This window comes from Myotis nattereri (assembly GCF_964212035.1).
Source record: "Myotis nattereri genome assembly, chromosome: X".
Classification (NCBI taxonomy): Eukaryota; Metazoa; Chordata; class Mammalia; order Chiroptera; family Vespertilionidae; genus Myotis; species Myotis nattereri.
The window spans coordinates 149,037,857-149,109,945 of record NC_138078.1 but is presented as its reverse complement, the minus strand read 5'-3'; the positions used below and the strand labels follow the sequence as shown (position 1 = coordinate 149,109,945).

The window sequence follows — 72,089 nt, the reverse complement described above, 5'->3', positions numbered from 1 at the left end:
GGGGAGGTCCCTCAGCCCGGCCTGCCTCCTCTCACAGTCCGGGAGCCCTCAGGGGTGGGAGGCAACCTGGAAATCAGTGGAAGGTGATGCCCCCATCAGCCCTCTGCTGTTGCCACAGCCAGCAGCTCAAGCTTCAGCCAGCCCTAGTTACCTGAGCCTCGGGCAGCCCTGGGAAGCTGGGCAGCCACCATCTGAGGCTTGCCTGCACTTTGGGCCCACTCTGGGTGGCTAGGGGACTGGGAGGACTGGTGGAATCCGCAGGCAGGCACACGGAGCAACGGGGCCCACCTGGGGGCAGGCCCAGCCGTGCCACGTGCCTGCTGCCCCAGTGGGGCTGAGGGGACTGGGCGCCGCCATCTTGTGGCTGTGGGCACTGCCATCTTTGAGGGTGTGGCAGTCAATTAGCATATTCCCTCTTTATTGGCTGTGGGTGCCGCAATTTTGTGAGGACGTGATGGTCAGTTAGCATATCCCCTCTTTATTAGATAGGATGGGACTTCTGGTGTATATGCAGTCAATCGTTGATTGAAATATTATACAGCTCATGACTGTATTAATACATGGGGATAAACTTTGAAAACTTTATGCTAACTGAAAGAAGCCAAACACAAAAATCACTTATTATATGATTCCACTCATATGAATTATGCAGGTTAAACTATAGAAACAACACAGACTGATGGTTACCAGGGTCTGGGGGAAAGGGACAATTGGGAGCAACTGCTTAATGAATTTGGGGATTCCTTTTTGGATGATGAAAATGTTTTGGAACTAGATAGAGGTGGTTGACAACACTGTGAATGTACTAAATACCACTGAATTACTTTAAAATGGTTAATTTTTCCCTGGCTGATGTTGTTCAGTTGGTTGGAGTGTTGTCCTGTGCACCGAAGCGTTGTGGGTTTGGTTCCTGGTCAGGCACATACCCGGGATGTGGGTTCAATCCCCCGTTGGGGCAGGTACGATGTTTCTCTCTTTCTCTTTCCCTGTCCCTTCCTCTCTCTAAAATCAATGAAAAATGTATCTTCAAGTGAATTTTTTTTAAATGTTAATTTTATGTTATGTGACTTTCTCTTGCCTTCTTCTGAAACGATGAAGACCAGCCTTATGCAAATAATCTTTGTACATCATTTACTCTTCAAGTCCTACAAATCCATCTTGGCAGTAGTAATTTTAATAAGAGTCACTTATTTGCAACTAAAGCAGAGATTACTAGTCATCCTTTAATACTGCCTTCTTCTATCCTTTTTTTCTTTAGTAACTGAAACTTAGTCAATGTACCCGGCTAAAAAGCACAAAGAAAAACTGTATTTCCTAGCCTTCCTTGCAGCAAGGTATAGCATGGGACTAAGTTCACCTATCAGTTGTGTGTCCATATTTCTAAATGCTGTTATTTCTCAGTTGCTGTTGTATAGGTCATTCACCTCTGAAATGTAAGTTTGTCCCACTTGAATGTAACATCTTTAAGGCCAGAAATCATGTCTGCTTTTCTCACTGTAGTTTCATTAGCACCTAGCACATAGCAGTCACTTAGCAGTCATGTCCGATTGTTCAGATTGTTTTTAAGAGTGCATGCAGCCTGGTTTATGTGATTCAGTGGTTGACCTATGAGCCAGGAGGTCACGGTTCGATTCTTAGTCAGGGCACATGCCTGGGTTGTGGGCTCAGTCCCCAGTGTGGGACATGCAGGAGGCAGCCATCAATGATTTTTTCTCATCGTTGATGTTTCTATCTCTTTATCCCTCTCCCTTCCTCTCTGAAATAAATAAAAATATACTTTAAAAAATTAAAATTAAGATCTAATGTCTTAGCAACTTTGAAATTTATAATCACTGTTATGTAGGCCACTCATTTTACACACTAGATCAGTGATGGCAAACCTATGACACGCGTGTCAGAGGTGACACTCAAACTCATTTTTTGGTTGATTTTTCTTTGTTAAATGGCATTTAAATATATAAAATAAATATCAAAAATATAAATCTTTGTTTTACTATGGTTGCACATATCAAAAAATTTCTATATGTGACACGGCACCAGAGTTAAGTTAGGGTTTTTCAAAATGCTGACACGCCGAGCTCAAAAGGTTCGCCATCACTGCAATAGATCCTAACCCTGGGCTTCTAGAAAATGTTGTCACCATTTCTTTTTCTCCTGGGAAACACATCATACCCTCTACCAACTTCTGGCAGATGCTGGTCCTTAGGCCCAAGGTCCATCTAAGGCAGTGGTTCTCAACCTTCCTAATGCTACGACCCTGTAATACAGGTCCTCATGTTGTGGTGACCCCCAATTTCATTGTTACAAATTGAACATAATTAAAGCATAGTGATTCATCACAAAAACAATATGTAATTATATATGTGTTTTCTGATGGTCTTAGGCAACCCCTGTGAAAGGGTCATTCGACCCCCAAAGGGGTCGTGACCCACATGTTGAGAACCGCTGATCTAGGGCCTTTCCAAGTCAGTAAATTCTGCTCATGTGGTTCCCTGTCGCCACCTTCTGGCTGTTGTCATCAATGCTTCTATGGGACTGTCTCTTTTTTAAAATAATTTTTTATTTTTTCAGTTAGAATTGATGTACAATAGTACAATTAGTTTCAAGTGTACAACATAGTGATTATACATTTATATAATTTACAAAGTGAGCACCCTGAAAGTCTAGTACCCATCTGACACATACATAGTTATTAAAATACTATTGACTACATTCCCTCTGCTGTACTTTACACCCCCAGGACCATTTTGTAAGTGCCAATCAGTGCTTCTTAATCCCTTCACCTTTTAAATAAAGCTCCACAACCCCCTTCCCTTCTGGCAACTATCAGTTTGTTCTCTGTATCTGTGAGGCTGTTTCTGTTTTGTTTGTTCATTTATTTTGTTCTTTAAATGCCACATATAAGTGAAATGATGCGGTATTTGTCTTTCTGTGACTTATTTCACTCAGTACTATACCCTCTAGGTCTATCCATATTGTTGCAAATGGCAATATTTTATTCTTTTGTATGTCTGAGAAATATGCCATTGTATATACTATGTACCACTTCTTTATCCATTCGTCTATTGATGGGCACTTAGGTCGCTTCTATATCTTGGCTATTGAAAACAATGATGCAATGAACATATGGATGCATATGTCTTTTTGAATTAGTGTTTTGGGTTTCTTCGGATGAATACCCAGGGGTGGAATTGCTGGGTCCTTTCTCTCTTGTTAGGGTTTTTGTTTTAAAGTCTATATTGTCTGATATAAGTATTGCTACACCAGTTTTTTTCCCCATTTTCATGAAATATTTTTCCATCCCTTTACTTTCAGTCTATGTGCGCCTTTCGATCTAAAGTGAATCTCTTGTAGACAACATATGTAAGGGTCTTGTTTTCTTATACATCCAGCTACCCTTTGTCTTTTGACTGGAGCATTTAATCTATACGCATTTAAAGTACTTATTGATAGATATGTATTTATTGCCATTTTATTTTTCTGATTTTCTATTTCTCCTCCTCCTCCTCCTCCTCCTCCTCCCCCTTCTTCTTCTTCTTCTTCTTCTTCTTCTTCTTCTTCTTCTTCTTCTTCTTCTTCTTCTTCAAGAAGACCCTTCATCATTTCATGTAATACTGGTTTGGTGGTGATAGACTCCTTTAGCTTTTTCTTGTCTGGGAAACTCTTTATCTGTCCTTTGATTCTAAATGATAGCTTTGCTGGGTAGAATAATCTTGGTTGGAGGTCCTTGCTATTCACCACTTTGAATATTTTGTGCCAATCTCTGCTGGCCTGCAAAGTTTCTGTTGAAAAATCATCTGATAAACTAATGGGAGCTTCCTTGTAGGTAACTAACTGCTTTTCTCTTGCTGTTTTTAAGATTCTTTCTTTATCTTGAATGAAATCTTACCATTTGCAACAACATGGATGGACCAAGAAAATATTATACAAAGTGAAATAAGTCAGCCAGAGAAAGACAAATACCATATTATTTCACTTATGTGTGTAATCTAAAAAAACAGAGTAAACAAAATTGAAACAGAATCCTAGATAGAACAGACTGATGCTAGCCAGAGGGGAGGGGCCTGGGGGACTTGGTGAAAAAGACAAAGGGATTTTGAAGTACAAAATGGTAGTTACAAAATAGTCACAGGGAGATGGGTTGCAGCTTTGGGAATATAGTCAATAGTATTGTAGTGATCATGTGTGGTGTTAGGTGGATACTTGAGATATAAGGGAAAACACTTTGTAAGGTGTATGATTGTCTAGCCACTGTGCTGTATACCTGAAACTAATGCAAAGTAATATTGAATGTAAACTATAAATAAATTTTTTAAATAAAATAAAGATCCTATCTTTGTCTTTAACCTTTGGCATTTTAATTATGATGTGTCTTGGTTTGGGCCTCTTTGGAATCATCTTGTTTGTGACTCCCTGATGTTCCTGGACTTGTATGTCTATTTCTTTCATCAGGTAAGGGAAGTTTTCTGTCATTGTTTTTTTCAAATAGGTTTTCAATTCCTTGTTCTCTCTCTTCTCCTTCTGGCACTCCGTGATGCAAATGTTGGTACACTTCATATTGTCCCATAGGCTCCTTATACTATCTTCATATTTTTGATTAGGTGTTTTCTGTTATCTTATCTTCTGAATCACTGTATTCTTGTATCCACAGTGTCAATAATTAATTGTTGGATATATGAGTGAATGAATGAATCGATAATAAATAAACAAATTTATTCTTGATATGATACAAATTTACAGAACTTCTAAGTATATGTGGATTGATGTTGATCTCTTTTTCCTCAGGAACAAAACTTCAGATGTTAGCTAATGTTATAGTGGTAATCATTTTGCATTATATAAGTATATCAAATGAATATATTTTCCCCCTTAAATTTATACAATGTTATGTGTAAATTATACCTTGATAAAGCTGGAAAAGAAAAAAAGAAAGAACAGAGCCATAGTCATTTGTTAGCTCCACTTATTATAAAAATGGGGTAAAGTTGTCTTAAGATCCTGATTAGATAGGATCATAATGAGTACTGAACCTGATTCTTTGATTATGTTTTTTTGTTGTTGTTCTGACATTTTTCTTCCAACATGGATGCTATAGTTGGGAATCTCAGTTAATTCTTCCTCTGAAAGGGCTACATAAGTCTCTTAATTCTAGTTGTAAGGGCTTTGTTTTTAATGTGCATCATTTATCTGTTGACAATAAATTCTATTGTTTTAATTGAAGAAAAGGCATTTTAGAGGGGTTTTTTGGTTTGCTTTTTTGCAGAGGAAAGGCAATTTTCTGTTTACCATTTCCACTTTAAGCTTCTTCAAGGTTCTTCATTTTTGTTTTTTTATGACAAGCATGAACAATTGCTGGTAGTCAAGGAGATGGGATCATTACTGCAGTCTGAGAGCTGAAAACATTCAGATGTGTCACATTATTAATTAATCTGCTTGCTGCATTATTTTTCCATCCTCTCTTCATGGGCAGTCCCTTGCTACCCTGGTTATTAACAACTAGTATAATTTATCCCCCAGAGGCACTCAGAGTGACACAATTGTATTTTCAAAAACAGAATTACAAAACAAGGCAAGAAAATGTCATATATTTTATAGCACCAGAGCTTGCTGATAAAGTTAAATAACCAGGTGTTTTATGACAAGTTAATGGTGACTTACAACTTATTATAAATATGCACTCTCCAGTCAGGCTTCTGTGCCTACTTCTATACCAAAACTGCTCTTGTCTAAGTCCCTAGTGACCTCCATATAACCAAATGCTGAAGTCACATTGTTCTACATGAAAGACTTTCTTCCTTTGGCTTCTGGACTCTTCTCCTACCTCGCTGGTTATTCCTTATTAGCTTTTCTAATTTATTTATTTTGAAATAATTAAGGATTCACAAGAAGTTGGAAAAGTACTCCCTGTACCCTCCACCCCACTTTCCCCAAAGATGGCATCTGACATAACCATAATATATCATCAAAACCAGGAAACTGACATTGGTACAATGAAACTACAGTCCTTATTTGGATTTCATCAGTTTTACATGTACTTATTGGGTGGGGGGGGGGAGGGTGTATAGTAGAGATTCATGTAGCCACCACCACATCCAGGACATACAACTGTTTCATCCCCACAAAGAAACTCCCCCCTTATAGTCATACCTTATCCTTAGCCCCTGGCAGCCATTAATCTGTTCTCATCACTAATATTTTGCTGTTTCAAGAATATTATATAAATGAAATCTTTTGAGGTTGGTGGTTTTTTCCCCACTCAGTATAATACTCTTATAACATGAGAGAAAGAAAAACAATTCAAATTATGTATATCAAGAGGATACTCCTGCCTGGCTGGCATGGCTCAGTGGTTGAGCATTGACCCATGAACCAAGAGGTCAGTGTTCAATTTCCAGTCAGTGCACATGCCTGGGTTGGGGGATCGATCCCTAGCTTAGGGTGTGCAGGAGGACGCTGATTCATGATTCTCTCTCATCATTGATGTTTCTATCTCTCTCTCCCTCTTCCTTCCTCTCTGAAATCAATCAAAAGATATATTTTTAAAGAAGAGTATACTCCTGGCTGAGCAGTATTCCATTGTATGGATGCACTCGTTTGTTTATCTATTTGCTCATTAAAAGACATTTGGCCTATTTAGAGTCTTAGGCAATCCTATATAATAAGAGCTAATATGCAAATGGTCATCATGCCCTCATGCTGTAATGGCTCAGACACTCAACACTGGGGAGAGAGGAATGGAGACCAGCCAGGCACAAATGAGCTTGCGAGAGAGGAATGGGGACCAGCCAGGCTGCAGCCCGGGAGAGAGACATGCCGCCCGCCCTGCGGTCCTGGGCACCAGCGACTGCGCCTGCTCCTGCAGCCCGACAGAGGGACAAGCCACATGCCCCGCCGGTCCCAGGCACCAGCTGCTGGGGCTGCAGCCCGGGAGAGGGACAAACCACCCACCCCACATTCCCTATGGCTGCGGCCGGCCCAGGCAAAGCCGGCCCAGGTCCTGGGTGCCTGCAGCCCGCCAGAGGTGGGGGAAGCCCGGGTCCCAGGTGCCTGCGACCTGCAGGAGGAGGGAATCCTAGGTTCCAGGTGTGGGGCGAGGCAGAGGCGGTTAGAGGTGATCAGGCCATGAGGGGAACAGTTAGGGGCGATAAGGCAGGCAGGCAGAGGTGGTTAGGGGCGATCAGGCAGGCAGGCAGGCAGGCAAGTGGTTAGGAGCCAACGGTCCCAGATTGCAAGAGGCAGTCGGACATCCCCTGAGGGGTCCTGGATTAGATAGGGTGCAGGCTGGGCTCTCCCCGCCCCCGCCACCCCTCTGTACAAATTTCATGCACCAGGCTTCTAGTTACAAATAAAGCTGCTATGAACATTACCTATAGGTAATGCATCATTTCTGTCTGGCTACTTTCAATATTTTTTTCTTTGTCTTATGGTTTTTAGAAATTTGATTATGATGTGTCTAATGGTGTATTTTGGGGAGGTTTCTCCTGTTAAGATTTATTCAGCATGTTGAATTTTTAAATTTATGTACTTTACTAAATATTGTTATTATCCTACAGGTCCCCGAGGCTCTGTTCATTATTTTTCTATTTTCTCTCTCTTTTGTTCATATTGGGTAATTTCCTTTGAACTATCTTTAAAGTCACTGGTTCATTTCTCTGGCATTTTTATTCTGCTATTTTGACCATCAAGAGGGTTTTTAATTCAGTTATTGTAGTTTACAGTTCTAAACTTTCCACTAGGTTCATTTTTATAGGTTTTTTTTCTTTGCTGAGACTTTCTATTTTTTTTATTTATTTCAAAATGTTCATGATTGCTTGTTAGAGTACTTTTATGATAACTGCTTAAAACTGTTTTCAAATAATTCTAACATCTGTGTTATCTCAATGTCAGCAACTGTTGATTGCGTTTTCTCATTCAAGTTGAGAATTTTGTAGTTTTGGGTATGATGAGTAATTTTTATTGTATCCTAGACATCTTTAGTACTATTTTATGAGATTCTTGTTCCAATACAAATCTTCAGTTGTAGCAAGCAGTAAACTTGTTTCGGTTAAGAACTCATATCTTGGCCCACTTTGTGGACTGTAATACAAATGTCCGTTTAGTTTTAAAGCCTTTTCAGTACTGTTTTGGTCTATTCGTGTGTGTGCTACCCAGAGGTCAATCTAAAACCTGGGTGGTATTCCAGACCAGCATTTAGTTCTGAAACTTTTTGTTGTGCTGTTTCTGGTCAGTTTCATGCATGGTGTCTTGAGCAAAGCAGCATCCCCAAAAGGAGCCACTTGCACACATTTGTATCTTTCCACAATGCCAGATTTATTAGGGGACAACTCCCCAATAAGCCAACAGAGTTACATGCAGGTTGTACACAGAGAGGGGGAGCTTACAGATAGAAGCGAGCAGAGCAAGTATCTGCTGCGAAGTCTTGGTCACTGGCGGTGGAGAGACATGCAGGGTTCCTTCTTCAAATCTCTATTCTTCTCTAGCTACATTCGTGCTTAGCTAATATCACCAATACTGCTACTTTAATTACCATCACAGGTAACTCTCCATAAATATCTTAAGTCATGCGCACTTTCCTGAATCTCAGATTCACACATTCATAGATGTCTAACAGACACCTCAAACTAGATACTTCCAGAACCAAATTCATGATTTTTCTGTCTGAACTAGCTCCTTCTTCATTCTTCCCCATCTCAGTAAACGGCAACTTTATTCTGCCAGGTGCTTAGATCATCTTTGATTCCTCTCTTTTTCTCTTCCCCAATCCAATCCAGTACTACATCTTGTTGGCTCTCCCTTCAAAATAAAATCAAAAGCCAACTCATCATTTCCACAGCTACTTTCCTGGTTTAACCCCATATCATCTCTTACTGGATTATTGGAACAGGCTTCTAAATGGTTGCCCTGCTTCCATTCTTGCCTTCCCTACATTCTGTTCTCCACTTCAATGTGCCCCTTTTTCCATGTAAATAAGATCATGTCATCTCAGAGTCTTTATCCTATATCTACCTGACCCTCTGCTCCCTCCCTTCTTCCTAGATTTCCTGTCAATCCCCTTCTTGCTCACCATGCTCTACTCACACTGGCCTTTACACTGTTCTTAGAACATGCCTAACATTTCCTGCCCTTTGGTACCAGCATTTTCCTGGAATGCACTTGTTTCAGATAGCCAAATGGTCTGGTCCCTCACTGCCATCAGCTTTCTGCTCAAATGTCTCCTTATCAAAAGCCTTCCTTGACCACCCTCTCTAACACAATCCCCCTGCATCCCCTTGTCTTTTTGTCCTAATTTATTTTTCTCCTGAGCATTTGATCCAGTTATCTACTATGTCACAAACCATCCCCAAAATGTCATGCCTTAAAACGACAACCATTTTATTTACTCACCTGGCACCTTACATAGTTATTACAGTATTACTGACCATGTTTCCTATGCTATACTTTATGTCCCCTGGACTATTTAGTGACTACCAACTTGTACTTTTTAATCCCTTCACCTTTTCACCCAGTCCCTTAACCCCTTCTCCCCTCTGGCAACCATCAGTCGGTTCTCTGTATCTATGAGTTTTAGATACCACATATAAGTAAAATTATATGGTATTTGTCTTTAACTGACTTATTTCACTTAGCATAATACCCTCTAGGTCAGTGATGGTGAACCTTTTGAGCTCGGCGTGTCAACATTTTGAAAAACCCTAACTTAACTCTGGTGCTGTGTCACATATAGAAATTTTTTGATATTTGCCACCATAGTAAAACAAAGACTTATATTTTTGATATTTATTGTATATATTTAAATGCCATTTAACAAAGAAAACTCAACCAAAAAAATGAGTTCACGTGTCACCTCTGACACGCGTGTCATAGGTTCGCCATCACTGCTCTAGGTCCATTCATGCTGTTACAAATGGTAAGATTTTATTCTTTTTATGGTTTAGTAATATTCCATTGTATATGTGTACTATAGCTTTTTTATCCATTCATCTATATATTGGCTATTGAAAACACTGCAATGAACATAGGGATGCATATATTCTTTCAAATTAGTGTTTTGAGTTTTTTGGATATATACTCAAAATTGGAATTTCTGTATCATAAGGCACTTCCATTTTTAATTTTTTAGGAACCTTTAAACTGTTTTCCATGGCGGCTGCACCAGTCTGCATTCCCACCAACCGTGCATGAGGGTTTCCTTTTCTCCACATCTTTGCCAACACTTGTTGTTTGCTGATTGATGATAGCCATTCTAAAAGATATAAGGTCATATCTCATTGTGGCTTTAATTTGCATTTCTCTGATGACTAGTGACATTGAGCATCCTTTCATATGTCTAGGTTATAGACATTTTTAAAGCTGTTGTTACACATTGCCAATTTGCTTTCCAGAAAGTTGATACCTACTTCTGAGTTTGGAGGGGACACAATGTCCCCATAACACAGACTAAGACATTTCTGCTTTTCTATCACCAGTTGCTCAGTTTGGCTAATTTGGCAGTACACTCTTAGAACAAGAGGTTAGAGGAACAAATCAGGAAGGAACACATTTTTTTGACAACTCTGAAACTCCAAGAAGAGAACCACCAAGTTTGGTCTTCAAACTCCAAACCAAGATTCTTGAGGGGCACATTAATGCCAACGTTAAAATTTATTATTTTAGCTGTACATTACTGGGAAATAATAGCAATAGCACTGCCCAGGAATAACATTAAGAAAAATGAGACAAAACGCGGAAATAAGATGATTACATGGTCTTTTAATTCTGGAGCACTGTCCAGCAAACCCGACTAAGGTTCAGCTGACTCCCTAAGGGACTGTGACTTTTTTGCCATACAATTTACTATTGATTAGGACACAGATCTTTTATAAATCTGTAAAGACAGAGGTCAACTTATAGAAAAATGGGAAACTGTGATGATTTTCTTTTCAGCCCAGTAGAAAAGATCCCAAAGCTTATGGTTTTGTTGTGCTTTGGACATTAACCAATTTTGTATCCATGGTAGCAATCTTATTTCAAAATGCCTTTTCCTTCACTGACTATAAAGTCCCACTTCTCATATCCTTTTTGAAACAGCTTTTAGATCTTTGACTTCCTCATTAATGAATTAAATCAATTTTTGAAACTGGTTCACTGTCAATGTGTATACGAATTTTTCTTTTAATATTTTGAAAATTATACTTTGGTGACCTAGCCAGTTTGGTCAGTGGATAGAGCATTGGCCTGCAGACCAAAGGGTCCTGGGTTCAATTCTGGTCAAGGGCACATACCTTGGTTGCAGGCTCTTCCTCAGCCTGGGCCCTGGTCAGGGCTTGTGCAGGAGGCAACCAATTAATGTGTTTCTCTCACATCAATGTTTCTTTCTGTCTTTCCCTATCTCTTCCACTCTCTCTCTAATATATCTATAATAATAAAAGCATAATATGCTAATTAGACTGGACGTCCTTCCGGATGTCCTTCTGGACTACCTTCCGGAAGAAGCTGGGGCTGCAAGGGAATCCCGGGTCCCAGGTGCCAGAGAGAAGCCAATGCCAGCAACCGGGGGAAGGAAGGCCTACTCTTGCACGAATTTCGTGCATCAGGACTCTAGCTATATATATACTAGAGGCCTGCTGCATGAAGAGATTTGTGCAATGGGCCTTCTTTCCCCTGGCTTCCAGCACCAGTTTTCCTCCGGCACCCGGGACCCAGGCCTTCGCTCTGGCTGCAGCGGAGAAGCCAAGCCTAGCTCCAACCACAGTGAGGCTGGCTTCTCCACTCCGTCCACAGCAGAGAAGCCAAGCCACTTCAGTCTTCAGTCGTCTTCAGTCTTCAGTCATCTTCAGTCTTCGCTTGGGCCGGAGCCTTCGGTCTTTGCTCCGCACCTGCATATGCAAATTAACCACCATCTTTGTTGGGTTAATTTTCATACTCATCCTGATTGGCTGGTGGGCACAGTGGAGTGACACCAATTTGCATGTTTCTCTTTTATTAATGTAGATATATCTGTATGTATACACACACACACACACACACACACACACTTTGGTAGTACTCTTTCCAAGCCAAGATTATCAACTAGGATCCAATAGGGTGACACAAAATAGAATGTTGCCCTAGCCCAGTGGTCGGCAAACTGCAGCTTGGCAAACCACGGTTCGTGAGCCACACGCGGCTCTTTGGCCCCTTGAGTGTGGCTCTTCCACAAAATATCGGCTCTTTCACAAAATACCAATTTCTGCGCATGGGCCACGAAGTTTCAATTGCACTCCACGTGGTATTTTGTGGAAGAGCCACACTCAAGGGGCCAAAGAGCCACATGTGGCTCGCGAGCACGGTTTGCTGACCACAGCCCTAGCCTGTTTGACTCAGTAGATAGAGCATCAGCCTGCAGACCAAAGGGTCCCTGGGTTTGATTCTGATCAAGGGCATGTACCTCAGTTTCAGGCTCCTCCTCAGCCTGGGCCCTGGTTGGGGGTTCTGCTGGAGGCAACCAATCCATGTGTTTCACTCACATCAATATTTCTACCTTTTCCTCTCTCTTCCACTCACCCTAAAAACCAATGGAAAAATATCCTTGGGTGAGGATTAGCAACAACAACAAAAATAGAATGTTAACATTGTTAAAATAAAAAGCTGGACAGAAAATGTAGGAACTGAATTTGTTTCTGCTAGCAAGGAAGAGCAAGATGACAGGTTTGATAAGAACACTATCTCAACAGGAAGTATAACCATGAGTCATATAAATAACTTGAAAAAAAGAAAAATTTGCAGTTATATGGGCCTGCATATAAATTTCAAAATTCTAACTTATCTTTCTTATTGGAAAGTTTTTAAGAGTTTGATAAAATTTGTACCTCTGGTCCTCTGAATGTCTCATTCCATAGTTGTCTCTGTGGATTGTTAACAGGTCAGTAAATTTGCATTGGAAATTTTGTTCTTTCCATATATGACTCTAGCAGTTTATTTTGTTATTGGTTTTATAGCCTGAACCTATAGGTTTCTCTGTTCTCATGGAGGTTTTTCCATAAATTGTGGCATATTGGCAACATGGTCAGAAAAATAAGGTGTTCTTAGACCTTTGTCTATATAGTATGGTGTCATGTTTACATTCTGAAGCCAACCTATACTAATAATAGTCTAGGTGGCATCACGCCCTCATGTCATCACAAGATGGCCATGCGCACAGTGAAGGCGGGGCATGGCAGCTGCTATGCATGGTGAGGCCTGGGGTCCTGCAGCCTTGCGCAGCACGGAGGAGGCGGGTCGAGGCAGGGGAGGGCAGTTGTGGGTGATCGGGCCGGCAGGGGAGGGTAGTTGGAGGAAATCAGGCCCCGGCAGGGGAGGGCAGTTGGGGGTGATCAGGCTGGCAGGGGAGCAGTTAGGCATCAATCAGGCTGGCAGGGGAGCGGTTGGGGGCGATCAGGCTGGCAGGCAGAAGTTGTTAGGGGCAATCAGGCAGGCAGGCAGGAGAGAGGTTAGGAGCCAGTGGTTCTGGATTGTGAGAGGGATGTCCAACTGCGGGATTGGGCCTAAACCGGCAGTTGGACATCCCTCAAAGGGTCCGAGATTGGAGAGGGTGCAGGCTGGGCTGAGGGACACCCCCCACTTGTGCACAAATTTCATGCACCAGGCCTCTAGTTAGTATATAAAAAAATGTAATATGTCTAAATTTAGATCCTTACTCCCTAAGAAATAATCCCTAATACCTTTTAACAAGCTATAGTATAGTTAATGAAACATAAACTGTAGGGCCCCTCATTTGCACAGGTCCTGTACACACTCCAGAAGGGGCCCTAACAATTTTGTATTCATAATTTGGATTATTTTTCTTTAAAAGGAGCCAACACAAATTGTATACACTACAAAACCTACAGATCCCAAATTTCTCCCTTAGAGTAAATTTTCGATTATTAGATGCCATTCTTAGCACCACAAGAATTAGTGAATGCAGGAAAGAAGTGCTAAAGAGATGTTTTCCTCTCAGAGTCACTTTCTTGTGCACTGTGCAGTTGGGTGTTTGTGGTGGGAGGTAAGGAGGCAGGTATCATACAAAACCTAGCAGAGCAGCTCTTAGAGAAGATTTTGTCTAGAACACTGATTCCCAATGTGGGGCACATGCCCCACAGGGGGGCAATTTGATTTTTAAGAGGGACAATTCTAGAATGAGTTATTAACAGTGAATTTTTTGCGTTTCTTATGGTTCTAGGGGTCTCGTATACAGTATATAAATATTTATTTTGACATAATTATGCATTTTAGTGCTTTATTATTGTTTTGAAACTTTTCTATTTTTTCATATCACTTCATATCATTATTTTTTAAACAATTTCTTAGTGATTTCTTCCTCAGTACTTCAACTGTCCTTTTGTTCTTTTATTTTTCTCTTTCATAAATGCCATGTTCTTTGAAAGCTTGTTTAAACCAAGTTAATGGCCTTTTAGGCTTCCTCTGCATGAATAGGAGTTCATTTTTTGAATAATAAGAATTATATGTCACGGGGGGGAGGGGCATCAGGATTTTAGAGATGCTTGGGGGGAGGGGCATCAGGATTTTAGAGATGCTTAGGTGTGGCCTGGCCAAAAAAAAGGTTGGGAACCATTGGTCATGAGCCCTGATTTTTGTTTACTTTTGTCAAAAATGTGGGGATGAAGAGAGGGGAGAGTAGGGAAGAAATCCTACTCTTAAAAGTCCCAGGGATTGTCAGGCCTACTTAGGTGTTTGCCATCTCTATGATATTAACCATTTTCTTGTGTAGATTTAGGAAATGTCATTAAATTTCCTTTGACTAAAACTTTTTGTCTTGTGGATCAGTTATCTTAGTCAAATCTTCTTTTTCACTATTTTAGAATTGTATACCATGCAAATGTTGACAAGTAACAATTATGTGGGTTAGGATCTTCTAGATGTCAGATTGAGAGCTTATTTTTTGGTCTGCATGCGTAGAGGAAACTAGGAAATACAATCTCTCACTTAACTTGGGTGAAAGGGAAGTAGCTCTCTTTTATTAATAAACTCCCAAGGATAAAAGGTAATTTTATAAACAAACACATTCTGATTAGCTCTGTGGTTTTAGTTTTATTGTAGTCTGTCCCTTTCCTGAAAAGTATTGAATATTTGGAAGATGGAAATTCCACTAGGAAAAGGCTTTTTTAGTCCAGAAAGTATTTTTAAAAAATAGTTTCCATTGGAACTGCTTTGCTGTAAAAAAGTTACTGGAATTATTTTTTTTTTAATTTATGCTGCTAAAACCATTCACTTCTGAGAAGTCTTTCTTGACTCCATTTGAGTTAGAAGTTTGTTTCCCCTGGTATTCCTCTTCTGAAGTGACTTGCAAATAGTTTTACTTGGCTTACATTAAGAATTTTACCAACAGCCCTGACCGGTTTGGCTCAGTGGATAGAGCGTCGGCCTGTGGACTCAGGGGCCCCAGGTTCAATTCCAGTCAAGGGCATGTACCTTGGTTGCCTGCGCATCCCTGGTGGGGAGTGTCAGGAGGCAGCTGTCCGATGTTTCTAACTCTCTGTCCCTCTCCCTTCCTCTCTGTAAGAAATCAATAAAATATATTAAAAAAAAAGAATTTTACCAACAACAATGAATAAGATACCCTATACTAAAAGCAGTGGAAAATATAGTGTTATAACCTGACTAGAGGCCCAGTGCATGACATTCATGCACTGGGGCTGGGGTTCCTCAGCTGGGCCTGCGTCCTCTCACAGTCCAGGACTCTCTGTCCTTAGCACTGCCATGGAGGTGGGAGAGGCTCCCACCACCACTGCTGTGCTCACCAGCCGTGAGCTGGCTGAGCCATGCTCCCACTGTGGGAGCGCACTGACCACTGGGGTGGGGGAGCAGGGAAGCTCCTGCATTGAGCATCTGCCCCCTGGTGGTCAGCATACATCATAGTGACTGGCCATTCCGCTGTTCAGTCGATTAGCCTTTTATTATCTAAGATTATACACAATTTTTTGTTTTCCAAAATAATTGGAACTGATCAATAAGATAGTGAAAGAATGTTGGTAAGAACTACTTAAGCTAAAGTATGAGAAGAGATGTTGGCTCAAAATTCTATTAAAAGAAAAAAGTTATCAGCCTGCACAGTGTTTTTAACTTTCCAATCCTTTTCTTCAGTACATATGCAGTACTTTTGACAGAATTGATTCCCAGCCTCTGAGATGACACCCCAAAGTTCTGTGCCTTCCAGTATTCATTCCCTTGTTTAGTCCCCTCCTTTAGTGAATCAGAGACAGCCTTGTGTGACCAGTAGAACCCAGTGGAAGTGATGTTGAGTGATTTCTGAGGCTACATTATAAGAGGCCTTGCAGCTTCTGTCTCGGTCTCTTAGCACACTCATTCTTGAAGACCTCAGAAAAATTTGTGAAGCCCTACTACCCTAAGACCACCTTGGTAGAGAGATCACATGGGAAGGCCCTGAGATTTCATATAGAATGATTTCTGGCAAGTTTCCCAACCATTTCAGTCATCCCAGCTGAGGCTCTGTACATAGCATGGAACAGAGTTGTCCCCACTGAGCCCTGCCCACATTGCAGATTCATGAGCAAAATGAATAATCATCATTTTACACCATTAAGTTCCAAGGAGTTTGTTAAGCAGCAATAGATAATGGAAACACTCCTCCCCTCCCTTTCCTTTGCTTGTAAAGTGTTTTCTTAGGTGAGCACAAAGTGAGCAAGCACGTGTCAGGTCAACTCAAGAATAGGGACTTTCCAGTGGTTGTTGCTGGGCAATTGACTTATTTATGCTGTGGCGACATACCTCTTCAGGACTGCATTCTGAGAGGTAGCTATGCTACTCTTGTGGTTAAGACACACAGGGGGTCCAGTCCATCTCCCCGGCCTATAGCCAGCTGCAAACCCACAACGTAGCTGTTTAATATACATGAATATATATATTAAGCTGAGCATGGATGGTAGCTTTCTATAGAAAAGAAGTCACAAAAGTCTAAGTAGCAAGAGGGGTATAGGCAGAAGGAGCAACGAACTTCTGTCTGGACTCTGCAGAGTTAGAGCTGCCAGCACACGATCCCTTTTCTGGACCTTCTCTCTACCCATGTTTGTAACATGGAACTCATCCCCGCAGGTACAGGGGTATACACTTGAGAAATGGATAGCATTCTATTATTGATTAGCCTGGAATTTATCCTGTTATCTCGGTTGAGAATCTGAATGAAGATATAGATTGTAGCATGCACTTGGACAGAAAGGCCATAAAGAATTAGGGTGGCATGGCTACCAGCCATGTATATGCCAATGAATAAATAAAAAGAGCTAGTTTGCAGAAAAATAGTGGTGGTGAGAATCCATTAGGGAGAGAGGAGGAGAAAAGAAGGAAAGAATAAGAAAGAGAGAAAGAAAGAGCATGAGAGAGCTCTAGCACTAGCTCTGTTCATTGGCTTTCTAGTTCCCAATTTTAATACAAGGAGGCCCCCCAAAATGTATACACACAATGTCTGTAGATTCTGTGACATTTTAAAAATGAAATGTATTTTAATAAACACTGCCTTTTACAATTATTCTTAGTGTGCATACATTTTTGAGACACCCTGTATTTATTGTAACTTAATTTTCTTTTTTCTTTCTTTTTTTTTTGTTAGGTAGGGGTGATGGTGAGATGACATTTAACAGAAAGGGGATTTTTTTTTTTAAAAAAAAGGTTTTTTTTAAAAAAATGTATATTTTATTGATTTTTTACAGAGAGGAAGAGAGAGAGATAGTTAGAAACATCGATGAGAGAGAAACATTGATCAGCTGCCTCCTGCACATCCCCCACTGGGGAAGTGCCCGCAACCCAGGTACATGCCCTTGCCCGGGATCGAACCTGGGACCTTTCAGTCCGCAAGCCAACGCTCTATCCACCGAGCCAAACCGGTTTCGGCAACAGAAAGGGGATTTTATGTTCACTGCTGGAACCTCTCTTTCTTCCACTGTACTAGATGGTGATCACAATTTTAACATCCTATGGCTATAATATGTCTAGGGATCTTAACCAAAACTGCTGGGGGCCAGCCCCAGCGGGTCCAGGGGTTCCCAAAGGTGTGGACGGAGTCGGCGAAGAATGTTTCACACGGAGACAGCGTTCAAGACAGCGTTCAAAACTCTCTAGCTTTCCTTAGTCTCCGTGGATCTTCCCTGTGCCTGGCTGAGGCCACAGAGAGAGAGATCCCAAGGCAAGCTGAGCCTTTATTTTATAGTGAGAGGTAAACAAGGTAGTGGTTTCCATTAGTTACACAGTTCTTGTGAGTTTCACTTGTTTACACTGTTCTTGTGAGTTTCACTTGTTTTTGTTCTTGTGAGTTTCACTTATTTACACCATGGTTATACTTCCTGCACTTCCTCAGCCCATTAGCTTCCCAGATAAGATCTAGGGAGTGTCATAAAGTCAAGCCTAATTATGCTAAGAGGACTGTGCCCTCTAAGCTGGGAATTGTTTGTGACTTTGCCTACAGGTCAGTCCGAGGCTTAACTCTATATCAGCTCTCCACACAAAACATCCTCACATAGACTGTCATCTCATTCTGAAGGAGAAAAAAGTATGCATTGGGTAAAGATCTTATTGCCTATAAGATCCCTTGTGGCCCGGGAGGGCGGAGGGGAGCGACCGAACAGCTGGCGGTCTCTCTCCCTCCTCCTCCTCCTGGAACTTAAATTTACAGTAATTTCTAATACTTGAGCACGTGCACTTTTCTTCCTGATTCTGCAATAAGGGACAGGAAGTGAAAAAGGGAACATTCTTCATGATCAAGTTAAGTCAGAGACTCATTTAAGATATGCATTAGAGGTGAATAAATGTGAGAAAGTAAAATGATCACCAAATTTGAACCTGAACTGATCTGCATTTGATGTCCTACCAAGATGTGAAAATACTGTCTTCAGAGAATTAAATCAACAACTCACCTTTTCTATTATGTAAGCAATATATGTGTATTGTCATAAATTTGGCCCAAATACAAATAATGTTAATATTTAGTGCATATATATTTAATATCTTCAAACAAACCCTCTACCATTTGTTCAGAAGGGGTCTGATTGTTTATATGACAATGCTTATGTCCTCAAGTAGGCTATAAATTCCATGAGGAGAACCCCTTTAGCATAACTCTACTGCCCCCCCCCCCCAATTCAGTTACTTTCTTTGGGAAGAAATATGGGAAAGGTTATAAATGCTTCCTTCAGTAGCATGCAAGCATTCATTCATTTAACAAACATTTTATTGAGCACCTAGTATGGAATTGAGCAAGGTCTGGGGAATTAAAAGGTACATGCCCTTAAGTTTATTTCTCAAGAAATTCACAAGTCTAATACACAAATAATTATTTCTTTAAGTACTTGTGCAATTTTAGAGTGATGCATAGAAGTATTAAGAAAGCACAGAAGAGAAAGCAAAGAGAGTGGGGCGGTTGTTGGGGAAAGTTTCCTGAGGGAGGTCACACTGGCGAGACCACGCGTGGGCAGAGGATGGGGGGATAAGGGGAGGAAGAGGAGTGAGGAATACGCATTTCAGGGCCCTTTCCAGTGTCAGCACCAATTCCTGTTCCCTCAAAAAACTGAAGTTCAGCCCTGACCGGTTTGGTTCAGTGGATAGAGCATCCGCCTGCGAACTGAAGGGTCCCGGGTTGGATTCCGGTCAAGGGCATGTGCCTTGGCTGCGGGCACATCCCCAGTGGAGGGTGTGCAGGAGGCAGCTGATCGATGTTTCTCTCTCATCGATGTTTCTAACTCTCTATCCCTCTCCCTTCCTCTCTGTGAAAAATCAATAAAATATATTTTTTTAAAAAAACTGAAGTTCAACGATAGACTAAGGATGCCCCCGTACTTCGAACTTGGAAACTGAGGACTAAGGGCCAAAACACTGGGCTCCGGAGCAAGGACTCCTTCCCAACAGCTAGAGACCCCCACGGACTCCGAGGCGGGGCGGGGCCGGCAGTGCGTGCGCCCCGGCAGCTGGGCCGGGCCCGCCCCCAGGGGCTGGCGCCGGCGTAAGACGCTGATTGGTTGTGTGCCGGCATCGGCCTCCCGCGATAGGCGGCGCCGGGGCTGCTCGCCGGGCTTTGATTGGCTCGCGGGGCGCAGAGCGGACATAGCCCGTGGCGGGTCGTCGGGGAGACTGAGAGGGAAGGGGAGTCGGGCTGTTAGGCCTCGCGGGCTGACTGGGCTGAGGGCGACCGGGCCGTTCCGTGAGGCGGGGACCGGAGAGCCGCGGGGACCGGGCGCGCGGGCTGCACGCCAAGCTCCGGGGGGGCACCTGAGCGAGCGGGCCGGCCGGGAGGAGCGGCCGGGAGTCCCCCAGCAGGGACCATGGGCTGCTGCTTCTCCAAGAGGCGGAATTCGGAGAAAGAGGCGCAGCCCCAGGGCGAGGAGGAGCCGCCGAAGCAGTACAGCTGGGACCAGCGCGAGAAGGTAACCCGGGTCCCGCGGCCGCTGCTCGCTGGACCCCCCCGCCCCCGCCCCCGCCCCCAGCCGCCCCGCCAGGGTCCCTTGTGGCCCGGGAGGGCGGAGGGGAGCGACCGAACAGCTGGCGGTCTCTCTCCCTCCTCCTCCTCCTCCCCGTCCCTCCCTCCGGTATCTGAAGTCGGGATGGATGACTTTTTGAGGGATCGAAGAAGCGGGCGGGACCCCGGGGGACCGGGCGGCGCTGAGGGGGCTGAGCCGTTGACCCGGTAGATGCCCAAGTTCACTCCCCGGGGGCTCTCCTGCCGCTCCACACCCGCATGGTCCCGGGATGGAGTCCTGGGGAGGAAGGAGAGCCGGCCGTGCCCCGAGGCTCCAATCTGCTCGTTTCTCCGGGCAGCGCCGAGCGAGTGGGGTTGGGTCGGGTCCTCGAGTTACACACGGGACTGATTCTCATCTCGCTCGCGGCTCGTGTGCTTCCTGGGGCCGTTGTGTCTTTTGTCCGCCGCGGGCCGGTAAGTCGCTCCGGTACCTATTGGCCTGTTTCACTGCTGACTTGGCTCACACCCGCGGGCTGTTCCACGGCGGCTTCCCGCCCCGTTCAGTGACCCGAAAGGAGTCATGAAAATCGGATCAGTCGTGGAATGTGTGTCCAGACTGTGTAACTAGCATGAAGCAGGCAGAATTTACGAATTGCTTGAAATGCTTGAAAACGCTCTAATGTTTATTTTCACATAGAGCCAGAACATTTTTACAAACTTGGAAAATGTCCACTCTTGCACAAAACACACTTAGTCATCAATTTCATAAGGCTTCCTCTTTCTACATAGTTCTCCATTTGTGTTTAGTAAAAGACTATAGATGTATCCAATTTTTTTTTCTTCCAAACAAAATGAGAGATTTTTTAAAAATGGGTGTCATGAAGTTAACTTCTCCCTGGTTAACGTAACATATCTTTATCCGCAAATGCTTTATAGGAAATTTCTTGTTAATGTTTTGATTTTGCAGACCTGCCTGTGTGATTTCCAATCCCCAGAAGAATGTATTCATGTGAACTCGGTTCTCCAAGTGCCAGATTTAAGAAAGTGGATGCTCAGCCCCATATTTCTGCTCCTGTCTTTCAGATTGTTCCTGGGTTTCATGGTGTATTTATACTCTCTTATCCTTAATTATAGCAGCATTTTATAATATAGGAATGGAAAGTAATGTGCTTCCTGTCGTACAAGAAGATTATACCTATGGTTTAAAATTATTGGTGGGCATTTTTAAAGACTCATTTGCTCAGCCTTAGTATTTCTAACAATGCTGTTTAAGCTTCAACTGTCTACCATAGAGAAGGCTGTGTATTTGTTTTTATTTTAGCTTTTTGTTTTGACTTCATAGACCAAAACTAAACTAAAGTGCTTTTGTTTTTTTATTTAGAGTCATCTTGGTTGCCCTTTGAGTCATTACGTCATAATAAATTGTTTTACAATTAAACTTCATTAACATGATGTTCAGGTTACTTGGAATCTCACTTTTTAGTTAATCTTGCTCCTTTCAGATAAATGGGTGTGTCCTGTGGTGTTTTTTTTCTTTTGCTCTTTGACTAAGTAAACTCATTGAAAATAGAATAGGGGATGCCAGCATCTAAGCTTTCCCCCCCAAAATTAGCATACAATAAACTTTCAGTTTACAGGGAACATTCTTTGGGACCACTACTAGGTTCTTTAGTTGTAGAGATCTAAGAGATGTTACTCGGTATGTAAAATAAGCTCATGGTTTTGGGTATGTTTATAGTAAAAGTTAAAATTTTGATCAACTCAACTAATCAAACTTTTTCTAAATGTGCATTAGATTCTGAAACACAGCCCCATTTTAAAATCTTTTGGACTATTAGAGAAAGAGAATTACTATCTTACATTTCAAGATAATGGAGACACCACCATTTTTTCATCATTTATGATAGCCTGCTACATTTTATATGATTTAAAGATTTTTTTTTCTAGTTTCTTACCTCTCATTTGGGCTAGTGTGCAAATGTTCTGTATTAGTCTAATGATGCTATTACTGAGGTTAACATGGTTTTTCTTGCTCTCAGAAGATTTTAACTGTACCTTAAAAGCAATAGAATGCAAATACAGCCCATAGAACATAAATGAGATGTTGCATGAATATTAACAGAATCGTTTGTATAATGTGATCATGGAGTATAGCATATGCAGTTTTAAAATTATATCAGACAATTACTATTCAGCTGGCAAGACTTTAGGTGTAAAAACAAAATGTGGGGCCTGAAAAGTTTCCTCACAACTTGGAAAAAGCAAGTTTAAATTTTTCCTTACGTTGTGTAATCAGAGTATCTTTATTGAGAGGCACCCTCTGGGTTTTGGGTTTTGAGTTGTGTAATTGGGCCAGTCTTAGGGGACTGGAGCTAGGAGAAATGGTCTCAATTAGAAAGAATGTTTGTGGACTAAGTGTTGTCATGGTGACTGATACTGTAATCAAGAGTGTAAGAAGTTCATTTTCTATTGCTGCTGACTTCGGGGGGAAAAATTGTACAGTTACTACATTGACATAGTGAGAAATATTTTTGGAGTGTAAGATCTGTGTTTAAATCATTTGGAAAGAAATGCTTTTATCCTTGTTATCCATATGCTGCCTCCCATAGCAATGCAAAGTATTCAATATGTATATGTACTCAAATACCAGGGAAAAATCAAAATTAGAAGAATTACCCCTGCCCTTGAAGAGCTGACTAGCTGACTAGCTTTTTTGAGTTGAATATTTTAGTACAACCAGAGGGAAGAGGAGTGGACTGGTACAGAAAATAGTCTTCATGGCATAAGTATGAAATTTGTGATTTTGAGTATGGACAGCACATCTTGTATCCATTACATCTGCCTCATATTCTATATTCTATAGGAACTAGAGGCCTGGTGCATGAAATTAGTGCACTGGGGTGGGGGGGGGGGTGTCCATCATCACGGCCTGTGTCTTCTCGCAGTCCAGGAGTCCTCGGGGGATGTCCGACTGACAGATTAGGCCCGCTCCTGTGGGAGTGCACTGACCACCAGGACGCAGTTCCTTCATTGAGCGTCTGCCCCCTGGTGGTCAGTGTGCATCATAGCGACTGGTCATTCCGCTGTTTGGTCAATTTGTATATTGGCCTTTTATTATATAGGATAGGATAATGCTAAACAAAAGCCTTATACCAGAGATTCAAGTAACTGCATTTTTTAATTCAGTCTGTTATGGAATTTTGGATAAAGCAGCCAATTCGTGCATTTCCCGTTCCTTGGCTATAACATGGGACAGTGCTAAAGATTTCTCAACTATTTAATAAAGGCCTGTTCTTAGGAAGAGGAATTAGACAGTAATGGTTACCTCTGAGGATAGAAATAGACCAGATGTAGGGAAGGACAGAATTGGTCTAAACATAAAGTAGTTCATAATTCCGAGTTGTTCATCAGTGGAAGTGTGGCTTTTTGAGTAACTGATCTCAATGTTAGTGAAACATTCAGATCAGAAAGAAGTGTCTGCATTGAGTAGGGGGCTAGATGCTGTTTTTAGCCTTGTAAGTACATAAGGTGTTCTGGTTATCCATTGCTGTGTACCAAACCACTCGAAACGTAATGGCTTAGAATAATGGCAAGTATTTATTTTTTCACAACTCTGCAATTTGTGTAGGGCTTATTAGGGTTGGCTCTGCTCTCTGTGGCATCAGCTGGGGCAGCTTGACTAGGGGGCTGGAGGATCTGCTTTCAATATGGCTTAATCACAGAGCTGGCTAGCAAGTTGATGCTGGCTTTTAGCTAGGAGCTTAGCCTGGGGCCAGGGGCCTCATCAGGTACCCCAGGCTTCTGCACAGCATGATGGCAGGGCTTCAGGGGCAAGTGTCCTCAAGGGAAACTGGTAGAAGCTGCATGGCTTTTTCTACCTAGCCCAGTGGTTCTCAACCTGTGGGTCGCGACCCCCTTTGGCGGTTGAACAATCATTTCACAGGGGTCGCCTAAGACCATCCTGCATATCAGATATTTACATTACGAGTCATAACAGTAGCAACATGACAGTTATGAAGTAGCAACAAAAATAATTTTATGGTTGGGTCACAGCATGAGGAACTGTATTTAAAGGGCCAGAAGGTTGAGAATCACTGACCTAGCCTCTTAAGTGAAGCTATACCTACCACAAATGTCCACCCACATCCAAGGGAAGAAGACCTCTTGATGGGAGGAGTGTCAGAAAATTTGTTAACATACTTTTTAAATCCTTTACATAAAGTTGTGTTTTTTTAAAGGAAATAAATAGTTCTTTGTTTATTTATTTTAAATAGCTTTACTGAGAGATATATAAGTCATATACCACACATTTCACTCATTTAAAGTGTACAGTTCATTATTTTAATAAGTTCACAGGGTTATGTTAGCATCACTATGATCTAATTTTAGAATATTTTTATCCCTCACAAAAGAAACCCATACCCACTCCCCTTCTCTTCAGCCTCTGTAAACCACACTTTTACTTTCTATCTCTGTAGCTTTGCCTGCTTTGAACATTTATAAATGGAATAATACAATATGTGGTATTTTGATACTGGCTTCTTTCAATTAGCATGTTTTTGAGATCATACTGTAGCATGTATCAGTACTTTATTCCTTTTTATTTCTCAGTAACATTCTATAGAATAGATATTTTATGCATTTATCCATTGATCAGTTGATAGGCATGCAGGTTGTTTCTACCTTTTTATTTTATTTTGTTGTTGTTAATCCTCACCCAAGGATGTTTTTTCCATTGATTTTCAGAAAGAGTAGAAGGGAAGGAGGGAAGAGAGGAAGAGAGAAACATCAATGTGAGAGAGACACATCAATAGGTTGCTTCCCCAGCATGCCTCATCCGGGGTTGGGTATGGAATCTGAAGTTCAGGTACGTGCCCTTGATTGAAAATCAAGCCAATGGCCCTTCGCTGCACAGGACAACGCTCAATCAACTGAGCCACTCTGGTTGGCCAAACTGTTTTTCAAAGTGTCTGTATGATTTTACATTTCCACCAGCAGCATTACAATTTCTTCACTCATAAAATTTTGATAAAGGGGAAAAGCACAGGGAATAGAAAGTGTGTGGAACTGGGTTTTAATTTGTATTCTGCACTCCACTTCACCTCACTGATAAAATAATTTAGCTTTTCTAGTCCCCATTTTCCTAAGATTCCTTTCAGTTCTCTAATTCTTTGAGCATCTCATGAGGGGAGGTAAGCATTGCTAGAAGCATTCAGGCAAATCTGGGTGAACACAGGGAATGTGATAAGATATAAAATTAAATTAAGGTTAGATTAGTTGATAGTGGAGAATCCTTTCCAATTCTAAAATTTTATAATTCGATTTTGTGTTTATGTATTTAGTAACATGTGAGCTAATCCTATATAATAAAGAACTAATATGCTAATTAGACCAAACAGCAGAATGATCGTCCGGACAAAGGCGCAGCTGCAAGGGCCAAGCCCCTTGCACGAATTTCGTGCATTGAACCTCTAGTATAAATATAATACTTCATCTTCTCTCATCATCAGTGTATAAAGGTCAAGGTACTGGTATTTATTATTTCTGTAATTACGTGGCACTGATATTTGCATTTGTGTGAAATAACCTTTCAGTTACATAGCTATGTTACCCTGAAACTGACTTACTGTTTAAATTTTAAGTAATTTGTTTATTTTAATTAAAGCATAATTTACATACCTTAAAGTTATCCTTTTAAGTGTACAGTTCTTTGAGTTTTGACAAATGAGTAGTCAGTAATTAGCACCACAATCAAGATACAGAACAGTTCCATCATCCTCCTAAATATCCTCATGCTCCTTTGTAGTCAACCCTGCCTCCAGGCTCTGATCAGTTTGCTTTTGTCTTTTTGAGAATATCATATAAATGGAATCATAGAATATACTAGATGCCAGATGCACAAAATTCATGCAAGGGGCTTGGCCCCCGCTGTTGCGGAAGCTGCCTCTGCCTCGGCCCCCGCCACTACGGCTTCGTCCAGAAGGTTGTCTGGAAGGACCTCCGGTCTAATTAGCGTATTATGCTTTTATTATTATAGATAACCTTTAAGTCTGGCTTCTATCACTTAGCATGATACGTTCATTTTTATAGATGAGTAGTATTTCACTGTATGGATGGTACCATGTTTGTTTATCCATTCACCAGTTTAAGGACATTTGGGTTGTTTCCAATTTTAGTACCTATAATTAAAGCTACCATAAATCTTTGCATACAGGTTTTTGAGTGAACATAAGTTTTCATTTCACTTGGGTGAATACCTAGAAGTGGGATTGCTGAGTCATATGGAAACTGTATATTAAACTTTTATAAGAAACTGCCAAACTAGTTTCCGAAGTGGCTGTGCCATTTTGCATTCCCATCAGCAATGTATGAGAGATCCAGTTGCTCTTCCTCATTTGAACTTTTATGTTCAGTTTTTAAAAAAAACTTTTAGCCATTCTAATAGGAATCTAGTTTAATTTGCCTTTGTGGTTTAATTTGCATTTCCCAATAACTAGTGATTTTGAGCATTTTTCCATGTACTCATTTGCCATCCATATATTTCCTTTGGTGAAGTGTTTATAAAAATCTTTACCATTTTTACTGGGTTATACATCCTAGATACAAGTCCCTTGTCATATAAAAATTTGCAAAAATTTTCCCAATTAGTGATTTGTCTTCTCTTAACAGTGTCTTGTGAAGAACGTAAGTTTTCAATTTGATAGAAGTCCAATTATAAATTTTTTCCTTTTTGGATTGTGTTTTTGGTTTCACATCTAGGAAATCTTTACCTAAGGTTACAAAAATTTTTTCACCTCTGTTTTCTGCTAGAAGTTTTACAGTTTTTGGTTTTATATGTAGGACTTATGATCCATCCTGAGTTAATTGTTATATATGGTGCAAAGTATGGGAAATACTTTTTATTTTTTACATATAGATGTCCAGTTGTTCTAGCACCAATTGTTTAAAAGACTATCCTTTCTTTATTGAATTGCCTTTGTCAATAAATATCTAAGTCTGTTTTTGAACTCTTTATTCTGTGCCGTTAATTTACATACCTAGTTAATATTGGTTTCTGTTTGAATATGGTTGTGTACTTAAGAGCCAGGCTGCCTAGGTCTGAGACTGAGCTCAAGCATTTACCCCATGACCTTGGGCAAGTTATTTAGCCTCTGGAGGCCTCAATTTTCTCATCTATAAAACAGAGATAATTATAGTACACAACCCTCATAGGGATTTTTATGTGGATTGAGTGAATAATTATAAAGCACTTAGAATGGTGGCTGGAACCTATATAGCGTTTCTTATACTCCTGGGTCTTATTTTGAACTTCTATCATGACTGGATTTCCATTGAAATTAACATATTCCATTATTTCATCTCAGATCATCATTATGGAAGTTTAACAGTGTGAGATGAATTTCAATGAAAATTTTATATCACTACGCAGTAAAAGATTAAGATGTTCACTTTTGTCTTCTGTTAGGGAAATAATGTTTAACTTAGTTTAGTAGCTGTATCAGGTGAATTCCAACTCCTGAAACATTTCTCTGATTTTGAAAGTATATCCATTACCTTTTACAGATCATAGTAAGAAATACAGCCTAAACTAACCTACTTCATAAGTGGTTCTTGTGAAAAAGGTAGTTTAAAACATGGCCTTTCCATGTTTGTGATTTTAGGCACTTTACTTGCAACATTATTATGGTACTAAGCTTAAGGTTGTTTATAACTTTTATTTTAAAGAACTTTGAGTAATTGTTCAAAAAGTACAGCAACATAAGTCCTAGATTTCTTCTTTATAGACCATATCGAGAGTCCAGATAATTTTGTACTATAGAATTCTTTAACTATAGGATTAATTTCTCTCCATGAACAAGAACTGAAGTGTCCAGAGAAAATTCTTAGAAAAATAGTAAATTACATTGAACTCCTCAGCATTGGCAGCTGTTATGGACTGAATGTTTCTGCCCCCCACCCTCCAAATTCATATGTAGAAACCCTAACTCCCAGTGTGACTGCATTTGGAGATGAGGAAGTAATTAAGGTTAAATGAGGTCCTAAGCGTGGGGTTCTGATCTGATAGGATTAGTGTCCTTCTAAGAAGAGACATTAGAGAACTTGCCCTGTACCCACCAAGGAAAAGCCATGTGAGGATATAGGAGGAAGGCAGTCATCTTCAAGCCAGGAAGAAATTTCTTACCAGAAACCAACCCTGATGGTACCTTGATCTCTTGGACTTTCCAGCCCCCAAAAATGTGAGAAATAAATTTCTGTTATCTGAGTTGCCCAGTCTGTTATTTTGCCATGGCAGCCACACTTAGTTGGCTTGGGGTGCTAAAACAAAATACCATAGATTGGGTGGCTTAAACAACAGAAAATTTTCTCACAGTTCTAGAGGTTGGGAAGTCCAAGATCAAGATGCCAGTAGATCAAGTGTCTGGTGTCAAAGATTAAATACATCCTCATACTACAGACCAGTGTTCCTTCTAATGCATTATGTAAAACAAGTACCACATTTATTGTGCAATATTGAGTAAATAACTTTAAGATAGTTTGCTAATGATTACCGTGATTAAATGATTGGATTTTTAGTACTGTATCTATGAGAGCCTGTTTCTGGTGCATGAATAGTTCTGCATAAAATTTATAGACCCACAAAGAGGTAAAACAGTGCAAGTAGATTCAAAAGTAATTTGGAAAAATGCCCTTTTAGTGACTATATGTTGATAGGCCAGTTAAACTTTAAAAAGGGAATCTGACTGATTCCAGGCATACTATTTATAAAATTATGTGAGCTTTCGATTAGAGTATCTAACGATAGAAATGGTGGCATTTGAAAAATTACATTGTCGGAATAGCTCAATGAATGTTTGACTCAGACTTGTACCTTTGGGTTCTTCCATTTTCTGGAGTATATTGCAGAAATCAATCAGGGTTTAGAAACTAAGACCCATTCATTAATTTATGGAAGGATAGAGAAATATATTTCTATGTGGGTGTACTTCCAATTTCAGAATGTTTTAAGAAGCAGAAGTTTTAAAAGTAAAGCATCAGAAAAAGAAAACGGGTCAGGCTGGGCTGGTGTGGCTCAGTGTTTGAAGTCAACCCATGGTAAGGGCACATGCCCAGGTTTTGGGCTCAGTCCCCAGTAGGGGGCGTGCAGGAGGCAGCCGATCAGTTATTCTCTCTCATCATTGATGTTTCTATCCCTCTATCCTTCTCCCTTCCTCTCTCTGAAATCAATAAAAAAAATTAAAGAAAAAGGTCAGAGCTGAAATATTCCTTAATATCATCCAGTATTCTGTGTGTGTATGTGTGAGAATTTCTTCAGTAGTTTCAAAAAAGTGTTTTTACAGTTGGTATGTTGAAACAGGATCCAAATACTGTCCACACATTGGTTGATATGTCCTTGAGTCTTCCTTTATCTATAACAGTTTTCTCCTGTTTTTCCCCTCATGCCTTTTGAAAAAAAAATATTCTATTCATTTTCTAACTATGCTACAGTCAGTGAGAGTAGGAAGTATTATTTCAGCACTAAGAATTATGCCTGGCACCCATAGACAATATTTATTAAATAATGTTAATAATACTCAAGGTCTGTGTTTTGTCCCCACAGGTTGATCCAAAAGACTACATGTTCAGTGGACTGAAGAATGAAACAGTGGGTCGCTTACCTGGGAAAGTGGCAGGACAACAGTTTCTCATTCAAGACTGTGAGAGCTGTAACATCTATATTTTTGATCACTCTGCTACAATTACTATTGATGACTGTACCAACTGCATCATTTTTCTGGGACCTGTGAAAGGCAGTGTGTTTTTCCGCAATTGCAGAGATTGCAAGTGCGCACTGGCCTGCCAACAGTTTCGTGTGCGGGACTGTAGAAAGCTGGAAGTCTTTTTGTGCTGTGCCACTCAACCCATTATTGAGTCTTCCACAAATATCAAGTTTGGCTGTTTTCAATGGTACTACCCTGAATTAGCTTTCCAGTTCAAAGATGCAGGGCTAAGTATCTTCAATAATAACTGGAGTAATATCCATGACTTTACACCTGTGTCTGGAGAAGTCAACTGGAGCCTTCTTCCAGAAAATGCTGTTATTCACAACTATGTTCCTCTGCCTACTACCAATGAGCTCCAAGCTGTCCGCATTTCCACAGAAGCCAATAGAAGTATCGTTCCTGTAACCCACGGTCAGAGACAGAAGAACAGTGATGAGTCATGCCTAGTGGTATTATTTGCTGGTGATTATACTATCGCAAATGCCATGAAACTAATTGATGAGGTAAGGAGAGAGAGAGGAGAGAGATGAACATACACCTGGTTAGAAACACACCACTTTGCAGAGAACTTTCATTCTTTTCAACTTGGCTATGAGAAATACAGATAATCCTTAAATTATAGTCTTTTCCCCCCTACAGATTTATCTGTAAGCTGAATGTTTAGGTTTCAAAATATTTTCCCAAAGAAAATTTTTAAAAATATAATCCCATTCAGTAAGCATTTATTAAGCACGTATTACATGCGAGTTACTCTGTTACTATATTTCATTGATTATAGGATGCCCATTTGTTTTTGTACATTTTTGTTATCTCAAATGCATCTTACAATTGATGGCAACTTAGAGCTGTTGAAATCTAGTATATGCTGGGGTTGGAGATACATTGACAAAATTCTCTGCCCTCAAAGAACTTCCATTCTTTATAATAAATGAATTCCACGGAAGTTCACAAAGTGTAGTACTGCATAGTAAAGCTTGACCTTTTATAATTATTTAGTGGGGAAATTTACTTCTGGTTTTAATTGGTCAGGAAGTGGGAAAGACATTTAGGAATACAACTTTCAGAGCCTGTTGTGACCATGAGAGCAACCTTTACATTACTTTCCTTTTTGTCCTTTGCCCTATTGCCATTAAGGAGAAATTGGTGCAGAAGAATGAGGTGGGAGCTAGGATAGCAGAGGTCATGGGCTCATGAACAGGGGCTTTTGGTGAGTTTGTGAATAGAGAAAGGTTCTTTGGGTAGCAGCTTCCACTTGAAATATAACTAGGGCTGTAGGGGCTCCAGAAGCAGCAGTTCCTGTGTTGATAGGTGCTCCTTTAGGGAGGCAGTGGCAGTATTTCTGATTATCCATTCATCAGACATTCTTCAGGAGGAGTCTGTTTGAATTTAAAAAGTCAAACTTACATGGAATGGAGAAGTGAATGGAAATATCAGCAAGTCTCTTTTGATTAGACTTTTAAAGAGTTGTAACAGTTATGTCAAAAGGAACAATTTTAGGGAAAAAACGCTAAAAATGACTACCTTTTGTAGATATACAGTCTACAATGTAGAAAACTCATGTCTGGAATTTTGTTTCCGTTATTTCTACAAATTAAACATGTCATAATGTTTTTTTTTCTTTTATAGATAGGAAGTATAAAACTTGAGAGGGTCCAGAAAAGCTGGGTAAAGCAAAAAGCACCTTTCATAGGGAGTCAAGAGAAGTACTGGGCCTTGGTTATTTCACCTAAAAATCAGTTTCGCTGGCTGTTACTTAGATGACAGATATGCACAGGATAAATTAGAATAAATCTAATTTGAATTGTTTAGAAGTGTTACATAATTCAAGTTGGGTAGTTACCACTATTTTCAAGTCTCTAAAAGTAGAATAATTTTCATGAAAAAGAGTCTCTTCAAATATTTACAGTGAAATCATGTTTCAGAGTTCATTATTTGTTTTTAGGTAATGGTATTTTGAATTAGTCATCTTACTTTTGTCAGTTTATGTGTCTGACTATAAAATGAGAGGTAACGAGCAGTCTAGAAAATTAGAAACAGATGTAGGATTGTTTTAGGTAATATTGCAGTCATCATCTGGCAGTGATGTCTATGTAATTTTCTGCTACTTTTTAATTTTTTCCTGAGTTAGCATTGAGGGCTGTGAAAAGATAATTTGAGTTTGAATCCAATTTGATGGAATGGGAATAATGTAGTCATAGGATGAAATACTATTAATCATTAAAACTGATATTATAGAATAACTGGAAAATGTTCACAGTTATGTGGAAAAGTTGTAGATTATATAAGTATCTGATCTATTTTAAGTAGGTAAGTCTCAAAAGTTATAGATACTAAAACATTAACAGTTATGGTTATTCTTAGGAAGTGAATTAAGCAAAGGGTATTTTCATTTTTGTAGTTCTATGGACCTTGCAATGAACATGTATTATTTCTGTAATGGGGGAAAGTAAACTTGGGAGGGTAAAAGGTAGTATGGAAAGGAAGTATGCCCATATGGCAGTGACGTCTTTGAGTATGCATCTTGGTTGATGTTTGGGTTTTTTTTCAAATGTTCTTTATTGAGCATATATGTTACTTTCCTATTAAAAACCCAGTACACTTTGCTAAAAAGTGAAGTGGTTAAATGACTGCATTTTAAAAAGTAATAATTATTTTAAAAATTAATATGCACTCATTGAAGAAAACTATAGAAATAAAGAAGAGTAGAAATATGTTTAAAAATCATAATATACTTACTGTACTTTGAATAGTCTTTTAAAGAATATTCTTTTTAAGAACAGTCTTTTTTATTTAGTCTGTAATGAGATTAATTGGTTTTTAAATATATATGTGTTTTTATTTTTGACAATATTACAGATAATCCCACATTTTCCCCTGCTTTACCTCCCTCCGCCCAGCCCCTATAACCCCCCTCCAGGCCTTCACCACACTATTATCTGTGTCCATGGACTTTGCATACAAGTATATAAGTTCTTTGGTTAACCTCTTCCCGCTCCCCCAGATATGTCAGTCTGTTCCATGCCTCCGTGCCTCAGGACTAATTATTTTATTAGATTACACAAATAAGTGATATCATGTGATATTTGTCTTCTCTGACTGGCTTATTTCACTTGGCATAATAAATTTCAGGTCCATCCATACTGTTGCAAAGAGTAAGAGATCCTTCTTTTATACAGCTGCATAGTATTTGAGTAATTAGATTTAAAAAAATATATGTTTTTTATTGATTTCAGAGAGGAAAAGAGAGGGAGAGATAGAAACATCAATGATGAGAGAGATTCATTGATCGGCTGCCTCCTGCATGCCCGCTACTAGGGATTGAGCCTGCAACCTGGGCATGTGCCTTGACCAGGAATTGAACCATGACCTCCTGGTTTATGGGCTAGTGCTCAACCACTGAGCAACACCAGCTGGGCTCAATCAATTGGGTTTTAATCATAACTCAGTTACTTAATAGTTGTGTGATCTTGGGCAGGTTTCTTAACCACTCTGTGCCTTAGTTTTCTTATCTGTAAAATGAGGATAATAATAGTGCCTAAAGTGCATAAAATGCCTGGTACAGAGTAAGTACTCCATAAATATAATCTATCATTATTGTGCTATGCTCTATAAATTTGTATCATGTTTTTAAAAATTAACATTGTTATACAAGCTTTTCCCCATTTTATTATTTGTTATGTTTAATGAACTATGGTATTTTATCATGTCAATGCACCATAATTTACTTAACCGTTCTCCTTTCGTTATCACAAAACTAAGGTTTCCATCTATTCAAAAAAATCTTAATTATATTTAAAACCCTTTGCGGTCCAATTTCATTTTTGGAATTCAAACAGTCTGGTCCAAATTAATTGACGGGATTGAATGTTGAACCGGTTTGCAGTGTCGACCTCAGCCTCGACGTTGGACCTGCTCCTAGCGCCTGGTGTGTCGAGTCAGCCTCGACGTTGGACCGAAAAGGGTTAAAATTTTGAGGGATCATTCACATTTGTTTGATCCTTAATCTTAGCAGTAGGCATTGTGTATCAGTTCTTAAGCAGAACCACCCATCTGGAAGAAGGAATCTTGTATATGTGAAAACCTGTTTAGCAAACAACCCAAATTAGAGTTATAACTAAAACAAAACTCAGCATACTGTGTCATATTTTATACAGAAATGTACTAGGAAATATTGTTTTAATCTCAGAAGGTCATTTTAAAATCTAAGTGAAATTCTGTTTTCCACAGATGGTTCATTTAGGTTTTTTCCTGATTCGGACAAAGGAAGTATCCATGAAAGCTGAGGATGCTGAGAGGGTTTTTCGGGAAAGAGCACCTGAATTCCTTCAACTTCTGGACAAAGGTACCTTCTGGCTGATTGGTACACTTTTGTACTTATCCTCTTGAGATGCTGATTTGGTTTACTCTGGCCTTTAGCTTTTCTCTTACATTGCCTTCTCTTTCTCACTTGTTTTGTGTGTTTTCCTACTACTATTCAGAAATGTCAAAATTTCACATCATTCAAAAAGACCTATATGATAATTAGAAATCAGACATTACATTTTTTCTATTCTATTGCTTTAGTTCTGAAAAAATCACATTTATTATGTGTTTTATTATTTTTTATTATTTTATTATTGTATTATTATACTGTCCAGAATTACAAAGCACTTGATAAGGATTCTTTCTGTCTTCAGTGTGCTTTGACCATACATGAAAAGTAAGAAATATAATTAAAATGGTATAGTATTTTATATAGTTGATATGATTGATTAATTTCCCATGCAAAAATAGGATTGTTTACCCCAGTGGGCAAATGCTACCAGTACATTTCAGATATTGAAAATATGTCTGCAAAAAGAGGATCTAGAGTTAGTGTGACTTTCTGAAGGGTTGCTGTCTGCCTATATGTATTGAAGATGTGCTGATTCTGGAGGACAGAGTACTGTTTTTCTTTGAGATGGGAACATTGTTTGCTTAAGGCCCTTAAGTATGATAATGGTATTGTGGTTATGTAGGCGATGCATGCTGATGTGTTATGATATCTGTTGTTTTCAAATGGCTCAGCAAAACAAAATCGAAGTGTGTGTGCTCATGCATGTGTAGCATATGATAAAGCAAATCAATATATAACCTTATTGTATGTGTGTCTGTTTAAAGACACCTTTAGTATGTATTATTGATTCATTAGCATTGAACTTAGAGCCAGCAGCACTATAACTCAGGCCTAAATGAAGCTTCCCTAACAGCTATTTTCTCTGTAAGATATATCACAGTCTTTCTAAACTTAGGAACATTATACAGCACTTCAGCACTACATTTGTGGGCCATTTAAAATAGCAAAATCACAACAAAAAGAACAAAATGTGGAAAATGTGGCACTAACTAGACTATGAAAAGGACACTTGTTTACAGAATGAATGCTGAAACAAGAAGCAAAGCATCACTTTGTTCATTTTCACCTGGGACCATGCATGTCAGGCAACTTTTTTATGCCACTCTGTGAGTGTCCACAAATGACCATGAAGAAACTTTTATTGATTTTGGGGTCACAAATAAATTTTTCCAGGTAAGCAGATTCACAAATAAAGAATTCACAAATAATGAGGATCAACTGTATATGTATTTCATGTTAAAAATTTTCCTTTAAGCACTGCTTTAAGCATCCAGCAAATTTTGATCTGATCTATTTTCATTTAATTCAGGGTTTGGCAAAATATGGCCTCCTGTATGTTTCATAAATGAAGTTTTATTTGGGGCACAGCCACACTCATTATTGTATCTACTAGAGGCCCAGTGTTTGAAATTCGTGCACCCGGGGGGTGTCCCTCAGCCCAGCCTGCGCCCTCTCACAGTCCAGGAGCCCTCAGGGGATGTCCGACTGCCACGGAGGCAAGAGGCACTCCCGCCACCACTGCTGCGCTTGCCAGCTGTGACCCCAGCTTCTGGCTAAGTAGCGCTCCCCCTGTGGGAGCACACTGACCACCAGGGGGAAGCTCCTGCGTTTAGTGTCTGCCCCCTGGTGGTCAGTGCACATCATAGCAACCAGTTGTTCTGCCATTTGGTCAATTTGCATATTAGGGTTTTATTATATAGGATTGTTTTGTTGATTTCCTACCTGGTCCTTTATAGAAAAAGTATATTGGCCTCCCCAACCCCCCCCCCATGTAGTTCAGAATATTTTTTAGTTTCCCTTGAGACTTTTCACTTAATCCATGGATTATTTAGAATTATATTGTTTAATTTCTAAACATTTGGAGATTGTCCAGATGTGTTTCTGTAATAGATTTGTAGATTGTTATTATGGTCTGAAAATACACATTGTATAATTTCTATTTTCTTTACTTAAGGTTTGTTTTGTGGTACAGATTATAGTGTATCTTGGCGAATATTCCATATACATGTGAGGAGAATGTATAATCTGCTTTTGTTGGGCCTCTATAGAGGCCCACTAGGTCAATTTGGTTGATAGTGTTATTCAGGTCATCTATATCCTTACTGATTTTCTGCTTACTTGTTCTATGAATTAAAGAGAGAGGAGTGTCAAACTCTCCAACTATCATTGTGGATTTGTCCATTTCTCTTTTCAGATCCTATCAGGTTTTGCTGTGAAACTTTGTTGTTAGATTCATACACATTTAGGATTGTTATGTCTTCTTGGAGAGTCCTTTATGATTATGTAATGTCCCTTTTTGTCTCTGATAATCCTCCTTGTTCTGAAATCTACTTTGCCTGACATATATAGCTACTCCAGCTTTTGTTTGGTTGTTAGTGTTTCATCATATACTAGAGGCCCGGTGCACGAATTTGTGCACCAGTGGGGTCCCTCGGCCTAGCCTGCAGGATCAGGCCGAAACCAGCTCTCCAACATCCCCCAAGGGGTCCTGGATTGCAAGAGGGCGCAGGCCAGGCCAAGGGACCCCACTGGTGCACGACCAGGGCCAGGGAGAGACATGGGAGGTTGGCCAGCTGGGGAGGGACCACAGAGGGCTCCAGGGCGTGTCCAGCCTGTCTCGTTCAATCCTGATCAGCCAGACCCCAGCAGCAAGCTAACCTACCGGTTGGAGCATCTGCCCCCCCAGTGGTCAGGGCACGTCATAGCCAGTGGTTGAGCAGCCTTAGTATATCATAGCATATTACGCTTTGATTGGTTGAACAGATGACCGGACACTTAGCATATTAGGCTTTTATTATATAGGATCTTTATCCCTTTTAACCTTTCAAAGTCTATATATCTAAAGTGAATTTTTTGTAGACAGCATATAGTTGGTTCTTGCTTTTTAATCCTGTCTGACAGTCACTCTTTTAACTGGTATATTTAGACCATTCACATTGAAAAGGATTGATATAGTTGGATCGACATCTACCATCTTGCTAGCTGCTTTCTGTTCCATTTGTTCTTTCTTTTTACCACTTTTTGTTTAATTGGCCATTTTTTTATAACTCCATTTTACCTCTATTGACTTATTGTTTCTACCTTTTATATAATGGTTGCCTTAGGTTTTACAGCATATATATTTGAGTCCACCTTATAGTAATATTATACCACTTCACCTATAGTATACACTGAGTGGCCAGATTATTATGACCACCCTATCAGTACTTCATTGGGCCACCTTTTGCCTTCAGTACTGTGGTGATTCTTCTTGGCATTGACTCCACGAGATGTTGACAGGTGATGCAATGACTCTGACACCATGCCTGATGAATAGCACTGTCCAGTTCTGTGAGATTTGATGGTTGTGGAACCAGCTGCCTAATGGCTCTTTTAACTTCGTCCCACAAATGCTCAATTGGATTGAGATCTGGTGATTGTGGGGGCCACCTAAGCAAGGTAAAGTCTCCCTCATGTTCTTGAAACCACTCCTGCACAATACGAGCACCGTGGCATGGCGCCTTGTCTGGTTGGAAGAAGCCATCTCCATTGGGATACGCCATCAACATGATAGGATGAACTTGATCAGCAATGATACTTAGGTATGTTGTGCTATTCAGATGTTTATAATGGTCTGGCCCTCTAGCAACTTCAGCGCGAAATTATAGCTAATTTGCCCACAAACGTCAGGTGGTCATAATAATCTGGCCACTCAGTGTATAAGGTCCTAATAACATTATATACTCAAATCTTTCCTCCCATCTCTGTATCATTATTACATATCTTACTGTTGCATATGCTACAAATATCTAATACACTATTGTTATTTAAACTGTTAGTTATTTTTAAAAGAATTAAAAATAATAAAAATATAGATAATATTTTACTGGAGGCTTTAGAGCAGAAGAATGTCATGGTCCCTTTAAAATGTAACTTTTATCATTCTGCTTGCTCTAAGGGGGAAGCAGAGAGCCATCTGGAGGCTGTTGCTGTAATCTAATTGAGACATGGTAGTGGCTTGTTCCAAGGTCATGTTAGATTACACAGAAGACTTTATTAGATAGGGCATTCAGGAATCTTTTTTGTTTACTTCAAAGTCTCACAATCTTTTTGACAGTTCAAATATTTAGATTTCAAGCTTCTGCGAACTATTTGATAAGACGTACACATTAAAACACTAAAAGCATGACTAATGATCCTTGTTGACCTCATAGTTCAGTTTGAAATAAACACTGAAATTGTAGTTATCATTATTAGATAGAAAGACAAATAGGACTTCTTAAAGAGTACATTGTCAGCATTGTAGTTTTTTAGTTTAGGATTGTCCATACATATTAATCAAAATTGATGCACTTGTCTTCCTTTTTTGTTAGTGATTGTTGACAAATTATTAGGTCACTTACCAGAAGCTCATAATATTCTATTCAAAAAAATATCAACCAAGTTTCACATTTGGGTAATTCTACCAAAATTGGATTTCTGAATTATGGATTATGTTGTCTTTGTAGAATGCAGGTACTTTCAGTAATAAATGTCTGACTTTTAAAAGTATATCTACTGTATATCCTTGTACTGATCCTGACTAAACGCATACTGTATTCTACCTTAATTCAAACTTTCCACTTTCTGCAAAACTGGAAACGCTGCATTTATTATCAACTTTTTCTTTTCTCAGTATTTATTTTGTTTAAAATGCTTTTTAAGTCCTTTTGCAGATTTACAAATGTACTATCTCTATTCAGAAGTACAGAGTACAATGCCTCATGTGTGCCCATCCCATTTTATCAACTTTTTGCCATTCTTGAAAAAAATAATTTATATTCTTTTTGCTGAAATATTTTAATCAAATTTTAATGTCTTGTCATTTCACCTCTACATATTAGTGTGTGTCTTCTTAAACAAAATTAAAAACAGGTGTTTTCTTAAGTAATCACAATATATTATGACATCTATTTCTTGCCTCAGGAGTTGCAAAATGATCGTTTTCTAATCATGTCACTACCTCTATATTTAATAATGGATGTTAACAGAACTTCTTGTACAAAAGAACTGTTTGGTTAATTTGAAATACGCTTCATGATTAACAATTCCTTAACCTCATCGAATAACCAGTCCATACCCAAATTTCCCTAATTGTCTAAAAACATTCTTTATGTATTCTTTAAAATACTTTTATTGATTTCAGAGAGAAAGGTAGAGAAAGAGAGAGAGAGAAACATCAATGATGAGAGAGAATCATTAATCAGCTGTCTCCTGCACACCCCCTACTGGGGATCAAGCCCCCAACCCAGGCCTGTGCCCTGACCGGGAATCAAACTGTGACCTCCTGGTTCATAGGTCAACGCTCAACCACTGAGCCATGTCGGCTGGGTTCTTTATGTATTTTTATAGTTAATGTGATCCAGATCTAAAATTGTCCCACTCACTGTATGTCATTTTTTGTATCACTCTTCATGAGAAACGGGTGTCTCCCTCTCCCCCTTTTGTCTTGTAAAAGAAACCTGGTCATTTGTCCTGTGTGCCTGGGTGTGTTTAATTTGTTCCTCTACAGATCTTGTAGACTATAAGTTAGATCAAAGCCTTGTTTACATTCACGTTTAGGGGTTCTTTTGGGCAAGAATATTTCACAGGTGGTACTGTTTCCTATATCATTACATGAGAGGGCACATAACTTGATTATTGCACTTTTAGTGATACTAGAATTGATTAAGTTCAGCTGCTGACAATCTTCTTTTTGAAGTTTCTTATCACTCTTCCCTGTGGGATGCTAAAAACATTGATGATTGTTGCCTGATTCAATTATTTTATTAGGAGTTGCAAAATGATCATTTTCTAATCATGTCACTACCTCTATATTTAATAATGGATGTTAACAGAACTTCTTGTACAGAAGAACTGTTTGGTTAATTTGAAATATGCTTCATATCAGAAAAGCAGAATAAATAAAGGGAAAATAAGCATTAATTTTCAAAGTAATAATTTGGTGCCCTAGCAACCTATAGTAGTATCCAATGAATTTTCTTTGTTTCTCTCTTTTCTAAATATCATTAGTAGCTCATGAATTTTTATATATTCAGTATGTTTTAATAAATTGCAGTCATTATTCCTTCTGATCTCACCGAGGCTCATCTTTGGCCATTTGGAGCTCCTTCAAGTTGGCTCCTGTGTCCTCTTGATACAACCCCATTGGCCTTTGATAGCCTCATTGCTTTTTGGCTCAACAAGATATTCCTGGTTGATCTTACCCATTTCTTGCCTCAGACACAGAATCGTCCATTTTTCTGAGTTACCTTCTTTTCTTTACTCAGCACCTGTCTTGATCTACACTCTGTGATGCTGAAAAACCCACACTTTAATTTGTTCTCTGTATCTAATTGTATAGTTGACTGTCGATGTAGCCTACCTTTTCTGTATTTGTTGTCTATGTTAAATCACAGGCCCTCAGTGATTTTTAGTTATTTAGTGGGATATTTTCCCTCATTCATATACCTTGCCCTGTGGCACATGCCTACATTCATCTTAGCATTTCATTACTTAGTACTTCATCATTCTCTGTTGTTCTGTATTTGTTTAATGGGTTTTTTTCAAGAAATGTGTAATTTCATGGAGGTCAGGACTTCTCCATTACTGTAGGAGATAAAAAGCAAATCTATTAAGAATACAGTGATAGCTGAATAAATATTAATTGAATATTTTGCTTGGCTGACTTGTGGCCATGTTTGCCAACAGTTTGATACTGGGTAGTGCCAATGCTACATTTAAATCCAGAAATTAAAGTACAGGTGGTTTAAAAGTATATAAATTAATGTATGAGAGAGGAAGCATAAATATTTTCAGAGAATTAAAAAAAAGAACACTTGGTGATTGGATTTAGAATGTAGTTTTAAGGCTCACTCAAGAAATATATTTCACATAGTCATTACTTTTGGTGCCTGGCTTCAATTCCTACTTGGCTTAGCTTCATTATTGGTGGCCCAGAACTTGGCTGGTAAGTTGGAGAGTTGGAAGCAAGGCTGGCTGCCTGGCAAAACTTACTTATGTTGACTTGAATTGCTTTTGATCTTTTCTGTCATTTGTCAACTGCTTTTTGTACTGCTAAATGGGTGGGCTTTTAATGGTTTTTATAGATGAATGAAAACTAGAAAAGCCAGACTATTCACAACACTGCGATAGTCCACCCTGGCTGGTATGGCTCAGTTGGTTGGATTATTGTCGTCCCACCCACCAAAAGGTTGCAGGATTGATTCCAGATCAGGGCACATACCCAAGTTGCAAGTCTGGCTCGTATAGGGAGGCAACCAATTAATATTTCTCTCTCTCTCTCTCTCTCTCTCTCTCTCTCTCTCGCTCATATGGGGATGCAACCGATTGATGGATCAATGTTTCTTTCTCTCTCTTTCCCCTCTTCCTCCCTCCCTTCTTCTCTCCAAAATCAATTTAAAATGTGATAGTCCTATAGTAGCACTGAAGCTACCCATCATGTGATGAGACTCTATGTTAATTTGTACTATAATTATTGTAGGAAGAAGTAGCTTAAGTGACATTCCATCTACCTACTTCCTTCTTCCTTTTCTTTTACTTCCAAAGAAGCTAGAGATTCTTTAGGGAAGTACAAAAAGAATAATTTTAGAATAGATTTGTATTCTTGATAAGACAACACTTCTTCGGTTTGCTTATAGGTCCTGTTATTGCCTTGGAGTTTAATGGAGATCGTGTTGTAGAAGATTGTCAAAATGTTGTCAACGAGATATTCAAGAGCACCAAGGTACAAGATTTCATTGACTGTATTTCTTCTTTTTTAACCCCATCCTGAGCTGAGTTCAGCATGACTCAGTACTGCTGTTCTTCTGGCCACTGGCCCTGACATCCCTTGAAGACCCCAGATACTCACCTAGGCCCGCATTCCCCTGGTGAGAGGGCACCCTGCCTGGGCTGCTTAGAGTGGCTCTACTGCCAAGCAGACCTTGACCCAGTCGTGGGCAAACTACGGCCCGCGGGCCAGATCCGGCCCGTTTGAAATGAATAAAACTAAAAAAAAAAAAGACCGTACCCTTTTATGTAATGATGTTTACTTTGAATTTATATTAGTTCACACAAACACTCCATCTATGCTTTTGTTCCGGCCCTCCGGTCCAGTTTAAGAACCCATTGTGTGCCCTGACTGGTTTGGCTCAGTGGATAGAGCATCAGCCTGCAGACTGAAGAACCCATTGTGGCCCTCAAGTCAAAAAGTTTGCCCACCCCTGCCCTGACCTCTTCCCTGATACTTCAACCTGCTGTTAGCCTCCATTAGGGCACTTACATAGGGTCAAGTTCCTGTCCTTTACCCCCATAATAACAGAGTTCTCCTTGAAGGCTGTCCTTGTTTGAGCCAGCTCCTCCTCACAAACCCCAGCCTGGACCTGGCACACTTTTTAAAAAATGTACTTTGATCAAAAACAGACATCCCATCCACAGGATCCCAGAATCCAGGGCTTTTCTTTGTGATCTCAAAGGAGCACATGTAAGGCAAGGCAGGGACAATTTCAGAGAGACTGTTTCAGAATCAGAGAGAATTTCCAGCATCTCTGGCCGCTTTCAAATCAGTCTCCAGGAAATTCAGCTTCAGAGAGACCCCAAAGCCTCACGTGTGTCATCTCACCTCTCCCAATATCATCTCCAAGAAAAACAGTGGTCCCCTGAAATAGCCCCAAGGTATTCCAAGGGTCCCAGACTCCTTCTCAAGGGCTCTCCAAGACCCCCTACCTCTAACAAAAGCCCCTAGTAGGCTTCTAGAAACTTCCTTCTCCCCCACTCCTAGGGGTGAACCCCAAGACTCTAGAACAACTGCCCTTTTAATCTTGAAAATCACCTCAAGGGCCTAAAGACCTCCCCCAGGAAGTTTCCAGAAAAATAGAGACTTCCATTGTGAACGGCAAGGCTACAGAAATGCTCCCACTTTTGAGGGAACGCCAGAGCTCCCGTCCAACCCATCTTCTAGAGAGATCTCCAAGGTTCCAGAAATATCTCACTGTCTTCCAAACTTCCCAATGATCTGGGACCTCCTCATCTACCAAAGCAAAACCTAGTAATCCAGAGGCCTCTGCACCTATAAGGAACCGCCAGCGCTCCAAAAAAGTCCATACTCAGACAACCTCAGAATCCAACCTGCTCCTGTGATACCTCCAGGACCCTAAGATCATTATTTTACAGGGCTCCCAGTGTCCCCATTAATCTTCCACATGCCAGGGAGACCCCCAGAATCCCTTGACTACCCAGAATCAGCCCTAGACCCTTGTATCTCCCGAACACCCCCCCCCCCACTTCCTAATTCCCCATTTCACAATAGCCTTAGAGCTACAGACAACTACAGGCACACATGACTTCCCCATCTCCTAGGCAGGGTTCTGAGACCGACTAGTATTTATATTTCAATCAAACCTTTTCATTTCCTTTTCCTTACAATCAAATTGTACTTTTTAGGCCTAGAGTTGTATGGAATTTTTAAAAAGCAGATCATGATTTTTAGAACCTGCAATAAATAATTGGAAGCTAAGCTTTGGTTTTTCCTTGCCAAACTAAAACATTAATTGCTTACACACTTTAAATAAGAATGTACTTATTAAAAACCAATAATACTTGTTTCTAAAGTGAAAAATCTCATCAAAAGCATCTTCAAGTCCTTTTTTAAAAAATAGTGAATGATACACAGATGGTTTAACTTAATAACTTTTAGACTTTAAGTGATAGGCATTCAGTAGGTACCATACTTCGAGAGATATACTTTACCTTACTTTCTCGTAAGCTTGACAGCTGTAGGGAGTCACAGCTCCCAGTCAGCCCTGCCATCACAAGGGTAAACAACCAATACTCTACAGTGTGTATTCATTGTGTTAGGTTACTTTGTCCAACTGTAGGCTAATGTACGTGTTCTGAACACGTTTAAGATAGATAGGCTAAGTTATGATGTTCGGTAGGTTAAGTGGATTAAATGCATTTTCAACTTATGCTATTTTTTAAAAATACAATAACCATTTTTTTTTTTTGCTCACAATTTTTTCAAATGTTTTTATTAATTTCAGAGAGAGGGAGGGAAAGGGATAGAAACATCAATGATGAGAATCATTGATCATCTGCCTCCTGCACGCCCCCTACTGGGGATCCAGCCTGAAACCCAGGCATGGAACCGGGCCCTTCTGATTCATGGATCAATGCTCAACTACTGAACCACACTGGCTGGGCAACTTATGCTATTTTTAACTTATGATGAGCTTATCTGTATTTCTAACATTATATATTTTATACCAGGAGTGGGGAACGTCCGGCCTTTGGGTCATATAAGGCCCGTGAAATCATTTGGCCTGGCCCTGCCAAGACATTAGGGGTGAATTAAATGTTTGACCAAATACAACAGGTTAATTTTTAAGTTGATAATTTTGTCTGGCCCAAGAATGATGTTATAAATATCTAAATCGTCCTTGGCAGGAAAAAGGTTCCCCACCCCTGCTTTAGACAGATGATCCCATTGCCCAGTGTTCATTTTTATTTGTTTCAGTAATGCTTCCTCAAAAATTGAACTGGAGCTTTATCTAGAAATCATTACAAATAGGTATTTTCTAGATATGTTGATGAAGTTGTGTATTTAAGAATTTCAGACTTAATGTAACTTAAAAAAAACAAACATGTAAAAGGATTAAATGAGTATATGTGTAACTGATTATTTTTTATAAATATACTAGAGGTCCAGTGCACGAATTCATGCACCAGTGGAGTCCCTCAGCCTGACCTATGGGATCTGGCCGAAACCGGCTCTTCAACATCCCCCAGGGGGTCCCCAGTTGTGAAAGGGTGCAGGCCAAGCCAAGGGACCCCATCGGTGCATGATCGGGGCTGGGAAGAGATGCGGGAGGTGGACCAGCCAGGAAGGGACCACGAGAGGGCTCCAGGGCATGTCTGGCCCATCTCGCTCAGTCCCGATTGGCCAAACCCCAGCAGCAAGCTAACCTACAGGTCAGAGTGTCTGCCCCCTGGTGGTCAGTGCATGTAATAGCGAGTGGTTGAACGGCTAACTGGTCAACTGGATACTTAGCATATTAGGCTTTTATTATATAGGATGAGAGGAAATTTGGGGGTTTTGTAGTCTGATTCGGCTTATGGTTCCTTGAATTTGCATAATTTAAAGTATTTTGTCTTTTACCTCATTTTATCATCACATACTATTTAAGGTTGGGGCAAATATAATGAGATTGAATAAAAAAGGAAACAGAGAAAATGGTTATAGGACTTGTTTTTAGGTCTGAATGAGTTAAAGATGATCTAATCCAACTTTCTCATTTTACAGATGTGGAAACAGCCCAGAGAGGTTTAGTAAATTTTCAGCATTGTACAGCTAGTTTATGATAAAGCTAGAATGGAACTCAGGTCTCTTCTGTTTCCCGGCTGACATTTGTAAAAGCTTTTTTTTAAAGGATTCTATTGCTTTATTGTTGTTCAGAAAGTAGTTCATTTTAAATTGGTAATGTATCTTTAGCAGCTTTAAAAAAAGATAATCTCAAGTTTTGCTTCTCAGCCTATTGAAATTATTTATAGAAAATAAAAAACTAAAAGTTCTTTAAATACAACTCTATTCAGTAGCTTTCATAATGAGTGTTGTATATTCTAAAACAGTAAAATCCCAAATGTAATAAAATACAAGTGAAGTATTATGAAAGCAAAGACCTTAATTACATCATAAGTGCTTTTAAAGGAGCTTAATTTACATTATAGTTACTGAAACTATTTTGCATGGATTCTACAGAAAATCTACACATGAAATATTATAAATGATGTGCTTGAATTTATTTTAAATAGCAAGCTTATGACTTTGTTCTGTGGAGAACATGGGCTTTGGAATTTGGGGATTACTAGTATTTATTTTTGTTTCTTTTATATTTAAAATAGACGTTTGTGTCACAAAGCAAGGAGACAGCATCTAGAGATATAGACGGCTTCTACAACTTTGCTGATATACAGATGGGAATATGAAGTGCACCGTGGAACCAGGGACTTGGTATTAAAGCCCTTCTCACCTTGTATATTACCAACGGCTTCTACCAAGGCTAACATTGTTAAAGTTGATTCTTCAATAAATTATTAAATACTGCATCATTTACTTGAGGTTCAAAAATAGTTCATTTTAAATTAAGTTGTTGTTTTGTTTTTTTAAGAATTTGGTCCTTCACTGGGCCTGATTTTATTTTTCTATTTTTTTAAGTATGTTTTTATTGATGTTTAGAGAGAGGAGGAAGTAGAGGGATAAATAGAAACATCGATCGGCTGCCTCCTACATGCCCCCTACTGAGGATGGAGCCCACAACCTGGGCATGTGCCCTGACCGGAATCGAACAGTGTCCTCCTGGTTTATAGATCAGTGCTCAACCACTGAGCCACACAGGCCAGGCTTAAATGAAGTAGCTTTAATCAGCTTAAAAACTAACCCACTTCAATAAACTTGCAGTTTTGATTCTCTGCATTTGATATTGTTATTAGAAAATAGAAGTGGCTAACAGTTCGTTTTAATCCTAAATGTTCTTTCAAATCTCTAATAATTTAAACTTTCCTCAGTGTTCCATGATATTTGTTTGAGAATACATTCCATTGCTTATTTTCTTTTTTAATTTAGAGGGATTTGTTACTAGTTGATCAATTAGAATGAACCTATGTGCATTTTTTCATGTACACATATCCAGTTAAAGAATTGATTCCCAGTTGCTTAATATGGCAAATGAGAGTCTGTACACAAACTTGACATACTTATAAATTGAATTTTTAAATGAATAGGTATTTGATAACTGGTTTTGCAAGTAACCCTACTAATTGATGTTGGTAAAGCTGTTTAAAGACTACTTTGTGAGTAGTATGACTATTTGAATAATTTCCACCCTGTTCAGTTTTTTACTATAACTGCTAGATGACTCTTCTGCTTTCTGGTAAGAAAAGATATATGCAACACTAAGACTGTAGAAGCCCAATCACCAGCAGTTTTCAAAAAGATGATTACTGTCTTATCAGCTCTTGTGAGATATTAGTAGAATTGGAATAAAACCTTGTGATATTCAGGTAAGACATACTTAGGTATGATGATAAGCTATATAGATTAAAAAGCTAGATAAATTTGATTTTCATTAAATATGCCACTCATAGCAAGTAATGTTCAAGCATGATAAAAATTATTTGGTTGCTTTAAAGCATCATTCTCCAAGTCAACCTACCTAATAATTTGCCAGGAGGCAGGGGATATTTGTTTAAAAGTCCAGTTGTTGGAACCAATCCCCAGATGCACCGTTTCAGTCTCCAGGGGAAACGCTGTTTTAAGGGGTTTATTGTAATTTGAAGTAATCAGTTCAGAAGATACTGAGAGGTTGATCTTGTGTAAAGTGACTGAACCTACCACCCACATCTCGTATAGCAGCTAATAGGAAATAAACTTTTATAGGTCTATTTTTTAAAAGAACCTTAAATTTAATTCTATTTTGATAAAACAAAAACTGAAAATAGCCACTTGTAAAATTTCCTCTTATTGTTACTAAAAATGTATTTTCATGTTTAAACTGTTTTTTGGATATTTTCATATTAATTTATAACTGCTACATTTAATTGTGTATTGATGTCCAGAAATAATACATTAAAAGACTTTTCACTTTAAATTAGTAATATTGAGTTCTTACCCTGTGCCTGGCCTTGTGCTAACCATTAGCATTGCAATATTTCAATCTTTTCCTTAAGTTTATCTTCATTTTTGAAAGTATTACAAATGTCCCCTTTTACCCCCATGCCGAATTCCCCCAGGCCTACAATATTGTCTGTATCCATAGGTTATACATATATGCATATAAGTTCTTTGGTTAATCTCTTACCACCCACCCCACCCCACTTCCCTCTGAGATTCATCAGTCTGTTCCATGCCTCCAGGTCTCTGGATCTATTTTGTTTGTCAGTTTATTTTGTTCATTAGATTCCACATATAAGTGAGGTCATGTGATACTTGTCTGGCTAGCTTATTTCGCTTAGCATAATACCCTTCAGGTTCTTCCATGCTGTCTCAAAGAGTAAGAGACCCTTCTTTTCACAGCTGCATAGTGTTCCATGGTATAAATGTACCACAGCTTTTTTTATCCACTAATCTACTGATGGTCACTTGGGCTGTTTCCAGATCTTAGCTATTCTAAATTGTGCTGCTATGAACATAGGAATGCATACATTCTTTCTGATTAGTGTTTTGGGATTCTTAGGATATATTCCTAGAAGTGGAATGCAGTTCTATTTTTAATTTTTTGGGAAACTCCATACTGTTTTCCATAGAGGCTGCACCAGTCTGCATTCCCACCAGCAGTGAACTAGGGTTCCCTTTTCTCCCCATCTTGGCCAGCACTTGTTGTTTGTTGATTTATTGATGATAGCCATTCTGGCAGGTGCGAGGCAATACCTCGTTGTTGTTTTAATTTGCATCTCTCTGATGGTTAGTGACTTTGAGCATTTTTTCATGTCTCTTGGCCTTCTGTAGGTCTTTGGAGAAGTGTCTATTTAGGTCCTTTGCCCATTTTTGAATTGGATTGTCTTCCTTTGTTAAGTTGTCTGAGTTTCTTATATATTTTGGAAATTAAGCCTTATTGGATGTATCATTGGCAAATAAGTTCTCCCATGCAGTGGGCTCCTATTTCATTTTGTTGATGGTTTCTTTTGCTGTGCAGAAGCTTTTTATTTTGATGTAGTCCCATTTCTTTATTTTCTCCCTTGTTCTCCTTGCCTTAGGAGATGTATTGGCAAATATATTGCTACCAGAGATGTCTGAGATTTTGCTGCCTATAGTTTCTTCTAGGATTTTTATGTTTTCACGACTTACATTTAAGTCTTTTATCCATTTTGAGTTTATTCTTGTGTATGGTGTAAGTTGGTGGTCTAGTTTCATTTTTTTTTTTTTGCATGTACCTGTCCAATTATCCCAACACCATTTATTGAAGAGACTGTCTTGACTCCATTGTATGCTCTTGCCTCCTTTGTCAAATATTAATTGAGCATAATGGCTTGGGTCAATTTCTGGGGTCTCTGTTCTGTTCCGTTGGTTTATATGCCAGTTCTTAGGGCAGTACCAGGCTGTTTTGATTACAATGGCTTTATAGTATAATTTGATATCCAATATTGTGATCCTTCCTACTTTGTTTTTTCTTTCTCAAGATTGCTACAGCTATTCGGGGTCTTTTTTGTTCCATATAAATTTTTGGAGTATTTGTTCTAGATCTGTGAAATATGCCATTGGTATTTTAATAGGGATTGCGTTGAATCTGTAGATTGCTTTGAGTAGTATGGATATTTTACTGATGTTAATTCTTCCAATTCATGAACATGCTATGTTATTCCATTTGTTTATTTCTTCCTCTATTTCTTTTTCCAATGTCCTGTAGTTTTCCGAGTACAGGTCTTTTACCTCCTTGGTTAAGTTTATTCCTAAGTATCTCAAATTTTTTGTTACAGTGGTAAATGGGATTGTGTTTTTAGTTTCTCTTTTTGAGTATTCATTATTGGTGTATAAAAATGCCATCGATTTCTGGATGTTAATTTTGTGCCCTGCTACTTTGCAGAACTAAATCTAGTAGGTTTTTTTGGTTGAGTATTTAGGATTTTCTATGTACAATGACATGTCATCTGTGAATAATGACAGTTTCAACTCCTCCTTTTAATCTTTTCTAAAAGCATTCTACATATACTACATAATCATCCTCTCCTTTAAATCAAAACAGTTTCATAAGATGCAAATAAAAATTTGTGACAGGTTTAATATAGTTTTGATCATAATTTACAGATGAGCTTTGCAAGTAGGGGTCAGAGGGCATTAATTTTTCCCATAGTTAAGCTAAAATAAACATGTTCCTTCTAGTCATGATTACATTATTAAACCCCATTACTCACACTTAATCACAGTACTTTTTGTTTTCAAAAATATAATACAATGGTATGCAAAGCAGTAAATTAAGCTCTTTATTTTATCTATGATATTTTGGCAAAAACTCAGGAATATAACAAAAAAAGGAAGATATTGATTATAAATTATCACTAAATTTAGTATCTGTTAACCAAAGCCTAAATTTCTATATTCTTCAGTTAAATAAGAGCTTCTACCCAAGTCTGATTTGTCTTTAAGGACAGTCATTTGTCTTCCGAATATTTGAAAAGATTTTTTAAAATAGTGCTACGGTTGTTGTTTCTATAATTCTAAACTTTGATAGCAATTATAGTATACTACATTTCCTTTCTGAATAGCTTTTGAATTAATGTAAAATAGTATTTTTTAAGTTATACATGTGTAAACATTGAATTACCTTATTTCTCTTGTGTTGATAGTAGTGCTTATGTTTTAGTACTGTTTTTTGCTTCTGAATATTTGTGTAGCTTTTGTATGTAGTTTATCTACTGTTTATAAAACTTGATTTATAATAAATATTGTTCAAGTGAAAATGGCTAAACACTTATTTTTAAAGAACATTTCTATAACAAACATTTACTCATATATGTGCCAAAATTTGATCATGACACAAATTTTTAATGATAAAAATAGAATAAAATTTTCTAATCTTTGTCTCATGTTAATGAGAAGTGAGCTGTATTCCATGTATGTGTACACACAAAGCACTCTGGAAAAATACAAGGAAGTAGAAAACCTGTTTTAATCTAAGGAATTTCCAATATAAGGCTTCCTTTGTTAAAAGATACATTTTATTATGATTGAATATTTACTAAGATTAGACATCTTTGTTTTCTATATTTAAGAAAATAATAAATTGTCTCTAATATACTTTCTTTTTTTAAGTATTGTGTGTTCACCACCTCAAGTCAAGTCTCCTTCCATCACCATTTATCCCCCCTTTACCCTCTTCTACCTCCTCTGTGATATACTTTTCTTAGGTTTATACAAATGGATCTTATTTTTAAACTAGGGGCCCAGTGCACTAATTCGTGCACCTTGAAAGGAACTGTGGGCTGCAAGGCTGTGGAAGGCACAGGGGCGGGTCTCAGCCCATCCTCCGCCCCTCCGCCCCCGGCCCCTCCTGCATGGCCCCCAGTCCCCTGTCTACCTGCAGCCCTGCTTCCACCACCGCCACTCCCATTCGTTGACAGCGCCGGCCCCACTCACACCCACTGAAATGCTGAGTAATTGGGGCTGGCACCAGCAGTGGGTGCAAGTGGAGCTGGCACCGTCAGCAGGTGTGAGCGGCAGCTGCTGCCCTGATCGCCCCTCAGGAGCAGGAGGAGGTGGAGAAGCCCTCAGGGGTGATCAGGGCTGGAAGCTGCAGCTCGCACCCGCTGATGGCACTGAGTGATCGGGACCAGCACCAGGCACCGGCAGCAGGTGCAAGCGGCAGCTCCGGTGCTGGCTGCAGGTGCGAGAGGCGGCTGCTGGCCCTGATCTCCCCTCAGGAGCAGGGGGAGGTAGAGAAGTCCTGAGGAGTGATTGGGGCCGGCAGCTGCCACTCACACCTGCTGATGGTGCCGAGCAGTTGGGGCCAGGCAACAACAGTGGGTGTGAGTGGCAGCTCTAGCACCAGCAGCGGGTGCAAGTGGGGTCGGCGCTGGCAGCAGGTGCAAGTGCCAGGCGGGACCAAGGCACATGGGAGCAAAGAATTTTCAGTAACCACCAGAGGCCCGCCCCAATGACAGCTACTGGCACCTCGCCTTGGTCTGGTGCCCCTGCTCACCTGCTCCACCATCCCACCGCAGCTGATTCCAGCCATGTTCCATGCACACCCCCTCGTGGTCAGTGCACATCAAAGCAACAGGTTGTTCAGTTGTTCCAGTCTATTTGCATATTAGCCTTTTATTAAATAGGATTATTACCCAAATTACCAGACCCGGCTAGCCCCACCCCCGTCAAGCCCTGCAGGGCCCCCATCAAGCCCCGCCAGGTAGGGGTGCAGCCTCAGGTCCCCCAGCCCGGTGCTGTGGCAGAGAGCATGGCCTCAGGTCTCCTGGCCCAGCACTGGGGTGAGGGGCATGGCCTGAGGTCCCCCGTCAAGCCCTGCTGAGTAGGGGGGCGCGACCTGAGCCAAACTTCATTTGAATTTTAGTAATGGAAACCTTCTTTGTGAAAATGGAATCATTCACTGTTGACTTGGTTTTCTTTTTTTGGTAAATACAGGCATACGTGGGGGATGTTGCGGGTTTGGTTCCAGACCACTATAATAAAGTGAGTATCACAATAAAGTGAGTTATAATCTTTTTGCTGGTGGAGTGTTTTGCTTTCATTTTGTAAAGACCACAACACCTGTGAAGCACAAGAAGCGAGGTCTGCCTGTAGAGTGTTGGGGGAGGTCAGTCTCAGGTGGGAAGATATCTAGAAGCCTTTAACTTCATCTCTCTCCTTTGACATTTTGCCTTTCAGTGGCAAACTCCAGCAAGCTGTTCAGAAATAGCATTTCTTACTTTTCTAGGGTTTTGGTGTTTTCCTGGAGAGGTTGGATTCGCACCTATCAATAGATGGTGAGGGAACAGGAGCACAGGTAGCAGAGACATTTTCACCTCTGCTCTCCCCCTCGCTCTGGGGCCTGCCTGCCCCATTTCAGTTAAATCTGGCCCATCTGTAATGGGACTAATGAAAAGTGATGTGACAAGTACTTCACTGATGTTTGTAAATTACCTTGAAGATGAAAGGTACTTTATAAGTGTTAAGTATTATTGAGCCAGTCAAGTGAGTGTGGTATTCTTTTGAAGTAATTCAGTTGTGAAGCAATACACTGCCTACAAATAGGCAACTGAATAGGAGAAAAGAAGTAAATAAGCTTACCTTGCTGTTTTCTTATTGTTTGATGTACTTTCATCAACTGTAGGTCAGTTTGTTAGGCTCACTGATAAAATCAATTTCACCCTAACTTCTAACAGGTCATATGTTAAGTGATTTTAAATTTGATCTCATTAGAGATCATCTAGTTTTAGGACTTTGAAGGGTCTGGACCTTTTCAATCCTTCATTTTACAAATGGGAAAACTGAAGGTCAGAAAGTTTAGATGGGCTTGTCCACCTCACACCATAATCACTGCACTTCAGTGAGACCTTGACTTTCCCCCTGCCATCACCTGGAAAACAAGACTCAGCTCATTCAGCCCCTCCTATATAAAGCCTTTCTAACACTCTCAGGTAGAAGGGTGCATTTCTTTATTGGTGCTCACACAGTACTCTAGATTTCCAAGTACCTGTGACCCTTTATTCCATTTCTTTTTTTAAATTTTTTTTATTGATTTCCGAGAGAAAGGGAGAGCGAGAGAGGGAGAGGGAGAGAGAGAGAGAGAAACATCAATGAGGAGAGAGAATCCTTGATCAGCTGCCTCCTGCACGCCCCACACTGGGGATCAAGCATGCAACTTGGGAATGTGCCCTGACTGGGAATGAACCATGGCCTCCTGGTTTATGCCATGTTGGCTTGGCCTTTATTCCATTTCTTTATCCATGCTGCCCTTGTGACTTAAAGTGTTGTCTGTGGACCAGCAGCAGCATTACCTAGATCTCTTTAGAATCTCAGGCCCCACTCCTGATCTGTTAAATAATCTATATTTTAACAAGGTAGGGGATTCATATGCATATTAAACTTGTTAAACCTAGACCAGTGGTCGGCAAACTGCGGCTCACAAGCCACATGTGGCTCTTTGGCCCCTTGAGTGTGGCTCTTCCACAAAATACCGACTTCTGCGCATGGGCCACGGAAGTTTCAATCGCACTGTACATGCGCGCCCGCACGTGGTATTTTGTGGAAGAGCCACACTCAAGGGGCCAAAGAGCCGCATGTGGCTCGCGAGCTGCAGTTTGCCGACCACTGACCTAGACCAGTGATCGGCAAACTCATTAGTCAACAGAGCCAAATATCAACAGTACAACGATTGAAATTTCTTTTGAGAGCTAAATATTTTAAACTTAAACTATATATGTAGGTACATTGTTATTAACTTAATTAGGGTACTCCTAAGGCTTAGGAAGAGCCACACTCAAGGGGCCAAAGAGCCGCATGTGGCTCGCGAGCCACAGTTTGCCGACCATGGACCTAGATCATTAGTTTCTCAAGAGCTAGAATCAAGGCTTAGAAATCTTTCTATTCCTAGAGAGTAGCTTAGGGTCCAGTAATGTGATCTGTATTTAATAAATATTTTTGTTGAATGACAAGGATCTACAAGATTACTCTCCCCAGGAAAGCTATCATTTAGAATTGGTGGTCAGATAAAGAGCTTCCCAGACAAGAAAAAGCTTAAAGGAGTTCATCACCACCAAACCAATATTACATGAAATGTTAAAGGGTCTTTAAGAAGAAGAATTGAGATCAAGAATAGGAACAATAAAATGGCAATAAATACATGTCTATCAACAATTAAATCTAAAAATCAAAAGAACAAGCAGAACAGAAACAGACTCATAGATACAGAGAACATTTTTTAAATATATATTTTATTGATTTTTTACAGAGAGGGAGAGGGATAGAGAGAAACATCGATCAGAGAGAAACATCGATTAGCTGCCTCCTGCACACCCCCTACTGGGGATGTGCCTGCAACCTAGGTACATGCCCTTGACCGGAATCGAACCCAGGACCCTTCAGTCCGCAGGCCAACGCTCTATCCACTGAGCCAAACTGGTCAGGGCTACAGAGAACATTTTGATGGTTGCCAGATGGGAGGGCATTTTGGGGTGGGGGGTGTAAAAGGTGAAGGAATGTAGAAGTACAAGTCAAGCCAAGGCTTGGGATGGTGTAGGAGACTGGTGGAGGGGGGCAAAGGGGGAAAAATGGGGGACATCTGTAATATGCTCAACAATAAAATAAAATTTTTAAAAAGACATCCTAATATATAAAAACCCAGGGTCTATAACGACCGACTGAAGGCTCGACTGAATACTGGAAGTCGACTAGTCCTACAGTCAGTGCTGGGTTGCCGTGGCGACCCAGCACTGATTGCCGAGGGGGCTGCGGATCAGGCTGAGAGAGAGAGAGAGGCAGGGTCTAATCTGTAGCCTCTTTGGCAGCTGTTGATCAGCCATTGACTCTCTCTCTCCGGGCTTCACCAGCAGCCGCACCTCTCCAGGCCTCCACGGGGGCTGCTGATCAGCCCTGCCTCTCTGATCAGGCCCAGAGATAGGCCCAGAGACGCTGAATGGCATAGAAACCTACCAATCAGAACCAAATCTGGGTGAATTGTGAGGAGCCAATGGCTGCCTAGGAGGCGGAGCTTTTGACGCTGACTGGCATAGAAACTGGCCAGTCAGAACCTAGTCTGGGTGAACTGCAAAGGCAGAACCTAAGGTGGGGACTGAGGAGGGGTTTTAAGGGCAACAGCTGTTTGGTGTAAGGTGTAAGAAAGCAGTTCAATTTTTTAATGGCTGGTTTGGCAGTATAATAGTGCATATGGCTGGCTATCAGGCCAGATATAGGGATTATATATTTTTGTCTGCTAAGAGCATCTCCTCCTGCTGAAAAAGGCTTTTCCCCTCATTTAAGCAATCCTATCCTATATAATCTACCTATACTAATAAAAGGATAATATGCTAATTAGACTGGTCGACCGGCCATCTTCTGGACATCCAACTTCCAGACAAAGCCATGGTGGTGGGGGCCGAGGCAGAGGCAGTTAGGGGCAATCAGGCCAGCAGGGGAGGGCAGTTAGGGGTGAGATCAGGCTGTCAGGGGAGGGCAGTTGGGGGTGAGATCAGGCCAGCAGGGAAGGGCAGTTAGGGGTGATCATGCAGGCAGAGGCAGTTGGGGGCGAGACCAGGCCGGCAGGGGAGAGCAGTTGGGGGTGAGATCAGGCTGGCAGAGGAGGTCAGTTAGGGGTGATCAGGCAGGCAGGCAGAGGCAGTTAGAGGCAATAAGGCAGGCAGGCAGGTGAGTGGTTAGGAGCCAACGGTCCCAGATTGCGAGAGGGATGTCCGACAGGGATTGGGCCTAAACCAGCAGTCAACATCCCCCAAGGGGTCCCTGATTGGAGAGGGTGCAGGCTGGGCTGAGGGAACCCCCTCTCCATGCACGAATTTCGTGCCCTGGGCCACTAACTATACAATATTTACTGCCCTCCTCCCCATTTTGTGTTGAAATAGTAACAGCAGTCTCTGCCCACTGAGGCTCTCCCCGGGACCTTTAAGAACATCAGCAGTATTCATTGGAAACAGAGATAAGAACATGGCAGTTGCTGACTTAAATTTTCTTCTGATGTGTTTTCGTATTCGAGTTTATTTTATTCAATTAGGAAATGTTGCAAAAAGCCCGAGTGGTGAGTTGATGCTAGGGCTGAATTAAAATTAAAGAGCAGTCAACTACTTGTTTTGGGCTAGTGGGAGAAATTAGTCACTTAGTCACTCTCAGATCTGTTATCTTCCCTCTTTAAAAAAAAACAACAACATTTTCATTTGAGCCCTAGCCAGTTTGGCTCAATGGATAGACCATTGGCCTGTAGGCTGAAGGGTCCCGGTTCGATTCTGGTCAAGAGCACATACCTCAGTTGCAGGCTCCTCCCCGGCCCAGGTCCTGATCAGGGCAAGTGCAGAAGACAACCAATCGATGTTTCTCTCACATTGATATTTTTCTCTGTCTTTCCCTTTCTCTTCCACTCTCTCTAAAAATCAATGGAAAAATATCCTCAGGTGAGGATTAAAAAATAATAAATTTTTATTGAATTTATTGGGATGACATTGGTTAATAAAATGATATAGGTTTCAGGTGTAGAATTCTATAATACATCATCTGTATATTGTACTGTGTGTTCATCACCCCAAGTCAAGTCTCTTTCATCACCATTTATCCCTCCTTCACCCTCTTCTCCTTCCTCCCACCTCCCATCCCTGTCTCTGATAATCACCAGAGGCTATATCTATGAGGTGTTTTTTTCCTTACTTACCCTCCCTCTTTATCTCTTGACATCTTCCCCCTTCTAGTGTTCAGCAGTGAGCTTGGCCGTCACCAATAAAACATGTGCAGGATTGTCCAGGGAAGTATTCAGTGTTGCTCCAAATTTTGGGGGGAATGCAGTGACAATGGCTTTTATTTCCTGGAACAAAGACTTAATTGTAAATCTAAAATTTGAAAGAAAAGTAAAATCCTACCCTGGCAGGTGGTTGATCTTTGGCCTATAAACCCAGGTCGCAGTTTGATTCCAGGTCAGGGCACATGCCTGGGTTGCAGTTGTGGGCTCAATCGCCAGTAGGGGGCGTGCAGGAGGCATCTAATTGATGGTTCTCATCATTGATGTTTCTGTCTCTCCCTCTCCCTTCCTCTCTGAAATTAATTACAAAAAATATTGTTTTTAAAAAGTAAAATCCTAAACGCGCACCATATCCTTTACTTATTTTAAATGGATTTTCTTTGTTTCCTCTGTATAAATATATTGATGTCTTCATATGAGACTTAATTGGAATTTCTTATTTAGAAGGTACTTTTTTGCCTTCTAAATAGTAATAACAGTAGCACTCAACCAGGATTCAGGTGTCATATGATCACTCCCTATCCATTACTGTTTTAAAGGTAACATAATAGAAAAAAAAGAAAAACGTGCATAAATGTGGTGCTTAGGTTTTAAGAGTCTGACATTTCTGACTTGAACCTAGGCTCAGCTTCTTAAAATTAAAAAAAAAAAATGCTGACCTCCTTTATACATCTTTATTCAAGCTATAACATTACAAATCCTTTGGTGCTAACATGTACTTGTGAATGACCAAAGCCTATGGCAATAGGGCAGCATTTGAGACCTATATTGTATCCATCTATCCTGTTAAATTTTAAAAGAGTGTATTTTTATGGGAAAATGTCCCATTCCTCTATCCACCCTCAGAAGAAGTACCTCCCAACTCATCTGAAGTGGCAGAAATCATTTAAGTGTATTTGGGTTTGGGCTTTTAAATGCTGTTAGATAGAGCACATACTTATTATATGTCAGGCTCTGTGTTAAGCACCTTACATATACAATCTCAGTTGATCCTCCCAGCAACCCTGAGAGAGAGGTACTACTACTGTCCCTATTTTTATGATTGAGGAAATTGAAGCTTACAGAGTTTAGCCAATTTGCCTATGGTCAAACAGATGCTAAGTGCAGAGTCTGGACCCAAAGCCAGAAAGAGCAGTTTAATTCCAAAATCCATACTCTTAACCACTACATTATACTGCTCAGCAATAATAACAATAGTAAAAATAATAGCAACAGTTTGTTGAGCACCTGCTATAATAGCCAGGTACTGTATTAAATACTTCGCATACTTCAAGCCATTTCACCTTCATATCAAATGTATGAAGACTGTATCATTGCTCCCATTTTTCCAGACAAAGAAATTGAAACTTACATCTAGCATCTCATTTATTTAGGGTCATATGTTTGAGATTGGTAAGCGGGAGTTTATCAAAGCATGAGATCAATATGGCTGAGGATATATTTCACCAAGGTAGAGCAGAACCTGAATCTTGCCCCAATTACTTGGTTCCAGAGGTCTCCGAGGGAAATCTACGCCTGGAGTATAAAACAAAGCAAAGTGACTCATATTAGCAGGAGCTTTGGCCCCGAGTTCCACAATGAGATATCACCTCACACCTGTCACAGTGGCTATCATCAATAAATCCACAAAAGGACAAATGGCAAAGATATTGAGCTTGTACCACTGCAAGGATTGAGATTTTGCTATGCTAGAAAGGCTTGAGGCCCCCAAAGCCCACATGCTAGGTATGGCTCTTCCTTTACTGATGTAACAAAGCCCCCTACCTAGGGTTGCAAGAAGGAAAGAAATACCATTTGTCTCCATGCCTGGGAGCCTCTGTCCCTAGAACATGGCTACAAAGAGAGGGTGAGCAAAAGGACACTAACAAAAGATAGAGACAGCCTGCAAGCAACACGTACTTCTTTAAAGACTCCTCTGGAAGTGCCACCAACTGTGACTGTGGTTCCACCTACTGCCCTGGAGGCTTCCCAATCCAGATCAGCACTCCTGTGGAGGGGTGGAGGTAGGAGTGGAGGAGGAGAAGACTAACCCTGAGCTTCCTTTCACCTAAAGATCAGCATTACCATAGCAAGTAAGTGGTAGAGCTTAGGTTTAAGCTGAAATCTGTCTCTTAACCACTATTCCAGAGGGAGGGGCATAGCAAAATTCACTGTGGGTGCTTTTCAAAATACATATAGCCCCCCAGGCAGTTAGAAAGTACTTTTTTGCCTTCTAAATAGTAATAACAGTAGCACTCAACCAGGATTCAGGTGTCATATGATCACTCCCTATCCATTCCTGTTTTAAAGGTAACATAACAGGAAAAAAAAGAAAAACGTGCATAAATGTGGTGCTTAGGTTTTAAGGTAACTGTACAAATTACTAAAGATGAGGGGGGATCAAAGATGGGCAGAGAAACATTTAAATAGGATAAAGTAAAAACAAAACACCAAAGTTCTCTATGTACTGATGAGGAGAAATGTTACTTTGAGGTTACAAAACCAAGGTCTAGAACAGCGTACCCACAATGTTATCTTATGTATAAAAAAAGGGGAGATAGCCTGGACGCAGTGGCTCAGTGGTTGAGCATCGACCTATGAACAAGGAAGTCATGGTGTGATTCCCAGTCAGGGCATATGCCTGGGTTGCAGGCTCAAGGGCGTGCGTGCAGGAGGCAGCTCATCAATGATTCTCTCTCATCATTGATGTTCTATCTCTCCCTCTCCCTTCCTCTCTGAAATCAATAAAAATATATTTTTTAAAAAAGAAAAGGAGAGATAATAAGTGTGTGTATACATGCTTAATTTTGTATAAAGGGCCACTGAAAGGAAAAATAAGAAGCCAATAATAGATACCTGTAGGAGGCAAGAGAAAATGAGGGCTGTGGGGTCAGAAGTGGGAATGAGATCCCTTTTTTAAAACAATGTTTATTGTTGAGAGTATTATAGATGTCCTCCCTCTTTTTCCCCCATGCCCCCCTCCACCCGGATCCTGCCCCACCCCAGACTTTCACACCCCTATTGTCTGTGTTCCTGGGCAATTCATATCTATATATAAAAAAGGCTAAGTGCCCGACCATCCAACTGGTCGCTATGACGTGCACTGACCACCAGGGGGCAGATGCTCAACACAGGAGTTGCTGTGACACACACTGGCACCCGGACCTAGTGCCCACAAAGCAACACTCGGCTTCCCCCAAGTGGGACACAGGCCCTGCCACCACTCCGGAGCCACAGCCCACCAAATCACAGTCAACACTGCTGAGACCCCATGGCGCAAAATGCGGCCCACAGCCCAGCCCGGCCTGGAAACGGCCACTGTAGGCACCTGGTAACGACGTCACATAGCAATGCCCAGCTTCCTCTCCCTAACGACAGTTTCTTCAGCCCAGGAACCCGACTTGCTTTATAGTCAGATGCAAACATTTCACACTTTAACCAAATGTCTGTGAAGCGTTTTCCCAGGCCTCATATCATTTGATCCTCACAGAAGTCCTGGAGGAGGTAGATAGGAGACTCGGTGGAATCCTATTTTCTTTTCATTAGCTGGAAAACGAAGACTTAGAAAGTTTAGAAACTTGACCCGACTGAAAAGAAGAAATGGTGGCCTTGAAAATGACTTCAGGTTTTCTCACTGTGCAGAATATAGTCAAACACTGCTGCAGTTAAATATTTTACCCTTTGTTCTCCCTGCGTGATCTCTAATAATAATGTGCTTTGTGTTGATATTTACTGCTGTGTCGCTGACAATTACCAGAAAGAGAAGTTGGAGTGCTTCACTGGGCTGGAAAAAGTTTAGCTACATCAGAAAGCAGGTCTAAGTAAGCAAGTTTATTCTATATCTATAAAAGGCTAAGTTGATCCTGCATGCACAATACATATAAAGCTCTCGCTGGCGCCAATCGCACGTGTGTGCTTGATCTATCATTGTCGATCGTGAATTTGGTTGACACTTCTATTACACAGAAAGGGCAAATAGCGATATTAAGATATTTCTTCGCCCTAACTGGTTTGGCTCAGTGGATAGAGCGTCGGCCTGCGGACTGAAAGGTCCCAGGTTCGATTCCAGTCAAGGGCATGTACCTTGGTTGCGGGCGCATCCCCAGTGGAAGGTGTGCAGGAGGCAGCTGATTGATGTTTCTCTCTCATCGATGTTTCTAACTCTCTATCCCTCTCCCTTCCTCTCTGTAAAAAAAATCAATAAAATTTAAAAAAAAAAGATATTTCTTCTAATTAATTTTCTTTCAATGTGCATGAATCCATGCACCAGAACACTAGTATTCATATATGTTCTTTGGTTAATCTCTCCCCATCCCCCTCCTTGTTTCCTTCCCTCTGAGATTCTTCAGTCTCTTCCATTTTTCCATGCCTCTGGTTCTATTTTATTCATCAGTTTATTTTGTTCATTAGATTCCTTGTTCACTTATTTTTACTTTTAGATTTAATTATTGATAGATATGTCTAAATGTATACCTTTTTAGCCCAGCGAGCTTGGCTCAGTAGTTGAGTGTCGACCTAAGAACCAGGAGATCATGGGTTTGATTCCCAGTCAGGGCACATGCCAGGATTACAGGCTTGATCCCCAGTGTGGGGTGTGCAGGAAGCAGATTCTCTCTCATCATTGATGTTCCTATCACTCCTTGTCATTTCCTCTCTAAAACCAATAAAAATATATTTTAAAAAATAAATGTATACTTTTTTACAGTTTTGATTTCTCAACTTTGTAAGCATATTATCTGTTTTTATATAAAAGTTGGGATTAAAAAAGTACAAAAAAAGTGGTAAAGAAGAGCTTTAAAAAAAGAGTAAGTGGGTGGGGGGTTGGGGGGAGTCGATGGGGGAAAGGGAGACATATGTAATACAACAATAAAGAATTATTTAAAAAAATTAAAAATAAAATAAAAAGTACTTTAAAAATAAAATTAAAAAAAGAAAGAAAGAAAGAAAGAAAGAAAGAAAGAAAGAAAGAAAGAAAAAAAATCATGAGACTACTTTTCGAAAGACTCATTGGTGATTTTTTTTTTCTACTTGGGATGAAATTCAGGGAACGCAAAAAATTTAACGCTCAGAGATGGTTGGAAAGAGATGACCTTTGGCTGGATACCACAGGCTGGACGTGGATTCCAGAGAGCAAGACGCTTCCTGTGTGACTGAGGGAGTTCAGGAAGAACTCCTACTTCATAGGGACAGGAACCAAGTAACTATCATGCCACTGCAACATCTTTTATTGCTGTTCACGTGCATTACTCCTCCTTTTTACCTCATAAGAATGCCATCGGTGTCAGTACCACATACTTCAGAAGAGCACATCTAAATCTTCTTGTTGAGACCCATTGGTTTTTTTTTTAATCACACTTTGTTCCCTGTAGCATTTTTTCACTGATAATCACTCCTTTGTTCTTTACAATGTCTCCCACCTTGGCTCCTGTGATAATGAATGCAGTTATCCACCAGCCGTGAATTCCTGAGCACTGCTTGGGCCAGGCATGCTAGACTCCATTTTTCCTACTTCTTTGAGACTTGGTCTCTTTAGCTAGTTCATTGCTTTCTTTCTCTGCCCTTCCTTTTCCCTCTCTATCTCATCTGTCATCATGTTACAAGGTTTTTGTCTTGATTCCTCTGCTTTTATCCCTATTTTCTTTCTATTCTTTCTTTTAGGCATGAGCCTTTCTCACAGCTTCAACCAGCACCACTAAGCACAGCCGTTCATCTGACTGCCACTCCTTGAGCTTCAAATCTACCAAATATGTTCATTTGAACAGTTAAAATAATTTTTTTCCTGGTCTCACCATATACTAAACTGAACTCATCCCATTCCTCCTTCCCAGATGGCCTCCCTGTTCAAACATCCTCATTTCCATTGATGAGTTGCAATTATCTCAGTTATACCACTGACACTTTGGGGTCATCTTAGACTATTCTTTTTTCACCTCCACTAGGCAGCACTTAACTTAGGCCTGTTGTTGAAATGTTTCTCTTTTCCATCTTCTCTTCTCATGCCCATACTCATCAACCTAATGTGTGCCATCACTTCTGCTCTTAAAGCCTTCAACTGATGAAACCAGGCCCACAGAGATTAACTAAGATAATCTTCCTTACTTCAAGTCCACTAATTATAGACTTGAATCACTTCTACAAAACATTCCAGCTGAAATTAGTGTTTGATTAAATAACGGGGGACTATAGCCTAGCCATGCTGACACAAAAAAACTGATTATTATAGCGATGGTTGGTGTTTTGTTTTGCATTTCCATCAGGGAACACTTTGTTCCTTGTGAAAATAAATCACAAGCCCAGACAGGCTTCCAAGAAGAGAGAGAGTCAATATTATCAAACTTTCATCAGCATTCATACATACAGGGTGGTGCAAAAGTAGGTTTACTGTTGTGAGTACACGAAACACAGTTTATTCTCGCATTGTTATTTTTAATTACTGTATTATTTTCCATACAAATGTAAACCTACTTTCGCCCACCCTGTATATGGTTTATGAAGGTCATTAACCATCTGATAAAAGGAAGTTTCATTGCTTACAACCCATCATCGGGTATAAGCTATTGCCTGATTACACTAAACTGTTTTCAGTCTATCAGTAAGAAAATTAGTTCTCCAGTTCAATTTTAGTTAACACTTTAAAAGGAAGGAAGCCTTTCAAGAAACAGGTGTTTACATCCATTGGTTGTGCTTATATGTATGCATACAAGTCCTTCGGTTGATCTCTTAACACCCCCCCCCACCAACCCTCCTCTGCCTTGCCGCTGTAGTTTGCAAGACACTGGGGGGGATGAAGGCAAGTGCTTGGGGGGTAGGGGAGGCCATGGGGAGGTCAATAGGGAAAAAAGGAGACATATGTACTACTATTTGTAATACTGTAAACAACAAAATAAAAAATAAAATTTAAAAAAGAAAAATAAATTAAAAATTACTAGTATAATTTTTTAAAAAAAGAAACAGGTGTTTATTTCTTCATTTGTAAATTATTTCCTCGTGTCACAAATGTTTAATGAGTACTGGGCTAGGTTAGTTGGCTATTTCCACTCTCCCTTGGGTTACGAATGGTGGATGCTTTAAATACTGAAACCTACAAAAAAAGTAGAAAGCATTTTTTAAAAAATATATTTTATTGATTTTTTACAGGGAGGAAGGGAGAGGGATAGAGAGTTAGAAACATCGATGAGAGAGAAACATCAACCAGCTGCCTCCTGCACACCCCCCACTGGGAATGTGCCCGCAACCAAGGTACATGCCCTTGACCGGAATCAAACCTGGGACCCTTCAGTCCGCAGTCCGATGCTCTATCCACTGAGCCAAAATGCTAGAAAGCATTTTGTTTTGAAGCATACCCACTGCCTACTAATGATATGGAGAAAGATAGGATTAGATGAGAAAATGTAAGTTAAACACTTGGAACACAGTTCCATGAATATTGATTTTCTGTCTCCTTCCCTGAATACAGTTTTCACAAGTGAAGTCTCATAAATTAAAAGTTCTGTCCAATGTGTTCATGGATAGAAAGAATTAACATAATTAAAATGTCCATACTACACAAAACAATCTATAGATTCAATGCAATTCCTATTAAATACCAATGATGTATTTCACAGAACTAGAAAAATAATCCAAAAATTTATATGAAACCACAAAAGACCTCGAAAAGCCTCAACAATCTTGAGAAAGAAGAGAAAAGTTGGAGGAATTACAGTACCTGATATCAAACTATACTACAAGGCTATAGTAATCAGAACAGCATGGTACAGGCATAAAAACAGACACAGAAATCAATGGAAGAGAATAGAGAGCACAGAAATAAACCCATGCCTATATGGTCAATTAATATTTGACAAAGGAGGCAAAAATATACAATGGGGTAAAGACAGAACATTCAATAAATGATGCTGAGAAAATTGGAGAGATTCATGGGGAAAAAATGACACTAGACCACCTTCTTACACCATATACAAGAATAAACTCAAAACGGATTAAAGACTTAAATGTAAGACTCCAAACTATAAAACTCCTAGAAGAAAACATAGGCAGTAAAATCTCTGGCATTTCTCTTAGCAAATATTTTTCTAATATAGTATCTCCTTGGCCAAGGGAAACAAAAGATAAACAAATTAAACATCAAACTAAAAAGGTTTTGCATAGCAAAGGAAACCATCAACAAAATAAAAAGACAACCCTACTGAATGGGAAGAGATATTTACCAATGATACATCTGATGAGGGATTAATATCCAAAATTTATTTTGAAAAACTAATTGTACTCAACACACACAAAAAAAAGTAATCCAGTTTAAGAAATGGGCAGAGGACCTGAATAGACACTTCTCCAACGTGGACATGCAGATGGCCAACAGACATATGAAAAGATGCTCAACGTCACTAATTGTCAGAGAAATGCAAATTAAAACCACAATGAGATATCACCTCACACCTGTCACAGTGGCTATCATCAATAAATCCACAAAGGACAAATGTTGGCAAAGATATGAAGAAGAGGGAACCTTCATGTACTGTTGGTAGGAATGTAGATTGGTGCAGCCACTATGAAAAACAGTATGGAGGTTCCTCAAAAAATTAAAAATGCAACTGCCTTATGACCCAGCACTTCCACTTCTGGGTATTTATCCAAAGAAATCTAAAACACGAATTCAAAAGAATATATGCACCCCTATGTTCATTGCAGCGCTATGGAAGCAACCCAAGTGTTCATCAATAGAAGAATGGACAAAAAAAGTGCTGGTACATATATACAATGGAATCTTACTTGGTCATTAAAAAGAATGAAATTTTACCATTTGCAATAGCATGGATGGACCCAGAGGGTGTTATGGGAAGTGAAATAAGTCACTCAGAGAAAGACAAATACCATATGATTTCATTTATATGTGGAATTTAAAGAACAAAATAAACTAAAGTGAAACAGACTCATAGACACAGAGAGCAGACTGGTGGTTGCCAGAGGAAAGGAGGGTTGTTGGACTGGGTGAAAGAGGTGAAGGATTAAGAAGTACAAATTTATAGTTACAAAATAGTCATGGGGATGTAAAGTACAGCCTAAGAAATATAGTCAATAATATTGCAATATCTATGTACAGTATGGTGCCAGATGGGTACTAGAAATATCAGAGAGGTGAGACACTTTGTAAAGTATATCATTGTCTAGCAACTACACCTGAAACTAATACAAAATAATGAATGTAAACTGTAATTGAAAAAGAAAAATATTTTAAAAAGAAAAAATAAAGAAAAATAATAGTTAAAAAATAAAACAATGAGAAATAATTTTATAAAGTTCTCTGCAATCTTTTTGCAAATTATCTCTATTTGATAGCATTATTTTCTATCTAAATACATATGTAGCAAAGAATCAACTAAGTTTACCAGTACTCATGCACGTATCACATGGACTATACTCCCTCACTGTAGTTTCCTTTGTATTTACCTACGTGCATTTTTACACGTTATCATTTCAACCCTGAATGCAGATAAAGTTTCCAGCGTCTACAATTGCCCTTTTGTTTCAAAAGTCAACAATTTTCCAAATTTTATGTGAAAATGTTCCTGTGAGTCAGTGGGGAGGAATGCTAGGTATCACCAGATTTCACAACTTTGACATAATTTTGACTGCAGAAAAAGGGAGCATATCTTAAATTCTCTTCAGTATCAAACTCTCTCATGGCTTGGCAGATGCACCAGTTGTTTTGCATTGTTACTAATTGTTAATTACAGAAATAATACCATTTTATTTCCCCTGGAAAAAATTAAAGATAAATCTAAAATCCTCTTTGATCCCTACTCCCCATTGGTAACTACCATTATCAATTTGGTCTGTATTCTTACAGACCTTTTGTCTGTGGATTTACATATGTATTACAGTGCACAGACAGATGAACTTATGTATGTGGGAAGTAGCTATTTTACTTATCTATGGGAAATGGGGCCCGTTATTTTTAATCATGTGAAATGTTGGTGTGATGGGTAAGGGAGAGATTGGAAAGAAAAGAGAAAAAAAGAAGAGAGGTCTTGCCAAGAGTGATCATTTATTTCTCTCTATTTCTTTGGCCTTTTCACTTTTGGTCCCCTGAGCCCTTTTCTGCCAAGATACACCACTGTAGTGTCTGCACAATAGCACAAGCAGTTTAAAGATCTTGCATACAGTTTCATCAATGGGTGGTTCAACAAAAACAGAACACAGTCCCCTAAGCCTGCTGGAAGTCACTCTCCACCGAAATCCAAGCATCATCAGTTCCATTTTACATACAAATAAAAGAAAGAAAGGAAAAGAATAGTTTGGGTTTTCAAGTGCGAACTGAAGTGGTCGTGACTCTCGATGTCAAATTCTTTGTTTGACAGCTAAACAGAAATCTCTTCATTAATCATCTCATTAACTTCTTTTAAAATATGAGATGGCTTCAAGTTCCAGACAAGATGGCATAGACTCATTTCTCCTGGATCCTTCCTGCTAGGTAAAACTAAAATCCCTGGAAATAATACCAAAGATCATCATAAAGAGATTCTGGTGGTAGAAAGAGGAAGGTGGGTGGGCTGGAGCCCTCAGGACTTGAGGAAACATGGCAGTGAGTTCCCTGGTTTTTCAAAATCCCAGACTCGGGGCTAGAGAAGCCTACAACCTATAATCTCCAATCGGAGCAGACAAGACCCAACAAAACCAAAGAAAAACCTGTTGCTTCTGGCCAAAGGACCTTGAAAGGAGAGAAACCCAGTCCAGTAGGAGAGAAAGGAGAGAAACCTTTTGAGGACACCCACCCTACTGAAACCATGGTTCCTTATGACTTTGATTGACTTTAGCTTTAAGTCCTACCTCTAGAAAACATCTCTCTCTCTCTCTCTCTCTCTCTCTCTCTCTCTCTCTCTCTCTCTCTCTCCTTAGCCTTCCCCCAACCCCATAATCAGCAACCCCCAAGGCACCAAAGGCAATAGCTCAGACCTGACTAATGATCACAAGATCTGGGATCTGGACCTCTGGCGGCTAAAGATAACATCTCCGACCTCAGTTACAGATCAGCTCCTGAGCCCGAAGGTGGAATGACTCCCTTGGCTACTTTCCCATGAAACCTCACAGAGGGACACAGGAACAGGCCTCAGAACTGTCCTCAAGGCACAAAGGAAGGATTTATTACCCTTACCTTTCCTCCAACCAAACAGCTCCCCGCACAACCCAGGACCCTAACCCATGGTGTCTTGTGATTTCGCCTATATAATCTATAACCTACATGCCACCAAGGAGTTCAGGCTTTTGAGCAGTAGCTTCCCATTCTCCTGGTGATACTATTCATAATCAAATAGTCAACATTTCTCCACTGCAGTTCTCAGCGTTCAGTGTTTGTCTCTGCTGGAGCCAGGTGGACGGACCTTTTCTGTTTGATAGCACTACCCCTGCTCGTGGTGTCAGCAGACTGAGCAGGGACTATATCGACTGGGGACTCCCATTCAGTAACCTCAGACAGCTGGGGGACTGCTTTCCTCTCCCTCCTGGAGCACAAGCCAAGATTAAGTGGGAGTCCCAGCAGCACCAGGCAGCCTGGGGGAAGCATTTTCCTCCCTCACTGCAGAGAGCTTGCTAAAGCCCAACCACACCAGGCAGCCAGAGGTGGCATACACTGCCCTCACTGGCAGCATCAGTGGATACCCAACAGGGAATCCACACTGCCATGCCCCACCCAGCAGCAGCAGCTACCCAGGGTTAGGATGTTCGGCTCAGCAGGCCTGGCATCATTCAAACCCCACCTGGTGACACCAGATGGCCCAGGGAGGCCCAGGATCTCCTGACCCCCACCAAGGAGCAGGTATCTGGGGAGGCACTTTTCCTCTCCTGCCAGTGGTGGCAGCTGAGAACTCATGTGGGTGTTTGGACATCTGCCACTCTTCTGCCACCAGGCATCAGCAGAGGATCCAAAGAGATGCTCCCCTACCCAGGGTTGCCATGCCAGTGGAGGCAGAGTGAGGAATTTGGACTTTCACCCAGGTCTGCCAGTGGCAGCTGGAGCCCCTCACCCTCCCAATTAGAAAGTGAAGGAGGGGTATAAGAGAGGAGGAAGCTAGAGAAAGGAGTTCTTTTTAAAAATATATGTTTTTATTGATTTCAGGGAGTGGGAGAGAGAGATAGAAACATCAATGATGAGAGAGAAGCATTGATTGGCTGCCTCCTGCACGCCCCACACTGGGGACTGAGCCTGCAATCCAGGTATGTGCTCTGACTGGGAATCAAACTGTGACCTCCTGGTTCATAGGTGGATGCTCAACCACTGAGCCATGCTGGCTGGGCAAGAAAGGGATTCTTTATATATTTTTACAGTTTACTTTCAATAATGTTGTGTATTGGTTTCAGGTGTACAGCTTAATGGTTAGTGCATCCCTATGTTCAATGAAGCATTACTTATAATAGGCAAGTTATAGAAGCAACCCAAATGCCCATCAATAGGTGAGTGGATCAAAAAGCTGTGATTATATATATATATATATATATATATATATATATATCATGAAATATTACTCAGCCATAAAAAAGAATGAAATCTTGCCATTTGCAACAGCATGGATGGACCTAGAGCAGTGATGGCGAACCTTTTGAGCTCGGCGTGTCAGCATTTTGAAAAACCCTAACTGAACTCTGGTGCCGTGTCACATATAGAATTTTTTTGATCTTTGCAACCATAGTAAAACAAAGACTTATATTTTTGATATTTATTTTATATATTTAAATGCCACTTAACAAAGAAAAATCAACCAAAAAAAATGAGTTTGCGTGTCACCTCTGACACGCGTGTCATAGATTCGCCATCACTGCCCTATAGGGTATTATGCTCAGTGAAATAAGTCAGTCAGAGAAATACAAATACCATATGATCTCTTTTTTGTGGAATCTAAAGAACAAAGTAAATGAACAAACAAAACTGAAACAGATTCACAGACATAGAAAGCAGACTGGTGGTTGCCAGAAGGAAGGAGGGTGGGGGACTGGGTAAAAGAGGTGAAGGGATTGAGAAGTACAGATTGGCAGTTACAAAATAGTCACAGAGATATAAAGTACAGCACAGGGAATATAGTCAATAATATTGTAATAACTATGTATGGTGCCAGGTGAGTATTAGGAATATCTAGGGAAACACTTTGTAAAGTATATGAGGAAGTGATGCTTTAAATCAGCATACGAAGTCCTGGGCAGGACACCTAACTGACCCAAAGGTAAAACTGACTACATCAACATTCCTGAAGGTATGAGAACTGAACTACAGTGTGGAATACCACCTAAGTTGTCAAGGTGGCTTCAAGTAGAATACAAAGAGCAAACTAGCACTGCAAGTGTTTTAAAAACTAAATTGTCATTACAACAGCAGCCTACAAAAGTAGGCCAGGACCTGTTCACTAAACCTAAATAGGATAACTGCCAGCTAAAACAGAAAATTTAAGTAGGATCCAGTCTCCTAACATCCAAAATGTCCAGGAGACAATGGAAAAGTGCTCATCATAACCAGAACTGTAAAATCACAACTTGAATGGGAAAAGACAATTAACAGACATACCACTGAGACCAGTCATATATTGGAATTGTCTCAAAAGGACTTTAGAGCAGCCATCATAAAAAAATGTTTCGTAACCCAAAGACACAGACAATAGTGTGGTTAAGGCCTGGGGCAAGGGGCGGGTGCAGGCTAGAAGGGGTCAATTGAGGAAAAAGGGGACATCTGTAATACTTTCAATAAGAAATTTTTTAAAAAATAAAATAAAAAATGTTTCAGTGAGCGATCACAAATTCTACTGGAACAAATGCAGAAAAATATGAAATGTCAGCAAAGAAATATAAGTTACAAAAAAGAACCAAATGGAACTTGTAGGCATGGAAAATGCAATAGTCAAAGTTAAACACTCATTGGATGGTCTTAAAAGTATGAAGATTATAGAGGATAGAATCAGTGAACTTGAGGACAAAACAACAGAATTTCTTCAATTTGAATAAAAGAGAGAAAATAGATGAGGAAAAATATCCCAGAGTCTCAGGGACCCGTTGAACAATAACAAAAGTGCTAATATTCATATCATTGAAGTCCCTAAAGGAGAAGAGAGAGTGGGACTTAAAATGAATTCAAAGAAATAATGGCTGAAAATATCCCAAATTTGGCAAAATACATGAACCTACAGATTCAAGAAGCTCAGTGAGGCCCAAACAAGAACACCCAAAAATATCCACACCAAGACACATTATAAATGACTTACATAAACTAAAGATAAAGAAAAAAATCTTGAAAGCAGTTAGAAAAAAAATGCATTACTTGAAGAGGAACATTTGACTCAGATGATAGTGAAATTCTCATCTGAAATCATAAAGGCTAGAAGGAAATAATACATTTTTCAAATGATGAAAGAAAGGAATTGCCAACTCTGAATTCCCTGTTCAGCAAAAATGTCCTTCAGAAATGAAGGGGAAATAAAGACATTCTCAGATGACAGAAAACTTACAAAATTTACACTAGCAGACTTACCACTGATGAATGGCTAAAGGAAGTTCTCCAAACAGAACAGAAATTATAATAGAAGGAAGCTTAGAGCTTCAGAAAGGAAGGAAAACAATGAAATGTGTAAAAATGGGGA

At 40.0% G+C, this 72,089-nt stretch overlaps 1 protein-coding gene across 1 annotated transcript; it reads left to right on the top strand.

Moving 5' to 3' along the window:
• Nucleotides 1–20,092: 20,092 nt before the first annotated feature.
• Nucleotides 20,093–48,195, top strand: RP2 (RP2 activator of ARL3 GTPase). Its single transcript, XM_081081159.1, has 5 exons — nucleotides 20,093–20,387; nucleotides 30,018–30,683; nucleotides 34,408–34,522; nucleotides 42,214–42,299; nucleotides 46,454–48,195. The coding sequence occupies exons 1-5, from the start codon at nucleotides 20,286–20,288 to the stop codon at nucleotides 46,535–46,537; spliced, it is 1,053 nt and encodes a 350-aa protein (XP_080937285.1). The 5' UTR covers nucleotides 20,093–20,285; the 3' UTR covers nucleotides 46,538–48,195.
• The last annotated feature ends 23,894 nt before the right edge of the window (nucleotides 48,196–72,089 follow it).

Coding starts and splice junctions, on each gene's coding strand:
- RP2 (XM_081081159.1), top strand. CDS start 20,286: ATGGGCTGCTGCTTCTCCAAGAGGCGGAATTCGGAGAAAGAGGCGCAG. Junction 20,388..30,017: donor GCTGGGACCAGCGCGAGAAG/GTAACCCGGGTC, acceptor TTGTCCCCACAG/GTTGATCCAAAAGACTACAT. Junction 30,684..34,407: donor CCATGAAACTAATTGATGAG/GTAAGGAGAGAG, acceptor TGTTTTCCACAG/ATGGTTCATTTAGGTTTTTT.